Source organism: Mustela lutreola, chromosome X, assembly GCF_030435805.1.
Source record: "Mustela lutreola isolate mMusLut2 chromosome X, mMusLut2.pri, whole genome shotgun sequence".
Lineage (NCBI taxonomy): Eukaryota > Metazoa > Chordata > Mammalia > Carnivora > Mustelidae > Mustela > Mustela lutreola.
The window spans coordinates 53,918,714-53,990,802 of record NC_081308.1 but is presented as its reverse complement, the minus strand read 5'-3'; the positions used below and the strand labels follow the sequence as shown (position 1 = coordinate 53,990,802).

At 41.2% G+C, this 72,089-nt stretch overlaps 1 protein-coding gene across 2 annotated transcripts; it reads left to right on the top strand.

Moving 5' to 3' along the window:
- The first annotated feature begins 36,089 nt into the window (after positions 1 to 36,089).
- LOC131820783 (conserved oligomeric Golgi complex subunit 2-like) lies at positions 36,090 to 71,441 on the top strand. Of its 2 annotated transcripts, XM_059156525.1 has the most exons (4): positions 36,159 to 37,020; positions 67,656 to 67,817; positions 68,978 to 69,040; positions 71,249 to 71,441. In XM_059156525.1, the coding sequence occupies exons 1-4, from the start codon at positions 36,949 to 36,951 to the stop codon at positions 71,270 to 71,272; spliced, it is 321 nt and encodes a 106-aa protein (XP_059012508.1). In that variant the 5' UTR covers positions 36,159 to 36,948; the 3' UTR covers positions 71,273 to 71,441. The 2 variants fall into 2 exon arrangements, with proteins under 2 accessions (XP_059012507.1, XP_059012508.1); XM_059156524.1 differs by lacking the exon at positions 71,249 to 71,441 and having other exon boundaries at positions 36,090 to 37,020; positions 68,978 to 69,559.
- The last annotated feature ends 648 nt before the right edge of the window (positions 71,442 to 72,089 follow it).

Genomic DNA, 72,089 nt, shown 5'->3' with positions numbered 1-72,089 from the left:
TTTGGATACCAGACCAAAAACACAAGCAAAAAAAACCAAAAATAAATAAATGATATTACATCAAACTAAAGTTTCTGCATTGCCAAAAAAAAAAAAAAGAGAGAGAGAGACAGAGAATAAAAACACAATCCACAGAATGGAAGAAAATACTTACAAATCTTATATCTGAAAAGAGGTTAATAACCAACAGATACAAATAAAAAAATATATAATTTTAAAAATAGCAAAAGGATCTCAATAGACTTTTTTTCAAAAAAGTTATATAAATGACCAACAGGAGCATTAAAAAGGGCTCAACGTAAAAACTCAGGGCAAAGTCATTATGTTGTTGTTGTTTACCTCTGGAAAACACAGCAAGATATTACTATCTATTAGAATATATATTACCAAAAAATTAAAACTAACAAATTTTGGTAAATATTGGGGAAAATGGGGAAGTTATGCACTGTGATAGGGATATAAATTTGTATGGAAAACAGTATGGAGATGATTCATATTACTAAAAGTAAAATTACCATATGATTCAGAAATCCCACTTCTAGGTATATATCTAAAGGAAACGAAGTCACTATTTGAAGACATATCTGCACTCTTTTTTTTTTAAAGATTATATTTATTTATTTCACAGACAGAGATCACAAGTAGGCAGAGAGGCAGGCAGATAGAGAGGAGGAAGCAGGCTCCCTGCTGAGCAGAGAGCCCGATGTGGGACTCGATCCCAGGACCCTGGGATCATGACCTGAGCCGAAGGCAGCGGCTTAACCCACTGAGCCACCCAGGCGCCCCCATATCTGCACTAGTATGTTCATTATAAAATTATTAACTCTAAGCTAGAGATGGAAATAACTTCAGTATCCATTAATGGATGAATGAATAAAATAAGAATGGTAAATATGTACTATGGAATACTACTTAACCATGAAAAATTAAGAAATACTGCCATTTACAACAGCATGGATGGATCTTGAAGGTATTATACTAAGTGAAATATTTCAAAGATTATATATATATATTTTTAATTTATGTATTATGATATCCCTTACACACAGAATCTGAAGAAAAGGCAAACTAATGGAAACTTAGAGTTGAGTTGACAAGGGGTGAACCTGGGGTGGAGTAAGGTGGTCAAAGTGTACAAACTTGCAACTATAATATGAAAAAGTTCTGGGAATCTAATGTACAACATGATGATCATAGATAATAATATATACATACTTTTTTATTGTGCTTCCCTTTATTAAACTTTGTATATATCACATTCTTACAAGTTGAAAGTTTATAGCAATCTTGTATAAAATAGGTCTGCTGCCTCCATTTTTCTAATAACATTTGTTCATTTTGTGTCTCTCTGTCACATGTTGGTAATTCTTGCAATATTTCAAGTTTTTTCATTATTATTGTATTTGTTATGGTGATCTGTGATCAGTAATTATGACCCACTAAAAACTCAGAACTAGTTTACTTAAGGTATATGCATTGATTTTATTTAAAGATATAATGCTTTTGAACAGTACAGTATAGTGTTTATTTTTTATACGCACTGGGAAACCAAAAAATAATAATAATTTGACTTAGTTTATTGAGATAATCGCTTTATTGAGGTGCTATGGAACAAAACCCACAAGACCTCTGAAGTTTATCTCTACTGTACTATATACATAAAAGTTGCTAAGAGAGTAGATCTTAAAATTCCTTACGATACATGCATAAAAACAGTGGCAACTATATGAGATAGTAGATGTATTAACATTTTTATGTAGATTATATTGCAATACAGATGTATACCAATTTATCAAATTGTACAAAATTTACACAATGTTAAGTTTGCAGTGTTATAAGAAATCATTTCTTAAATTTACAAATTATAATATGTCGATTATTTTTCAATAAAGCTGGAAAAAACTTTTTGTAGAATTAATCTATTTTTCAAAAAAGGAAGTAAGGAAGTAGAAACTGCAACTAACTCTGAAATAATAGAATATAAAATCCATTTTAGTTATATACACTGTGACAATATCTATTACTTAGTTTACAATGAAGGAATACTTATGAAGCATGAAGGATGGTCTATAAATAAGGCTGAAAGAGCTCATTTTTAAGGTTTAAATTTAAAATCTTCTTTTGAAATACTAAACTGACCACCCAGTTTTCCAAACATAAATGTCTTAACTGCATGAATTTATTTCATACAACTCTATAATCTAGTTTCATAAGAAAGCAGCATGCAAATTTTGAATAAGACAGACTTGCTTAAGTTTCTTTATGGTCAACAGTAAAGGATACTTCCCTAAAAAAAAATAGAAGAAAAATCAGCATATTTATCATGATAATTATTATTCCTAATGAGATTCATATTGAATTAGGGAATATATATCCTCGGGGGGGGTAAAGTAAAATGAAATTTATTTTGGTAAATGTGTCTATGAATAGTCAATACAATGCCTCAATATAAATGAATATTATCATTTTGAACAATTTAATTACTATTATTAGAATTATTATAAGTATAAAAATAGCTATCATTTTAGCATGGAATATGAGACTCTCATGCTCCATGCTTCATTACAGCCACACAACAACTCTGCATAATAAGTATTATTATCACCATCTCATGGGTGAAAAAACTGAGGCTAACACAATTTAGATAACTGGTTTATGATTACATGGCTAGTAAAGATGCATCACACTAATTTAGGCTTTATGATTTCAGAATTGTACTCTTTCCACTGCACATTCTATTACTCTGTAAATACTTGGCTTGTTTTCATTTAGTTCTTCAATTTTTTCGTGTGGTGATGGCTTAAAGCTTCACTTAAAGGAAGCTTAAAAAATTCATTTAACCAAAAGCTCCCAAGAATTAAAAATGTCATGGATCTAATGTAGACATGGATATCATTAGTTAATGGGTAACTATATATTTTCCACTCTAGTGAGATAACAGAGTATTTTTCTAAGTTTTAGTCTCTGAGTGTTACAAAGGACTTTGTTAAAATAGAAATATTTAGACAAAGGTGATCAAAAGTCTAGATCAGGTCGCCTTAAGAGAAATATTAGGAAACTGAGGAAACCAATGGAGATTTGAACACTGAGCTATGATATAATGAAAGGTTTAAAGTATTTAGTAGAGTATAGAAAAGCCCTTTAAAGCCTGGTCTTAGCCTAGCATTGCAGCTTCTGGGATATCTATCTATCATCAATCTAACTATCTATCTAACTAGATATAAATTTGAAAACTTTTTAAATTTAAGATTTTGAGAAATAGAACATAATCAGCACCATAGAAGATCTCTTTATGTCAACAACCTAGCTCCTACTCCCAGTTTGTTAATATTCTCTTATTTAATGTAACATTGTGCAAATACACCACTACTGATCTGCCGTTATGAATGAAATAACTATAATCATCTGTTTGCATATCCTGGTGAAAATATTCATTTAGTTCCATGTTGTATTTCTAGGAATGGACCAATTTTTTTTATTTTTATTGTTAAGTTTTCTAAATATTGTCCAACTTACCTCAAATGTTTTTATTATGGGCACTGTCATTCTTTCACATTCTTGCAAGACAGTTTTACTGTTGCCCAATATGGTAAGTGTGTAATAGTATGCCATTCTAGGTTTTAATTTAATTTTAATTTAATTTAATTTAATTCCAGATTCATAATAAAAATAAGCAGTTTTTATATATGAGCGGCCATTTGGATTACACTTTCTGTAAAGTACATGCTCAAATCTTTTGATATCTTAACATTGTGTCATACTGACTTCTTTAATAGCAGATTTTCTGAATGAACTTTTAGCGGTGTAGGTCTTCTCTATTTTATTTTGAACTTGTTTTCATTTCAAAATCTTTATATTTATTTCCATAATCTGCTTTTATTTTGCTTTGTCTATTATCTATATATTTATATATTTATGTATTGATTAGCAAGCAAGGGAGCGCGAGCGAACGAGCGAGAGCGCAGGGAGGGATAGAAAAAGAAGAGAAAAGAATCTTAAGCAGGCTCCAGGCTCAGCACAGAGCCCAACTCTGGGCTCTATTTCACAACCCTGACATCATGATCTGAGCCAAAATGAAAGGAATAAAATAAAATTAAGGTGTTAAAAAAAAAGGAAAAAGAATTGGAGGTTTAATTAAGCGAACCACCTAGGCACCACTGTGGTATCTTAAATTAGCTGTCATATCTTTAATGTTCTAGAGTATTCATTTGGTTCATTTATAAAATCTTTCTCAATATCATTTTTAGTTTCAGTTTTTTGTTCAATTTGCTTCCCCTCTCATTTCTTTGAGCAGAGTAATCAAGCCATTTTACAATCTTTATTGATCATTTTAATATCATACTTAATCCCATTTTGTCTATCAAATCTTGTTAATGGTTTTTCTTTGTGTGCTTTGTTACATTTTGCTATGTTCAAGACATTATATTTGAAACTCTTATTGAGTAGGGATAATTAAGAGCTATAATAATGGTATGGTCCTCCTTGGCAGGATTTTCTCTTATATCTGAGACTCTACAAGACAATCATACTCCAAATTCAGTGGCTGACTTTCTCAGTTTACACAGAAGGCAAGGTAGGCTCTAGTCTTATTTCTGCTTCTCCTTGTGCTTTGGGGATCTCAACTTAAATTTGGGTTGTACCAAAGTCCTCAAACTTGATTGCTGCTGGATTTTGAATTTTGTTTTTCTAGTATCAAGAGTCTATTAAAAACACAGCTCAGTGTGTTTTAGCAGTTTCAAATGCTCTCATAGATAAAATGGCTTCAGGGCATATATCTCTAGACACTCATTGTATTTCGTATTTTGGCCCAGTAATCCCTCACTTATTTTTATAATCATTCTGATATTTTTAACTTTAAAAGCTATTTTGTCTGGATTTTTAGTTTTCTTAAGTAGGAGTTTTTAGATCACCATTACTAGAAGCAACAACAAATATACATGAAAATATCTGCAGAAGTTTATCACATCTTTATGGCAATGAACTTCCATAAGCTGAGGCATCCTTCTCTAATCACTTAGACAAACTCCAATTTACCTTTTAAAACAACACAAGAATTGCTTCATTTAAGAACATGTTCAGGGATGACTCTTCCCCACTGTTCTTACTAACAATCCCACACACTCTTTGCTACCCACACCTTGTTTATGATCTTTCATTAGGTATATCAGCATCACCAGGATTTTGCTCTAGTGTATTTTTGTCCTTTAGAGCTTTAATTAAATATTAATTCCATAGAAAGTCTGTCCCTTTTCTTTCAAACCTGGGTTAGTTATTTCTTCTCATCCTTTGTCAGAAGTTACTTTATTAGAGAAACTTACAGCTGTATTGTGACTTTGGAGCCTTTACAGTTTTTTGACTGGAAAAATCACCCACCCCTGAGATCTTTATGCAGCTTCATAGCTGATATTATTCAGAAATCTGTTCTAAACAGACTTTTTAAGGGAGTCCTTTTTGGACCACTCAGTTAAAAAACCTCTTCTCAATCACTGCTCTTTTTAAAATGTGCTTATTTTGTTCAAATATGCATCACTATTAAAGAAAAAACCAGTACAATTTTTTTTAAGTTGGCTTACCTATTATCTATCTCTCCCATTAAAATGATTCCTCTGTCGATGGGCATCTAGGTTCTTTCCATAGTTTGGCTATTGTGGATATTGCTGCTATAAACATTCGGGTGCACGTGCCCCTTTGGATCACTACGTCTGTATCTTTAGGGTAAATACCCAGTAGTGCTATTGCTGGGTCATAGGGCAGTTCTATTTTCACCATTTTGAGGAACCTCCATGCTGTTTTCCAGAGTGGCTGCACCAGCTTGCATTCCCACCAACAGTGTAGGAGGGTTCCCCTTTCTCCGCATCCTCGCCAGCATCTGTTATTTCCTGACTTGTTGATTTTAGCCATTCTGACTGGTGTGAGGTGATACCTCATTGCGGTTTTGATCTGTATTTCCCTGATGCCCAGTGATATGGAGCACTTTTTCATGTGTCTGTGGGCCATCTGGATGTCTTCTTTGCAGAAATGTCTGTTCATGTCCTCTGTCCATTTCTTGATTGGATTATTTGTTCTTTGGGTGTTGAGTTTGCTAAGTTCTTTATAGATTTTGGACACTAGTCCTTTATCTGATATGTCATTTGCAAATATCTTCTCCCATTCTGTCAGTTGTCTTTTGATTTTGTTAACAGTTTCCTTTGCTGTGCAAAAGCTTTTGATCTTGATGAAATCCCAAGAGTTCAATTTTGCCCTTGCTTCCCTTCCCTTTGGCGTTGTTCCTAGGAAGATGTTGCTGCGGCTGAGGTCGAAGAGGTTGCTGCCTGTGTTCTCCTCAAGGATTTTGATGGATTCCTTTCGCACATTGAGGTCCTTCATCCATTTTGAGTCTATTTTCGTGTGTGGTGTAAGGAAATGGTCCAATTTCATTTTTCTGCATGTGGCTGTCCAATTTTCCCAGCACCATTTATTGAAGAGGCTGTCTTTTTCCATTGGACATTCTTTCCTGCTTTGTCGAAGATGAGTTGACCATAGAGTTGAGGGTCTATTTCTGGGCTCTGTATTCTGTTCCATTGATCTATGTGTCTGTTTTTGTGCCAGTACCATGCTGTCTTGATGATGACAGCTGTGTAATAGAGCTTGAAGTCCGGAATTGTGATGCCACCAACTTTGGCTTTCTTTTTCAATATCCCTTTGGCTATTCGAGGTCTTTTCTGGTTCCATATAAATTTTAGAATTATTTGCTCCATTTCTTTGAAAAAGATGGATGGTACTTTGATAGGAATTGCATTCTGTAGATTGCTTTAGGTAGCATATTCATTGATCAAGAAGATGTGGTATATATACACAATGTAATACTATGAAGCCATCAAAAGAAATGAAATCTTGCCATTTGGGACAACATGGATGGAACTAGAGCATATCATGCTTAGCGAAATAAGTCAATCAGAGAAAGACAACTATCATATGATCTCCCTGATATGAGGAAGTGGTGATGCAACATGGGGGTTTAAGTGGGTAGAAGAAGAATCAATGAAACAAGATGGAATTGGGAGGGAGACAAACCATAAGTGACTCTTAATCTCACAAAACAAACTGAGGGTTGCTGGGGGGAGGGAGGTTGGGAGAAGGGGGTGGGACTATGGACATTGGGGAGGGTATGTGCTTTGGTGAGTGCTGTGAAGTGTGTAAACCTGGTGATTCACAGACCTGTACCCCTGGGGATAAAAATATATGTTTATAAAAAAATAAAAAATTAAAATGATTCCTCTGGGCTGGGGTTTTGTTGTGCTCATCTTAGGCCAGGCACTCAATAAATTGTCTCTGAATGATTGAATTGTTTGACTCCCTTGCTAGATTCTCAACTTCATGAGGCCAAGGATTGTTCTATTCAGTCCTTCTTTATCCTCAATGTCTGTTATATTGCAGTCACTTACGTGACTAATGGGAAAAATCACAGAAAGAAAGAGTTAAAACTACAGAAAAACCCTGTAGGTACAATAACACAAAGCTTTCTAAAATTATTTAGCCCAGGAATTGAATACTGGCTGCACTTTTGATTATTTTTTAAATGATATTGAATTTAATTTAAATGGAAATACTTGAATGGTAGAATAATAAAAAAATTATAAAAGGAACTTGTTCCTTAAAGTAAGAATTATATAGGACTTGCTTTCAGTAGCATACACATTTTCACAATATTTATTCTTCCAATCCAGGAGCATGGAACATTTTTCCATTTCTTTGTGTCTTCCTCGATTTCTTTCATGAGTACTTTATAGCTTTCTGAATATAGATTCTTAGCCTCTTTGGTTAGGTTTATTCCTAGGTATCTTATGGTTTGGGGTGCAATTGTAAATGGAATGGACTCCTTAATTTCTCTTTCTTCTGTCTTGTTGTTGGTGTAGAGAAATGCAACTGATTTCTGTGCATTGATTTTATATCCTGACACTTTACTGAATTCCTGTACAAGTTCTAGCAGTTTTGGATTGGAGTCTTTTGGGTTTTCCACATATAGTATCATATCATCTGCGAAGAGTGATAGTTTAACTTCTTCTTTGCCGATTTGGATGCTTTAATTTCCTTTTGTCTGATTGCTGAGGCTAGGACTTCTAGTACTATGTTGAATAGCAGTGGTGATAATGGACATTCCTGCCGTGTTCCTGACCTTAACGGAAAAGCTTTCAGTTTTTCTCCACATTGAGAATGATATTTGCGGTGTGTTTTTCTTAGATGGCTTTGATGATATTGAGGTATATGCCCTCTATCCCTACAATCTGAAGTGTTTTGATCAGGAAGGGGTGCTGTACTTTGTCAAATGCTTTTTCAGCATCTATTGAGAGTATCATATGGTTCTGGTTCTTTCTTTTATTGATGTGTTGTATCACATTGACTGATTTGCAGATGTGGAACCAACCTTGCAGCCCTGGAATAAATCCCACTTGGTCGTGGTGAAGAATCCTTTAAATGTACTGTTGAATCCGATTGGCTAGTATTTTGGTGAGAATTTTCGCATCTGTGTTCATCAAGGATATTGGTCTATAGCTCTCTTTTTTGATGGGATCCTTGTCTGGTTTGGGGATCAAGGTGATGCTGGCCTCATAAAATGAGTTTGGAAGTTTTCCTTCCATTTCTATTTTTTGGGAACAGTTTCAGCAGAATAGGAATTAGTTCTTCTTTAAATGTTTGGTAGGATTCCCTGGGAAGCCGTCTGGCCCTGGGCTTTGGTTTGTTTGGAGATTTTTAACGACTGTTTCAATCTCCTTACTGGTTATGGATCAGTTCAGGATTTCTATTTCTTCCCGGTTCAGTTGTGGTAGTTTATATGTTTCTAGGAATGCATCCATTTCTTCCAGATTGTCAAATTTGTTGGCGTAGGGTTGCTCATAGTATGTTCTTATAATAGTTTGTATTTCTTTGGTGTTAGTTGTGATCTCTCCTCTTTCATTCATGATTTTATTTGAGTCCTTTCTCTTTTCTTTTTGATAAGTCTGGACAGGGGCTTATCAATTTTATTAATTCTTTCAAAGAACCAGCTCCTAGCTTCGTTGATTGCTCTATTGTTTTTTTGGTTTCTATTTCATTGATTTCTGCTCTGATCTTTATTATTTCTCTTCTCCTGCTGGAGTTAAGGCTTCTTTGAAGTGTGTAAACCTGGAGATTCACATACCTGTACCCCTGGGGATAAAAAAATATGTTTATAAAAAAATTTTAAAAAAAGAATTATATAGGGCATCTCTTCTAGAAGCAAAATTTTCAAATTTCAAACATCTGAAAGCATAGAAGGAGAAGTAAGAGTGTGAATTGTACTTCAATGCTCTTTTCTTTATATTCAGCAAACAGCTCCATTCACACCTTTCCAATTTTTTCAACTCTTTTGACAAAGCCTTCAGAGGGGTTATTGCTGATGAAAACCATCACAGCCTAACAGGAGAAATTTTATAAAGAAAAATAATAGCATGTTTTTCCCAAATTGTTAAGGATATGGTGAAACTCTGTCGGATTCAAAGGAGGAATGTGCAATTCCATGCTCTATATAATAATAACTTATCTTAATAGTGACTTTGCAATTTTTTAGATATATCCATTTACTGAAACCGCTAACAAATAATCAAAAATTTAAAAATTAACAGGGGTTCGAGACAGGAATTATCTAATCTAAAATAGCACATGTTCACAGAATACACAACACATATCCCAAGTACTACTATAGGTTTCAAGTAATAGTCAAAACAATAGTAAAAATGATTCAGACCCTACCAGTCAAATCATAAATGGGACCTTAATTGTATATCCTTATCTTTAGTTCAAAGCGAGTAATTGGGTGCTGAAGATACATTATAGAACTAATATGTTATAGAATTCCTCTGAAATGAGTCATTTATTCCATCACTTTTCCTTCACAGCTGCTGACCCATGTTTTGGTTCCTGGAAATAGCTGCTACCCTGTCATACTTCTTAAAAGCACATATATTGATAACTCTACTCATTCCTCCATCCTTCTGTGACTGTCACTGTGTTAAAATGTGGAGCCAGCTGACTCACTTGTGGTGGTAACTTGTAGAAATAATAAAGTAGATGAGTTTGCAAAGTATTTTGTTATTTCTAAAAATGCAAAAACCAAATTACATTGAAATCATAAGGGGTGTTTCAGGGAGAGCTGTAGGATGTTGCTTCTTGTGTAATCCACAGAGATTAGCTCCAACACATATTTAAACTCTCCTCTAGGAGCAACCTCAGCGGTAAAGCAAGAAGATAAACAGATGTATACACACCCTGGCTCAAAATTTTCACTTATGTTTGGCTTCCTAGTCTCCTCGTGTTACTTATTTATCTTAACTTCTCTCTGAAATCAGGGAACACAGAATCTCAATCAGTTGACATTTTTCTACTGAATTACCCAATAGTCTGATCATACCCCTAAGACTTTTTTAAATTAGTTCACTCATAATCCCAAATCTGCTTTGCCTCCTCAGCTCAGTACACTGTAATTTGATTTCAAAATGAGGACAGTTGTCAGTAATGCCACATTCCTTAATCTATTTTACAATTCCATGTACTTAGAACTATGAAAATATGTTAATAACATCCATTCCAATAAGCCACCCTAAATTTATTATCATGAAACAAGACCTCAAGAAAGAGAATTCAAAATCATCCATGTATTTGCAATGTATTGCAATAAAGCCTTTATCAATAGACTTCCCTGTGCACACGGTGGTCAAATTGCTGGTGAAAGCCAGCCAGATCTATTACAAGCTTTCTCATGGCTTCTAGGGAACCCAAGTGAGCCTTTATTGATACTGGGAAGGGATAAAGCAGGGTAGGGATAAACAGTGATGTAAGAATTGGCTAGACAAGGGTAATGACTCTCATTACAAAGTGAGTATTTTAAAGCAAAAGAGCCTGTTGGGAATATTGTTTTATAAAATAGTGGTATTTTTTTACTAACTTTTTAAAATTCAATTAGTTAACATATAGTGTACCATTAGTTTCAAATGTACATTTCAGTTATTCATCCATAGCATATAATAGCTAATGCTCAGTACTTACTGTTATAGCTTCTTGAAAGCAGAATTTTAACCCACTGAGCCACCCAGGCGCCCTTGAAAGCAGAATTTTAGATCATATTTTCTGATTACTTCCATGTAGTACAACACATTTCTGCTAGCAACATTCAACACATACTGTTTGTTAGAGGAATTTCTTTAATAATAAATAAATAGGAATTTATTTAAATTCATAAATATATAAAATAAATAGGAATTTATTTAAATTGATTTAAATATTGCACGCTGTTTCATTGTTCATAAATAAGGTGATGATAGTATAGCCATTAGTTGGTAACACTGATATATCACTTTCTTTTTACTTCTCAGTGCATTCTCTTTACACAAAATAGATACATATTTTAAAAGAATCTGAATCTGTGGCAAACTTTTAAAAAAACCCTAAACAGTAAAGTTTATCATTTTAAGTAATCTCAATTATCGTCCTCAATTGTGCTAGTATATCCTTCTATCTAGGCCAGATATTGTATGAGGGATTTTAAGAGACATACTTTTCTAAATTTCACTTTTCTCATCTGCAAAATGCTGATCATTATCCTACAATAAAATACACTTACAATTTTTTGATGAGAATTTATTTATTTATTTATTTATTTTAAGATTTAATTTATTTATCAGAGAGAGTGGGCGAGAGCGCAAGCACAGGCAGACAGAATGGCAGGCAGAGGCAGAGGGAGAAGCAGGCTCCCGGCCGAGCAAGGAGCCCGATGCGGTACTCAGTCCCAGGACGCTGGGATCATGACCTGAGCCAAAGGCAGCTGCTTAACCAACTGAGCCACCCAGGCATCCCTTTTGATGAAAATTTAATCTGTATAAACAATATATTTGCTGTAATGCGTGGTTCATGGAAACCATCTTATTTAATTATAAGCAACAACAGTATTAGAAATTAAGTAAATGTGTCTATAATATTTCAAGTTTTAACACATAATTCCAGTGCTTTGCCTTATTTTCTCAAATCCCTTTACCATTTTCACTGACAGAGTCAAATGTACTTTTTCTACTAGTAGCCAGCTCTTTGTCTTTTGTCAGATAAATGCCCTTGTGAATTATTTATAATAGAGATATTAGCAATAATAATAATAATAATAATAATAAATAGCAATGAAAATGTTAAAAAAAGTATTCTTAACTAATTAGGGTTCTTAGGCATCAATTAGAGGAACCACCTCTGGCAAGCAAATTAATCTGCAAAACATTCCCAGAATTAACAATCAATCTGATACAGGGTTGTCCGTAGACTGAAAGTTGAAGCAAAAGGACTAGGTTTGGAAAATAGGTAGGACAGTGAAAAAAATGATCAAATTTTTGGGCAAAATAAATTCTTAGGTGTCCTTTCAATGGAGTCCTGGGCATTATGTAGCAGAAACTCTGGAGATTATCTCAATCCATTGGAGTCACACCGTTTATTAGCTTGCTATTGACAAAGTGCCCAGCCTGTGTCTGTTTTCCACTACTGTCAGGGTTCTAGAAGTTCACGCACTGCCCACCACTGACAGTAGGGGCATCTCTCTGTCCAGATTTTCCCTTTACATAAGGAGGTCAGTTACAGGAGATTAGGGCCCACTCTAACGACCTCATTGTAATGTGATTGCATCTGTAAGGACTCTAGTTCCAAATAAGGTCACGTTCTGTGGTACCAGAGATGAGGACAGCAGCAAGGTTTCTGGGGGAAATGCAGGTCAGCTCTTAACAGTCCACTCTCTGGCACCCCAAATTCGTGTCCTTCCCATGTGCAAAATGCCTTCACCCAATGCCCCCCAAAGCACTAATCATTCCAGAATCAACTCAAAATCTGAAATCTCATCCGTCCTCCTCCACTCAAAGACCCAGATCTCACCCAGGCCATGGGACCTGAGGACTGCATCCAAAAGCCACAATCTCCTTGTAAAGCTGCCCATCAGGTCCTGACATCACCCTCATTAGTCCCAGAAGCCGAGGGCCTACAGTTCCCCGAGACAGTTTCTCAGAGGAAGTTTGAAGACCACCTCAGAGGACGTTCTTTGGGAGTGAATGAAGAGGGAAGGGGGTCAGAGCCTCCTGCCATTCCCAGGGCACCCAGAACCCAGAGAGTGAGGCCTCGGGTGCTTTCTAGTGACCGATTCAAGGCAATTCTTTGAATTTGGGACTTCAGAGTTAACTTAGTTTTCATTTGTGATTATTATTTTTGTGTGGGGGCCATAGCTTTTCTTTTGACCTATGGCTGTTTTCACTCCCGGTTCTGAAGAAGCCCCTAAATCCTAACCCTGTTGAGGACTCCGAAAGCTCTCAGAGCAGCAGTGCTGGGGGACAGTGTGGACACATGGTTTGGTTTCTCCTCTGGCCTGATTCTGCGGCAGCCCCGCTCTGTCCTCCTCAGACTTCAGAGCAATAGCTGAACAAGTGGAGAAAGGACCAGGGGGTCAGGAAGGTGGCCACCGAAGAGTGACTTCTCTGGAGGGTGGCTGAGCTAGCGAGTGAGCGTGTTAGTCCAGCTCTGCCTGCAGTCGGGATGGAGCTGAACAGGGGCCAGGGAACGGGAGGAGGAGCAGAGAGCGGGGACAGAGGGACCAAAGAGGAGATTCAGACGAAGGGAAGTAATTGGGAGGACAGAGAAGAAAATCTAGAAGACAGGCATGTAAGAAAGGAAAAGGGAGGAAGTGGGCATTGGGAAAGGGCACCACCAGGGAAGGAGAGAGGGGAAGGGAAGAGGAAGGAAGAGAGGAAAGGGGAAAGGGAGAAGGGAAGGGTCAGCATGCCAGGGCTCCCCCTGCATCTGAAGAAGAGGTGGCTGGTCAAACAGGGTGCTCACTCCTTGGTCCCAGTTTCTGCTCCCAGTGCTACTGGGATTTGCAAGGAAGGCAGGCTGTCCCCTGGGACCCACTGGAGCCCACTGGAGCCCACAGGAGGGTGGGAGAGGTAAGATGCCACCGGGTCCTGTCCTGAGCTGCTCCCAGCTGCCAGCCTCACCACATGGTGCAAGAGGGACCCCAGAACAAAGGAAGGACACAGGCCCGCATGTCTGCCGGTGGCTCTGGGCACTTAGCTCATCGCAGTGAACCACACCGCCTCCTCCACCCAGGCTTCCAAAGCCTCCTTCTTCGTTCCTGGCTTTCATGTCTGTACGAACATGAGCCAGATCTAACTCATCTCTGACAGACAATTCTGACTCACCCCGTGTCAGATTTTTATTAGTGGCTGTGATAGAGTAAGACAGCAATGCTCCAACAAACGGACTATTTCCTCCCACGTGACCTCAACAGTCTTATACATTTTCTTAGCGAAAAACTCTTGTCTCCTTCCATTAAGCTCATAACGTGGTCTAATAGTATACATGTGCCTTCGTTACATGCAAAGCGATACAGAGGTCCTTTTTTAAAATTTTACAAGGTAAAGTCAATGAACACATCTAATTTGACGAATAAGTCTCTAAAATGTCAATCCAGGCAAAGCTTTTTCTGCCTACAGTTTGAAGCCTACGTGGTGACATTATTAAAACGCTTTCAGTCCCTCAGTGAGGTTCTTAGAAGCTAGCCAGGGCTTACTACATGCCAGGCACTGTGTTCAGGTGTTGGAGCTAAATGGACGGAGAGCTTGAAGGCTGGCAGGGGAGGGACATCCATGTCACAACCACAGCTAGAAACGGAGGCCAGTGGTAGAAAAGAGAGAGCAGGCTGCATGGAGAGTGTGTACCATGGGGCTTGTGAGCTCACGAATAAGTGGGAGTACCTGGAGTGGGGAGACAGGGGAGAGGAAGAGGGTCTTCCCATCAATGGGAATCACCTGTGCTTGGAGGCAGGTGCCATGAGGGGTCTTCACAGGAAGAGGGAGGCAGCGTGGTTGAAGGGCAGAGAGACAGGGCAGAACAGGCATCAGTCAGTTGGAGGGGTAGGAAGAGACGGATGGGAGGATTATGGATGCCTTTGGAGGACTGAGAATTTGTTAGAAGATCAGTGCAGATTTCTATGGAGACAAATGCCAGGAACTGATAGGTCTTTGAAAGGTCACTCTGGCTACCTTTTGGCAAAGCGGTTGGTAAAAGGCACGTGCAGGTGTGAACACACCAGGTGGGAGGTGAGTGCAGGGAATCAGGTGAGGGAGCATGGGAACTTGGTCCGGGGGTATATAAGGGAAAATAGCCTTTAATGAGTTCCGCAAATTGGCACCAGCTGTGGCTTCATTACAGCACTGGAAGGGGTAGGTGGGTGTGTCCTGGAGGTTACAGAAATTACATGAGAAAGGGAAGTCATTTTAGATCTTTTTTCCAACTAGAGGAACTCTCACCTCATTGATAGAATTCCAGAGTGGGAACGGATGGACATGAGGACAACTTTGAAATGTCTGAATATGTTCTTCAATATCTTTGCAAGTGACGAGGAGACCTTGACCTTAGGAGCCCTCGGCCCTCTTTGTAGCCAAAAAGATTTCACCTACAGATTTGGGTTCTCCCTTTTAAAGTCAAGGAGACAGTCCTTCCAAAGGACACCTCCTATCATTTTACCCTCTCATCATACCTCACGTGCTGGGATCTCCAAGACCCTCTGTTCCAGGTTGTCCATATGCACTTTGGTGGGGCCGGTCGTGCCAAGAACACCACCACAGGAAATCTAGAGCCTGTAGTGCTACTAATAACATCATCTAAGATTGTATTTGCTGCCCTCATGGCTTGTTCCCACCATGACTCACTGAAGCTTTTTACACGTTGTATCCATTAAGCTATAGTTCCCAAAGCTCATCATCTCTAGTGCCATTAATTTTTAGGGGACCAGGCCAGTCGCTTTTCTCCCCATCCCTCCCCTCTCAACCATTGTTTATTTCTGTGAAGGCTTTTCCTAGTTTGTTTCAGGGCAAGAGCACTCTTCATGGGGAAAGGGGAAAGGGCATGACCTGAAGAGAGACTTGTGGACTCTTCCCTGAGCCCAGAGCTAGCCTCAGGGATCAATCTCAATAGCCTGAGATCACCACATGAGCCAGAACCCAGAGTTGGGCACTTCACTGAGGGTGCCGCCCAGGTGCTCCTCAGCTGTTGTTGACCCGTTTCTGGAGATGGGCGCCTGTGTGGCTCGGTTAGTTCAGCGACTGCCTTGGGCTCAGGTCATGACCCCGGACTGGCAGGATCTTGTCCCGCCTCGGGCTCCCAGCTCCTGGGGGAGTCGGCTTCTCCCACTGACCTTCTCCTCTCTCATGCTCTCTCTCACTCATTCTCGCTCCATGAAAGAAAGACAAGCTTTCCAAAAAGTGTCTGGAGCCTTGTTGGATGGGCTTGAATGTGGTGGATCTCAGTGAGTTTTCTCATCGCATGCAGACACCTTGAGGATAGCCATGTCTTTCTAAAAGGATCCCTTGTTGTTGTTCTGCCATGGTTTCTTTCTCTGTTCACGGATCGGGTGTCTTTCCATTGTCTCTTCTCAAGACCTCAGAAAATCAGCCTTTGAGGATTCCTTTGGGTACGGTCTAGCCCTTTTCATCTTTTCTCTTTCCACAAAATCTATACTACACTCTGCATCCGCCTATGTAGAGTTTATTTTTCACTGACCTATCCAGGTCTTTTCTTTCAATAGAATTTCAGTCCTTCATTCTGCAGGTCATTGTTGAAAAGTTAAAGGTGAAGTCTACTAACTCGCTAGGCGTATTTTCTTTTTCCTATCTATTCCTTCCTACCTTTCTATCTATACACATAGATATATATAGTAATACATATACACACACACGTATGTGTGTGTGTGTGTATGTGTGTGTGTGTGTGTGTTTATGCATATAAACTATCCCAGTCCTAAACTCCAGCACCTGGGAACATGTCCTTTTTTGGAAATAGGGTCCCTGAAGATGTAACTATCTAGGATGAGGTCATATTTGAGTAGACTGGGCCCCTAATTCAGGAGGACTTGTGTGCTACTAAGAAGAGAGAGTGTGGATACACAGATATGCACTGAGGGAGAAGGCCCGGTGAAGACGTCCAAAGCCAGAGCAATACTTCAAGCTGGAAAAGGGGCCTGGAACAGATCCATACACAATACTTACAAAAGTAGCATGTCCTACCAACATTGTAGCCTCTAGAAATGTAACACTGTCCACTTCTGTGGTTTCAGCCTCCAGGCTTCTGGTATCTTGTAATAGCAGCCATAGAAAAACCATTATATATATATAGGTAAAAGAATGTATATTAGGTAATATTAGAATAAGAATAATATTAGGTAAAAGAATGTATAATATAATATATAATATATATATTATAAATATTATAAATATTATATATACATATATACATATACATATATATGTATATATAATATTTATAATATATATAATATATATAATATATATAATATATATTTATATATATATTTATAATATATATAATATATATATTTACATATATGTATATATGTATATATATACATAATATATACATAATATATATATAATATATACATAATATATAATATATACATAATATATACATAATATATATGTATATATGTATATATAATATTTATAATATATATAATATATTATATATATTTGTAATATATATAATATATATATTACATATATGTATATATGTATATATATACATAATATATACATAATATATATGTATATATGTATATATGTATATATGTATATATAATATTTATAATATATATAATATATATATATTATCCATTCTTTTACCTAATAAAACATTTTTGTTCAGAATCTCAGTCTTCCTTCCTCAGTCTTCCTTCCTTCCAGTAGAATGTTATTCTCATTCTTTTGGTGCCTCCTGAACAATTCGACCACGTCTACAACTTCAATTTGCATGAAAGTTATTCTTACCTAAAGTCTTCCGCCATTTCTTTAAAAACAGTTGGCATCTTTTTGCAGTTTCCAGTGTTTTTGGTTTGAGTATCTGTTTATAGGCTGATAAAGGTAACTTTCATCCTACTCTTTCCTTCTGAGTTTGTTTTTTTCTGGGAAAGTATATTTTCTACTCTTTAAAAAGAAGGACCTAGAAAAGTGAAATGGTTCTTCTTTGTAAGTCTACATTCCCTTTCCCCATTTTCTTTGTACTTTATGAGACCACAGATTTGGCAGCTGACAGCATGTATCAGCCTTTAAAAAAATTAAATTTAATTTAAATGAAGTTAAATTAAATATATTTAATTCAATTGAAACTTGAAAATACAAATGAAAATTTACAATTAAAAATATAAATTAAATGCATTGGAAGGGGAGGTGAGACTAAGACCTCTGAGAGACTAAGTACTCTGAAAATCAACATGAGGGCTTTGATGGGGCGAGGGGTGGGAGGTAGGGGGAACCAGGTGTGGTTATTAGAAAAGGCCCAGATTGCATCATGGAGCACTGGATTTGGTGTAAACCAAGGAATACTGGTATGCTGAAATAAAAATTAAAAACAAAAGAGAAAAATGAAAAAAAAACATATATAAAAACATTAAAAGAAAAAAACAGATTTTTAAAAAAAGATCTATGAGGGCTTTAAGTTGTGTAAACCTGGTGAATCACAGACCTGTACCCCTGGAGATAAAAATATAATCTATATTTATTTAAAAAAATAATTGAAATAAAATAATAAATAAATAAATGGGGATGTACGAAGGGATGAAGCAAAGAAAATGCGAGACCATGGGCATCATTTGAGGGGCTCAGTCGTTTCATGAAATGTCAATGGTTTTTCTACTCTAATGAAAAGATGAACTTGGTTAGATTGCATCAATACCCACATCCACACAGAACGCTGTGCTGCTTCGAGGAGGGACAGAATCAGCTCACGAAGGCAGAAACAAAATTCGGTAGTACTGAAAACCTAAAATTGAACAAGATTTCTACCAACCGAGAAGGGGACATCATAGCGAGTATAAGAAGGGATGGGGGAAACACTGAAGGTACAACAACTGGATAAAAAACAAAGAGTGAAATGTGTATAGAAACATATTCTAAGAGAATGGACAAAGTATGAGAATCAGGAAGTAAATTCCTCCACGTCATCAGATAGAAGTTAAAAATTCAGGAAAATTCAATGCACTCCTGGGACATACAAACAAAGCTTGAAAATCCTATTGATGAGAACAGCAAAAGGAGGACTGACCTGTTGTCAGGAACCTGTCTTTGATCTGTCTCAGGATGTCTGTGTTTAAACGCACAGTTAATGATTGGGTTGGTGGTTGGCATGAGGGGATGGTCACTGAACAAAGGCACCCCACCTATCCTCTGCTCTCTGACTTCCTCCCTCTTCTCCAGGATCCCTATAGCATGTGACAAGCAGAATTAGCTCACATAAAGCTATCAAAGAACTCTCTCATTAACTTAGCCCCCAGGTGTCAAAAGAAACAGCTTAAGTCCCTGAAACATAAAATGAAGATGTGTCCCCACCTTAACGATATAACACCCCTTCCCTCACATGCTGCACACCATGGGAAGCTCTAATCACATCCATTAGGGACCTAGTTGCTGAGCATATATCAAAGGAATAGGACAGAAGTGAGGAAAGATAATTATGTTTAACAAATGAATTAAAACAATTATACAACCACCCACTGAGTACAGAGCTTTGAGCTCTGCTTCAAATAGGATATGAAAAGAATCAGCTGAGAAATTGTATTGCAATCAAAACTGGCCAGCACTTTCAGAGACCTTTTTTCTGCAGGATCAGAATGCAGACATTATTGGTTAGAGAAATCTAAAAGGTGCTCTCTTATGAGATATCTTATGAACCTACAGTAAATGATTCCCAGTAACATTAAAACCCAATAATAACTGTTTCAAGACATGAAAACCCCACTTCTGATGGTCAGTGGTATTGTTTGTCATGTTTGTTGTAATTTGCAACAGCCAGCATCCTTTGGACACTCTTCCTACCTCTGAGGAATTTTCCCATGTTGACTTTCTACCCCAAGAGAAGCCAGAAATTACTTTGCAAATGATACAAGGTCTGCCCATCAGATGCACCCACAGGAGGCTCTGATGGGAGAAGAAGAAGCAAGCACCAAGTAGGTAGGATCTGTTTCTAAGGATGTATGCAAAAGACTGGAGTTCTCTGAGCAGCCATGCCCACGGTTCCATCCAGGGGTCAACTGTTGGGGTATCACTGCACTATCTCCCCTGGGCAGTCCTACGGTGGTACAGCCCCAGAACCTGGCATTGGCACTCCGGGCATCTTCAAGGCCCTTGATAATGTTCAATAAAGTTCTTTTCTGTTCAAACTAATTACATCATTGACTGATACACATTTTGCTTTTCAGAAGTAAAGAATAGGGGAAGAACTCATAAGTGCTTTGAAAACTGTAAAAGACTACCAATCTATGGTAGCAACTACAGTGCTTGGCTTTTAAAGGCAAGAAGCAGCAACCTAAGCTTGCAAATAAATAGGCCACTCACAAGCTTGTTGAATGTTTGGAATTCTACAAAGTAAAACATGGGTCATGGGATTAATGTTGTAGACGTCCCTTCATAGCCAGATGGATGATGAGTTGGGTTTTCAGAAGTTTCCAAAGCTACTCTTAGAGTAGGAACTAACTGAGGCTATTTCTGTCCCCACGCTCCGACACTGGACACTTGTCCTTTGGGGGGCAGATATCAGGAAGCACCAAGTTGGTTGGACGATGCAGGTTTTCAGTCCAGTCCTGGCTTAGGTCCCAGCCAAGAGACAGCGTGGCCCACCAGGGACATCACCCACACTCCTTCCTTTGTTAAGCTGAATAATCTTCCATTGTAATTTATTTATTTATTGCATCGCAATTTTATTTATTTATTGCATTTCATTTATTGATATAATAATATAACATTATGATAATATTTCATATATTATATGTAGTATATCATATCATTGGCTCTCTCCCGTCTCTTCCCATAAGGGCACTAATCCCATTGTTAGGGCCCCACCACCATGACCTAATAATCTCTTAAAGGCCTTATCTGTAAATGTCATTACACTTGGATTAGGGTTCCAACATATGACTTTTTTTTTTTTAATATTTTATTTATTTATTTGACAGACAGAGATCACAAGTAGGGAGAGAGGCAAGCAGATAGAGGGAGGGAAGCAGGCTCCCTGCTGAGCAAAAAGCCTGATACAGTGCTCGATCCCAGGACCCTGGGATCATGACCTGAGCCAAAGGCAGAGGCTTAGCCCACTGAGCAACCCAGGCGTCCCTCCAACATATGACTTTTGAGAGGGGACACAAACATTCGGACTATAGAGGAGCTATATTTTTTAAATTATTTTTTAAGAAACAGGAATAATTAACCAAAAACCATTAATGTAAAAAAAATGATAAAAGTACATTGTATTACTGTAGATTTATTTTGTAACTGCTAATATTCACTTAATATAATCAATCACCTGGGATGATTAAAAAATGTGGATTCAACAGCCCTGCCTGACAATTTGAGTTGGCATCTAAACTGTATCTGTGTTTTATTTTGTGTGTACGTGTATTTTGTGTCTTGAGAATAATCTGATTACAGAGATAAGTAACTGTAGATAAAGGCTGGCTCGTGACAATTTGCCTTAAAATCTCAGAGCACCCCTTAATTTAACCCAAAGTCTTGAAGAAAAGATGAAAAAAGCCTTTGCTTCAAAGTTGAATCACTAAGAAGGTCAAATATGTGTTCAGATTCCTAAACAGAAACATGCACATTTTATTATGGCAGCAGAAATTTACACAGTGATGGGTTAGTCCCTCACTTGCTATTGTATAACACTATCCGGTCCCGGAGGAAATTCCAGGGAGGAACATGAATTGAGCTACGCCCATTGGGGCAAAATAGTGCACATTCAGCATCTTCGCCTGACGTTTTAAGGGTTACCAGAAGGAGACACTTTGGGCTAAAAACCAACCTGTGCTTTGCTCCCCAAGCAGTCTCCACAGCACACAGCTGCAACCATGCAAAGGAAGGTGCTTCTTTTCCTAATCCACACCCAAGCACCATACAAAGATAATAAGACACCATACATTCAGCAGTGGGAGGGGTCCTTGTGTAATCAGGCATATTGTTTTGATTTTCTATGCACGGATATTTACAAGCCTGAATTTCTTAAAAGAGCAGTCAGAGTTTAAATTTTCCTGGTTAATTGCGTATTTGGAAGGTCGAAGATAGGCACAATAATGCAGAGAAAAAAACGTATTCAATAATCAGTATGAGGATGAATGAACAATGGCTTTATAAGTGAATGTGATGGTGGAAATTCAGGATATATAGCACACCTCGAGTTTTGCTGTCATCATTTTAATAAAAAAATATGAATAAAAATATTTTTAAGACACGTGAGTAAAGACTAGAAGTGCAGTCCTTACAGGCTACCCACATCAAATGAGGTCACACATCCATTACATCGAAATTAAAATGGCTTCAAGTTCTCACCCTCTTCCCTCAAAGGAATCTGAAGGTTGAACATTGCTATGCTGTCACTTGGGATGCCATTGTTGGCGCTGTCACCTTGCAAGGACAGAAATATGCACTGGTTATTATGGGATCAGAAGGAAGAGTCACAGAAACCTGATTTAGGGGAAGAGGGTGAAAAAAATATCAGGGAAGAATAATTGAACTCTGCATTAGAAACTATTGATACAGTCTACGTTAACTCATTGAATTTAAATAAAAGAAGTTTAAAAAGAAAAAAAAATCAGGGAAGATGAGTAACCGTCCTTTATTTTCCATATTTTGATACTTTGACCATCATGAGTGCTTGCTGAAGCTGGAAGGACTGCCCCTCCAGGGTTGGTCAGCTCCTAGAGAGAGTTACCCCTCAGCTGGGAGTGAGGTTTTTAAATGCAAAGCAATGAATCTAGAGTCTGAATTCCTGACCACCTTCTCTGTGGAACTGTTACTCAGGGTCCGAATCACCCCAGGGCCAAGTACCAGACAACCAGGGACAGCCGTTATACCCCAGCTCCTGCTGAAAGTGTCCAAATCAGCCAGTCCCAACCTACCATCCCTACTTCCCCCATTCCTTCCTACAGAAACCACAATAAAGGCTCTTATCCTCAGTCCCATCCTGACGGAACCCGGTGCTCCCCTTTGTCCTCCCCCACCCCTCCCTGGTGGCTGCGCCAGCCCCCTCCTTCTGGGATCTGTGAGTAACCAATTGTCTTTTCAACAGCAGTGATCTCCTGGTCTGTTGGCCTTGCTATCCCTAAATGACAATAAAACCCCTAAGTCCAAACAAAGACTTCCTGGAGGAGGTGATGTATGAGGTGTACGATGTGTGAAGAATGTCTGGAAGTATTATCTTTGTATAACAAGCCAGAAAACAGGGTTTTAGGCACAGAGAGCAGCAGGTGTGGCCAGATGCAGGTAAGAGAGAGCCAAAGCCATCCACGAATTCACAGGGGCTCACTGTGGTTCAAGCACAGAACCTGCGGAAGGAGCAGGGAAAAGTGGAATCGAGGAGATCACGTAAATGGTGGAAACTGTGGGCTATGTGTTGTGCCTGACCGCTGTACTTTCTCATCTTCCTCTTTCTGGGTACACAACGCCGTTCACTCTGGATAATTTCCCCTGTGCTTCACAGTATGAAGGTTCCTCAAAGAGGTAAATAGAATTACCCTAGGACCCAGCAATCCCACTAGTGGGTATTTACCTAAAGATACAAATGTAGTGATCCAAAGGGGCATGTGAACCTGAATGTTTACAGCAGCAATGTCCACAATAGCCAAACTATGGAAAGAACCAAGATGTTCATCAACAGAGGAATGGATAAAGAAGATGTAATACACACACACACACACACACACACACACACACACACACACACAGGAATACTATGCAGCCATCAAAAATGAAATCTTGCCATTTCCAATGACTTGGATGGAACTAGAGGGTATTATGCTAAGTGAAGTAAGTCAATCAGAGAAAGGCAATTATCATATGATCTCTCTGATATGAGGAATTTGAAATGCAGAGTAGGGGATCATGGGAGGTAGGGAAGGAAAAAATGAAACAAGATGGGATGGGGAGAGAGCCAAACCATAACAGACTTAATCTCACAAAACAAACTGAGGTTTGTGGGGATGGAGGGGGTATGGAGAGGGTGGCTAGGTTATGAACATTGGGCAGGGTATATGATATGATGAGTTCTGTGAAATGTGTAACACAGATGAATCACGGACCTGTACCCTTGGGGGCAAATAATACATTATAAGTTAATTTAAAAAAATTTCACCTGTGCTTTATGCAGTCTGAGGGAGGATGGGCACACATATAAACCCATATAGTGATTGGTCCACCTGACACCAATAGGACCAATCTGAGTCTCCCTGGGATTGATATGTAAATGACAGGAAGACAAGGTTCTCTCTTTAGGCGAGTGACTGGCCTTGCTGGATGGGATTCAGGAGCTGGCAATGGCCATCTTCCTGGACACTTGAAGAGTCCGACCAGAGAAGAAAGCAGCCATATGGAGACAAGTAAACATGAGACATGGACAAAGAGAAAAGTGTTTTGCCGGTTTCCAGTCCCTAGTTCTTGATTCTGAAATTTTAGTTCTGCAGCTCTTCTTTTGACTTTTTAAAAAGATTTTTTCTTTATTTATCTGACAGAGATCACAAGTAGGCAGAGAGGCAGGCAGAGAGAGAGGAGGAAGCAGGCTACCTGCAGAGCAGAAAGCCCGATGTGGGGCTCGATCCCAGGACCCTGGGATCATGACCTGAGCCGAAGGCAGAGGCTTAACCCACTGAGCCACCCAGGTGCCCCGTCTTCTTTTGGATTTGTATGAACTTCTGTGGTATCCACCCCTACAGGAACCTGGACATTCCTTTGTTTTTTGTTTGTCTGCTTGCTTTTCCCTTTTGGTTCCTCCAGTTTTCTTTGGATTGCTGCCACTTGCAAGCAAAGGGTCTTGTAAAAATACCACACCAAGGAAATTCACACGTCCTTAGGAGCTATTGAGTAAGTTCCTGTAGGGGGAAGGACACAATGAGATGCACATTTTAGAGTGATCATCTTAGAATAAGTTTAGAGGATGAATTGGTGTGAGGAGGGGAGGGAAAGGGGCATATTCCTGAAGATGAGATGACAGGTTGGAAGGCCGTTATGGTCATTCTGGCAAAGTATGGTGAGTGCCTGAAACAGAAGAGAAAAGGGGGCTGAGGAAAGATTAATCTTACACAAGGTGAGAAGACTAATGAGACTTTATGAAATCTGAGTTTGTGAAATCGGATATTGCTAGGCTTTTAGCACACTTACTTTGGGATCTAATCTTCAAAAATATTTAAATATCTCTGGTGGTAACAACACCATCGTCTTTCCAGTGATTAAGAACTCTGAAATCTTAATCTGGCCTGGGCTGTAGAATGTCAGCTGCGGCTTGAGCACAACGAAAAGCCATTGAAGGGTTTTACACTGGCGGGTGGAGGGTGGTCATGGGATTCCTTTTGCATTTTTAAAATGTCATTTTTGGCTGCTGTGTAAAGAATGGATAGAGAAAAGGCAAAAATAGAAACAAATCATTCTCCAATATTTCCGGAACATCTACTATGTGTCAGGTACTGTTCTAAACCCTAAAGACAGAATGGTTAACAAGAGACAAAATAAATTTGATGTCCTCTTGGAGTTTTCATTTTAGTTGTTGAGTGAGAAATGAAGCAAATAAATATACATACATATCAGGGGTTGATGTGGGGTAGGAAGGAAACTAAGCTGAGTGAGTGGACATGGGGTGTGGGGGTTTAGGGGAGCAGGTTGGTATTTTCTATGGGACTGTGTCAGGGAAGTCTCCCTCATTTGAGGAAAGACCTGGAGGAAATTAAGGAACGAGCAGTTGTGCTGTTTGGAGAAGAGCATCCCACACAAAGCAAACAGTAAGCCCAAAGTGGGAGCACATCTAGTGTGTTAAAAGAATGACACGGCGACCAATAATGCTGGGCAAAAAATGAGCAAGATGGCAAGTGGTAGGAGGTAGGTAAGGAAGGTAGTGGGGTCAGATCACATAAAGTCTTGAAGGCCATTGTAAAGATTTGCCTTTAACTTTGTGCCAGATGAGAAGAGCTTGGATGGTTTTGAAGAGGTGAAAGACCCCTCTCCCCTTGCTAAAGGCTTGTTTAAGTAACCTGATGTCCCCAAAGCACCCCCTATCCCCTTGCTGAAGGCTTGATTGTTCCCATAGCCGGATGGCAACACATACCAGGATGTCTATTGTCTGTGATCACCTGGTCTGTCAAAAGAAAAGACAGATGAGGAATAGAGTATACCTGGGACTTTCCAGAGTGCTGAGCCAAGGCCCACCAGAGCAAACCGTTGTGTCCTTGCCTTAAACCCAGTGCCTGACAATGCTTGATTTAAGTTAACCAATCAGATCCCTGTAACCAAGCATCTGCTTCTGTAAGCACGCTTCCCGCCACCCCAACCTTGCCCTATATAATCTGCTCCCCAACTTAGCCCGGCGCGCTCAGCCCACAAAGGCTGATGCGTCCGCAGGCGCCTGTGTAACCAATAAACCTCTTGCAACTTGCATCCAGTGGAGGCTTGGTGTCTGCTTCTTGGGTGCGGATCGAGGGTCTTTCAGAGGCTTGACTTGATTTAGATTAGAAAAGGATCAGGGCGCCTGGGTGGCTCAGTGGGTTAAGCCTCTGTCTTCAGCTCAGGTCATTGTCTCGGGGTCCTGGCATCGAGCCCCGCATTAGGCTCTCTGATCATCAGGGAGCCTGATTCTCCCTTTCCCACTGCCTGCCTCTCTGCCTACATGGGTCTCTCTCGCACTCTGTCAAATAAATAAATAAAATCTTAAAGAGAAAAGAAAAGAATCACTCAGGCTGCTGTGTGCAGAACGGACTTGCGGGGTTGTGAAGTGGGGATGCTACTTGCATTAATGTAGACTGAGATTTCTATACTGCTGGCATTTGGGGCCATATTAATTTTTGCTATGGGGAGCTGTCCTGTGCACTGACCACTAGATCACAGGAGCGCCCTTTCCCAACTCCCAAGTTGTGACAACGAAAAGTGTGTCCAGACCCTGTCAAAATCCCCTGGGGGGGGGGGAGCAGGTGCACAAAACTCTCCTGGTTGAGGACCACTGATCTGGGTGAGAGGGGGTATTGGCCCAGACCAGAGTAGTAGATGCAGGGGTGGGGAGAAGGGGGGAGATTCTGGGTGTATATTGAAGACAAAACACGCAGGATTTATAAATATATTAAGTGTGGAGTGTGCGGAAAAGACAAGAGTTGGGATGATTTTACAATTTTGGGAGCCTGAGGCCCTGGAACAGTGACGTTACCACTTGCTAAGATGGGAAAGACGACGGGAGAAGCAAGTTTGATAGGCAACAGGTGTTTGGTTCTGGAGATGGTGGCTGAATCCACATGGGGATGCCCAACCAGCAGCTGAACACACGAGTGTGGCATTCATGGGTGAGGTCTAGGCTTGAGGCACAAATATGAGCACCGTTAGGACATAGGGTTCAAGCTCTGAGAAGAAGTGGGCTTACCTATGCAGTGAGTATGGACAGAGGTGTGTTTGGCAACATGATAAGGCAGCTTCATGATATCTGTCCCCTGGTATTTGTCCTGTGAGTATGGATTGGAGTGTGTATGGGACTTAGGACTTGCTTTTAACCAATAGAATTTGGCAAGGAAAGAAGATGTCACTATTATAATCTCATTATATTAAATCAGACTGTTTTACTGATTGGAGTGAGAGGCTGTCCTGGACTTGAAGAAGCAAAGAGCCAAGTTCAGAATCACCTGTGGAGAGAGTTATATGGCAGGAAACCGCAAGCAGCCTCTGGGGGCTGAGGATGGTTTCCAGTTAACAGCCTGGAGAATCTCCCTGGCCCGCCCCAGCATGGGTTGCCCCCCAAATCACACAGCTACAAGGAAATGAGTTCTGCCAACAACCCGAGTGACTTTGGAAGCAGAGCTTTCCCTAGTGGAACCTGCACGTGAGAACACAGCTTGGTGGGCGCCTTCTCTCCTCCTTTGAGTGAGACGCAGAGCCGAGGACCCTGGTTAAGCTGTGTCTGGCCTCCTGACAGCTAGAGATGGTAGGATAGTAAACTGAGCTGTTTAAAGTTACTAAACTTGTTATTATTTGTTATGAAGTAACTATTAAAAACAAAACAAGAGGCCCAAAATGGAGTTGCTTATGCTAAGCCCCATGTCCCCCAAACCAGACTTAATTATGATTTCAGCTGTCCCAGAAATGGAATCTGAGCCCAGGCAAGCAGACACCACCTGATCCCCACTCCCTCGGACACCTGCCATCCCCAGAAGCCAAGTCACCTGGACATAACCAACCTGCCTTGTTTGCCTGATGTGAATTCCTTGCTCCTCCTCTCTTCTGCCTATAAAAGTATTTCATTTTGTACTGCTCCTCCGAGCTCCTTTCAGTCTGCAAGCAGGATGCTGCCCATTTCGTGAATCATTGAATAAAGGCAATAGGTTCTTTAAAATGTACTCAGCTGAATTTTTATTTTTTTTAACAAAACAGAAAACTCAAGCAGAAGGTCCGAGTCCCAGAGCACAGGACTGATGTCTAAAGGTCAGGAAGCTCAAAAAAACCCAGCCAGGAAAGGAGCCATCATCACTGACCAGTGTGGAAGAGGAAGGGAGAGCCAACATCACGATGAAAAAGATAGAATATTTCCAGAGAAGTGGAGGGACTTCTATGTCTATAGGACTGACAGGTTGAGTCATTTGGATCTGAGGGTTAACCATTGGGTTTGGCAACTTGGTGGTGATTAGCTATCTTGTAAAATATCTGTGTAGGTGTAGTCGTGGGACCAATGACTGTTAACAGTGTCTGAAGTGCAAAAAAAATTTCAGGGTTTGGATTCAAATGGGAGCAGTGGATATAAAAAGCAGTGAGCAAGTCTGACTTCTGTTTTGGAGGTCAAATCAGTTGGTTTTGCTGATGGATTAGATACGAGAAAAGGGAAAGGGGGAATTTATCCCAGGGGCTGAGGCTTTAGCCAGTAGGTGGTGGGGATGCTGTTTACTAAGATGGGGAGACTGGGACAGGATCAGGTTGAGGAGGGAGCAGGATAGAAATCATGGTGAAAATAAGACTCCTGTTACATATTCATGGAGAAATATGCTGCAGGCAGCTGGCCATGTGATTCTCAGCTCCAAGGGCTGGTTAGAATTAAAGACGTTAACTTCAGAGCCTTCAGCTTCTACAAAGAACTTAAATCAATGATGCTGAATGGAATCGGCTAAAGCAGTGGTTTTTAAACTGGGGCTGGGAGGCCAGGAGTTTTGCTCCCAGGGCTGATTGAACAATATCTGGCGACATTTTTGGTGGTCACCACTTGGGGGGGGTGCTGCTGGCATCTAGTAGCTAGAGACCAGAGATGCTGCTAACTGTCCTGCAGGGCACAGGACAGCCCCACAGCAGAGAATCACCCACCAGGTATCAATAGTGCTAGGTTGAGAAAGCCTGATCGAGGGAGAGAGAGAGAGAGAGAGTGAACTCATAGCTACAGAAGACCCAGAATCAAGCTCTTCAAAGGGGCGGAGATGAAATAGAAAAGCAAATTGAGAATACAGATCCAGGATGGTAGGAAGAGAAACCATGTGATTAAGAGGGCACTAAGGAAGCGGGAACCTGGAGACACTGAGTACATCCACGTTTGCTAGTAATAGGCGTGTATGGTGCATGGACCGCCTATGAGAATTCACACACCTTGCACATTTTTAAGTGGACATCTGAAACTTTTTAATCATAAAATTTTCATCACAATATATGTATATTTTATTAACTAGGTGTTGAAAATATTAAACATTTAAAAAATGAGATAGAGGGAATCTGGGTGGCTCAGTCACTAAGCAGCTGCCTTTGGCTCAGGTCATGATCCCAGGGGCAAAGGCCCACATTCCTGATCAGCAGGAAGCCTCCTTCTCCCTCCCCTGCTCTCCCTACTTGTGTTCTGTGTGTGTGTGTGTCTCTACCAAATAAATAAATAAATCTTGAAAAAGAAAATGAGATAGGAAAGGATCGACTTCATTGGAATAACATTTGCTGCTCCAAGTTGATTTTATTTTTTTAAAGCAGAACAGTCTCATTTTCTGTTATTTTATTTCCCAAACCACACTGGAATGGAATGAAACCATTAAAATCCTTACTTGTGCTTTTTCCTATTATGTCCCTAAAAATATGTTGTTTAATTTAAATATGAAGGAATGAGTGTCATTAACCAAAACTGATTGTTATTCTGATGTCAGAGCACTTCCAACATCTGCCCAAATCCCCTTTCCGATGTTAACCTTTACCCTAATAAGGAGAGGAAGCCCTAAAGGCAGAGCCCCAGGACTGCCCACAGAAGGGCATTATTTGAAACAAAACTGGTATTTCAACTTTGGTATCAGCCCAAGTCCTACACTCTAATAAGATCTGAGAGGAGTGTCTTGATCTTCCAGGAAGGAGAGGAGTATCCTGATATCAGACCCAAGAATGGGCATATCACCTATCCTACAGAGCATACATGGAGTTTGGATCTGGAAATGGACTCCCTTAAAATGATCTGCACATAAGGATTCTTTATAGAGATTTTTCAACTACCCTTGGGGACATGGTACCCTACACCCACAGGTGTAGACAAATATTTTACAAGCTATGCTGGGAATGAGGTGGGGAGAGAAATATGGAGGTTGTTATAGGAAGATAGAAGGTTAAAGGAAGTCTTTGTTTTGCGTTTTTTCCTTTTGTTTTTAAGAAAAAGGTCATTTGTCTTCTGACTGGAAGGATCCATTGGAACAAGAACTTGATATTGACCCTGGAGTGAAGTCCTGGAGAGGGCTGGAGGGAACAAATCCCAGGCATAAGGAAGAACAAACCCCAGCTGGGGATGTCTGCTCTTCTCAATAAACCTGCTCTGTCTTCAAATCTTTCTGTGTTTCTTGTACACTTCTCCAATTACCATGTAAATTCCATGATGCCAGGGACTTTTTTGTGTCGTTCACCACAGATTTACAAACACTCAGGGCAGTGTGTAGCACACAGTAGGTACTGACTAAATATTTGTTGAGTAAATGTCTAAAAAAAATTAAAAATGGATACAAATGTAGGTATAGATTTGATTGGGTGGTGGTAAGATAAGGGAATTCCTGCACAAGGGGCTTTTATTTTCTTGAAGTGTGACACTAGTGATGAAGTTTTGGAACACAGGTGAGGTTTGGTGGGGTGAGGTCCAGAGCCGATGACCAAGAAAGGATTCTTGAGACGTCTTAGGTGCAAATGGTGGTTTTATTAAAACACAGGGACAGGACCCAGGGGCAGAAAGAGCTACTCAGACAGAGGCATGGTTGACTGGGAGCTGAGGAAGGTGAGGACAAAGTGGGTGTCCAGAAGGACTGTCATATGCTAAAGAAGAATTTCAGGATGAGTGAGACCTGGTTATTGTCAAGTCAAGGCTGTTTTTGCCTCCAATGAGGGAAAGCATGAAGACAGTTGAGAGTTTCCTGGAGATATGTTACATTCCTCCTATCACACATCCTTGTCAGTGGGCTTTGGGCTTAGAAGAAATTCAGTTTTATTACACTTCCCTTCCCCTTAGCCTCCCTCAATTTTATGGAGGGGAGGGTGATGTTAGGGCTTCCGGAAACTGAGGTATGCGTCTCTGGAAGTCAGGCTATTGATGAGAAAGCTTCTTCCTTCCTTGTAAGTCGCTAGGACATTTGTAGATGGAGGGAGACTCCTGTCCTGCAGGACTGGGATCTCTATCAGTTAAGCATCGTTTTTCCTTTAGGGCAGCCGGGAGTGCATGAGGAATGTTACACATATGGCATGGGGAGAGGGTGTAGGCTGCCAGTTTCTGCTTTGTCCTCAGTTTGCCTTCTGCTCCCTCATCCATAGGACAGGAGCTGAGAGTGAGGTGACATAGTTCAGAAGAGGTGGGGGTAGGGATTGTTGAGGCAAGTCTTGAAGGTGTGAAACGGTCATCCATTAGAGGGAAAGCAAACTCACCGGAGAGACAAGGGAGTTTGAAGCCAGAGTTGAGTATCCACTGGAGAATTGTGGTCAAGTGTTTTAAAGGACAGCAGGTTGGCTCAGCTGTATGATTCCTTCCTGGTTTCTGGTGCATGCCGCTGGCATTGGTAGAATCATTTCTAAAGAAACAAAACAAAAGAGGATAAGCCGTTCTTTCAGAAACGATGATGAATCAAGTTTTGAACATGCTGGGTTTTGAGGCACAGGTGGGACATCAATGAAATAGCATGAGTAGGTAGTCAGTTACACGGGCCTGGTGGGTAGGAAAGAAACAGATGGTCGTGTATCAGTGGGAGAGATGTTGGCTAGGGAATGGGAGCTGAAACCAAGGGCACAGTTGATATCACTACAAGAGCGGGTAGCTTGGAAGAGAAAGGTTAACTGAACCCCTGGGGAAACCCTGATGGGAAAGTCACATGCATTTCTCAGGCATGCCAATGTTGACACAGATTATTGTAACTCCTGGGGGCCAGAAGCCATGTCTTTGAGATTCATTCATTCTCTGCCTCTGGCATAGCCTGGGCCACATTGATGGTAATTTTAAAATTCATTCCGATTTGATTTCATTGCACTTTTCATTTACCAGAATCTTGTCATGGTTTGCTAGTGTATCATTTTCTCGAAAAGATTAAATAAGGACCATTTTACAAATATGAGATGAACGCCTGAGGGATTTTGTTTAATTCATTCATTAGCTCGAGAACCACTAAGAGGTTACCACCACTTCAAGCAAGAATCTCAAGGCAGACACATATACAATCAGTAATACTTAAACGAATTTGCTTTGATAGATGCAAATAGATATGCAAGTAGAATGCAAATGGATGCAAAACTGCCTTCTACCAAAAGAAAGGGGGTCAACTGTACTTCCAGTGGACAAAATTCATTTACATATAGCTAGACAAGATCATCTGCATCCACATCAATTATGTACAGTCTATAGAGTTACAAAATAGCTCAAAGACAAGAAAGGCACAGAATATCCCATAGAATTGGTCAGCCCAGAAGGGTACATGAGACAACACCTGTTTTCCCTTGGAAGACACTATAATCTTTTAGGTTCATTTCAATGTCTTTCGTGATTTTGCCTATGCTTTAAAAGAAAAAAAAGTTACCCTTATCATTCTTATTAGTTTGAAAAAAACTAATAAAATACTAGTCTGTTATAAAATACACATGGAAGAATGTTCTGGCACTATCATACCCAATTTGGGGTACTAACTGATTAGGAAGATGAGGCAGAATTTGGGAGCCCCTAGGATGAGTCTGTTTCTGGTTGGAATGGGAAACATTTAAGAATCAAACTAAATGATCTCAAATCCACTCTGGAATGAAACGGGTTATAAGGAAAATACAGAAGATGTTGAAATGGACCTGTTGGCTCATTGTGAGCTTTCCTGGTTGAATGGAGACCTCTACCATGATGCTTGTCCTCTATGTCCCACCCGTCCCATACCTGCTATCCTGGCACCACAGGGGCACCACACTTTAGGCTCAGTCTGCAGTTCCAAATGGAAACCCTCTGTTCCCACAGTGGTGGACAGGATGACTCTGGTTTCTGGTGGAAGCGTCAGCTGCTTTAGTCCAACAGTTCAAGAGAGGATCAGAAGAGCATAAGGACGATATTGGGAAAAAATGCTCGGACGGATTTCCAGAAAACAATATTTCTCTTTGCAATTTTTGAGTGTTCTGTAGCCAACCTGCCAAAAAAATGTGAAAACTATAAATATAGAGGAGTAGGAAGGAGAAATGAGGACCTGTCACAGTGTCAGCGAAAATAGGGAACTGAGAAACTTCCAGAGATTCAGAGTCAAAGGGTTTAATATTTACTTAGAAAAGAAGTCATGGGCACAAGCTCTAGGATGAAATGAAGGAAAGAGAGGCAAGTTAGGGAATCGAGAGAGAGAGAGAGACTTGAAGATAAAAAGAAGTCAACTTAAAGTCTCATTCCTCATTAAGGAAAGTACAGATCAGAGAAGAGGGGAGAGACTGGGATATAGTTGATCGCCAATTGTGTCTGGCTCTGATTTGTATCCACTTTTTCATTTCATCTTGCAGCCTGTTTCCTGGATTCCAGCTTCTATTTCCTATGAAATAGGTACCATCACCAAAGACGAGAGTCAAACATGTAACAGTAGTCAAATCTTTAACAGCGCGGACAACTAACTAACCAAAACCTGGCCCGGGGACCCCTGCAGAGTCAAGTGTTACACGCCCAGTTCCTGGATCGCGAGGCCATGGTAGGGATCTTGGGAAGGGTTCAGGGTAGGGAGACATACAGCAGGTTCTGGCCAGAGGCTAGTCACCAAACTTTGTGTGGCTGAAGGGGTGTGTGTACCAGCTGAATGTCAGCTCCCAGATGAAACTGAGGGAAATGTCCTTTGGGAAGGTTTCCGCTGACTCTCTGCCTTTCCTTCGTCTTCCCCAGGGTGTTCCATTAGCATTTGGGGTCTGGGGTCTTGCCTGTTGCTCCTGGCTTTGGTGGGCCACGCCACTGCCACAGCCAGGGCTCCAAGTGGCTGTGCACTGTATGGGGTCTTGACTGTTCCCTCCTGACTCTCGGAAGGAGAGCAGGCAGCAGGGATTTTCATTCTTTGTTGGCACCTACTCTCTTCAGCAACCCCAAGATCAGTACCCCAGGCTGCACAAGCTCAGGTTCATGTCTTTACCAAAGGCCGGCAATAATTTCAGAAAGGAATGACAATGAAGGTAAAAAACAGTTCAACTACTCGCTCATCTGGACTTCTAGGGCAGGTGGGGTTCCCAGACAACTTTGTTCCGTCGGTCTGGCACCCTTGCCCCCCCTCTCGGTGCCTTGGTGATGAGTGTGGGCCTTGCTGTTTGTGCTGCTTGAATTTGCCCTTGTTGCTTATTAGCACTGTGGCCCTGGGCTAAAAGTCATGCCTCTCAGAGCCAATCGGAATAGCTTATTAGAACTATTGATTCTGACATAGTGGGCCTGTGCAGAAATCTCTCTTCTTCATCCCTCCTCCTTCTCAGTCTTCCCCTCCTCCACCTCTTCCTCCTCCTTCTTTGATGTGTAAACCAAGGTATTTGGGGAGCAGGGAATGATGTGATGTTTGGGATTTACTTTAAAATATATTCCAGACCTCCCCCCTCCCCCCAAAACAAAAATACAGGCACTTCGGGGGCAGTAGAAGGAGGAGGGCCTAAGAAACAGTTGGGGAAGCAGAGTGATAAGTACTGGGAAGGGCTGCGATCCTTCTGCTCTACACACTTTGGTGTATGCTTGAGAATTTTCATAATAAGAGTAAACAAACAAAGACCAAATAATGAGGCTTTCATTCCCTATATCCAAATGACCACAACAGGGCATAGAATGCACTTTCATAGTTGCTCCCCTGGCAATTTATTCTGATTCTCCAAATAAGATTCCAACTCTCGTCCTACCTGTCATAGTCTCTGGATATTGACTGGCAACGTTTTCCTCAACAAGGCCTTGCCAGGCCCACTGCTAGGGAATGTATTGTTTCAGATTCTGTACTCACGTTTTAAAGATTCTTTTTAATTTATTTATCAGAGAGAGAGAGGGGGAGAGAGCGAGCACAGGCAGACAGAATGGCAGGCAGAGGCAGAGGAAGAAACAGGCTCCCTGCTGAGCAAGGAGCCCGATGTGGGACTCGATCCGAGGACGCTGGTATCATGACCTGAGCAGAAGGCAGCTGCTTAACCAAGTGAGCCACCCAGGCGTCCCTGTACTCACGTCCTAAAAAAAAAAAAGTGACCAGTTTTCCGTTTGGAGTGACTCGAATGCAAGACTCACTCTAAGCCCTTGTCTTGCTGTGTCCCACCCCTTTCTAAGGACTGCTTGTGCTATCTCTGTGAGATCACAGCATTGGGAGGGGCAGCCCAGGCCTGGGCTATTACAGCTAAGCTGCAGCCTGAAGGGCGCGCGTGAGATCTGTGGTTTGAGCTGTCAGAGTCTCACGGAGAAAAAAAAAGAGAAATGAATCATCATTTGACCATGACATTCCCACTAAAGGGGAGGACAGTGGGAGAAAGAGCAAGGGAAGAGGAAAGAAAAATCTCAAAATAAATATGGGGTGGATGGCAGGAGGAGGAGGGGGTCTCGGAAATTGGGGACAGGTGTGGCGATCGAACCAACGCTAGTCACAAACACACGATTCCGCCCATTCTAGAGTGGACTGGACATAAACATGCTCGCACATCTACTTGTCGGCTGCGTTTTGTCTGCCGGTAGCGAGGTGATTCTTTAAGAGCTCTGAGAACCCAAACTTGTGGCCGCCCCGCAGCTGAGCCGAAGTGGAGCTGGGAGCTGCCCAGACGACCTGAGGCTGCCAGCTGACCACCTTCCTCCCTACAGATCGCTGGAGCCAAGCTCAGCGGGGGAGAAGCCACGCTCGCGGGTGGGTGCCGGGGCTAAGGGCGGAAGCCGGGTTCCCACAGAGGCCTCCGCGCCCAGGCGGCTGCAGCGGCGGCGCCGGGGGACCGGAGGCCTGACACCGGGATGCGCCCCCCACTCTGGACAACCGGCCGCAGAAGTAAAGGGCCAGCATCCCGCCACAGCTATGCTTCCCGCGGGACAATCTCGGGAGAAGGTCCTGGAAGAGGCTCGCAGGCCGGTTTTCCGAGGGAAACGGCGAGGTGGGGAGGGAGCGCCCATGACCCTCCCCGCCCTCCCCTCTCCCGCTCACCCGGCCGCACAGGCGACAGGACTGTTCCGAAGAAACGTACTCGGGGTTGTAGTGTCGCCCTCCGCCACACGGGGCTGGATCACCTGCTGGCTCGGCGGCATCGGTCCGGGCTCCTCTCTTGGTGGAGGCAGGCGGAGGCGCGCCTGCGGCGTCCTCTTTCATTGGCCGCGGCGAGGGCGCTGCCATGTTGGAGGAAGCGGTGCCTTCTGTGAGGTGGAAACGCCGTGGCTTCACCCATAGCGTTGGGGAGCGCAGCCTCCTACCTTTCCTTCTCGCTGGAGTGTTGGTGCTGAGAGGCGGCGGCCGGCGGGATGGAGAGAAGTAGGATGAACCTGCCCAAGGGGCCGGACACGCTCTGCTTCGACAAGGACGAGTTCATGAAGGTGCGCGCCTGGTCTCTGCTCCCCGTGTGTGGCCTGCCCTCCTTGGCCCTCCGGGGCCTCTCCTCGGGCTTCTCCTGCGGGCTTCCTGGGCCGTCCCCGCCCCGGAGGGGTCCTCGGCCGGGACCTCACTGCACTTCGCAGTGAGTCTCTTGGCCTCGGGTGGGCTAGGTGCAGCCTGAAGAAAGCACTCCTGTGAAATCGTACACATTGAATGAAAAGGCCTGAAAGTTCAGGGCAAGTGGTTTTGAGCTAAACGTAAAAGCCCCGGACCCGTAGGATCCGCCTCTGGTACCGTGCGGCACAGTCAGACCGCCGCTCCCCCGGCCTGACAGAAGTCTCCCAGTGCCTTGTGCCTAGAAGCTCAGCGACTGTGCGTTGAACACATCTCTGAACGCACGTACTTACCAGAAATCGGGTCAAAAAGGCACTTAACCTAACGTTTATGCCTGACTTTCGTCTTAAGCTCCCGGAATGAGAAATCTGAAAGACTGTACTGTCCTTACTGGTTCTGGTCCAGTACTACAAAGCATACCAAGCTCCTTTTCTAAAGTTGCCCTACTTCTCTTGGTGAGGTCAGCCTGAAGCTGGCAGCAGATAACTGTAGGACATAAACTTACAGAATAGAAATTTAAACTGAAAAGACTTTACTGACAGGAAAGGTTCATCAGACATAGCCTTGAAAATGTCCCAAGGTTTGAATCAGAGCCAGGAGGAGCTTTATCTGTTTTCTGTATCCCTCTGGGTCTGTACTTAAACTATCAAAACGTATATGTTTAATTTCTAAGGATTGGGATTTAGTAGCTGGGTTCAGTGTTAAAAAGTTTTGGCTCTGCCGGTACCTAAAATTCTGAAAAGAGTTTGAATTTCTTACTTTTTTATGGCTTCAAGTCATAATATGTTTTTTTCTTTTTTGGGTTAACCAGCTAGTTCCTTTTTGATACTTGCATTCAGATCACATCTCCCAAACTCTGGTTTTAAAAGTGCTTATGTCTGGATCCTCTGCGGTGTGGCCATATCATTTTTAATATGTAGGGATGTCTAGATGAAGGTATATTGTACTCTTGTTCTTGTATGGTGATGTTAAGCCACTGTAATAAAAGGTGTAAATTGAATGGAGTGTCTGAAGGAGAGCACAGAGTGAATTCTCTGATCCAGAAACCTTTTTTTAACGAAGGACACGTGATGAGGAGAGAGGTCATTGGAAGAAGAAAAGCACACACACAGACTTAAAGAATCTCAAAGCACGGAAGTCTCTTTAGCTTGTCTGTCTTTGGACTTCGTCAGGCTTTCTTTGGGCCTAACACTAGCATTTTCTCACACTTCCTCGCCCCGCCATCTTTCTCACTCTGAGCTGACAGAATGCCTTTGGTCAAAGCAGCTTCGGAAAATAGAAATCTCAAAATAGCAGTTCTAAAGTAGGACTTAGAGGTAGGGAGAGAGCAAACTGGGAAAGTGGCTAGAATGCCAGCAATTCCATATTCTTTCAAGGCTCTGAAATTTCTGAATATAATGTACAATTTGTAGTGTTAATGAACGTGACCCCTTCATACATAGAAGAAAAATACATGGAACAGCTGTTCTGTGTAAAGTGGTATTGATCTTCTATGTGGGAGCTGGAGATAAAGGTTATTTGCAATCTGTGTTTCCGTCAGAGAGATGTTTTGTTAAGTTACAGTTCCGAGGCAGAAATGAGTGGAGAGCTTGCTGTCGGGGTTGTATTTCTACATAGGTGTCTTGTTTGGCACATTTTGGAATGAGACTGGGATGGTAGAAAGGGAGATGGGGTGGGGCTGCGGGTTGCACCTTGGACACTGCATACATTGAGGGGTCCACATTGATGCAGTCTTCACGGTAGAGCTGCAGTCAGGTTTACAGCAGGAAGTTGCATGGTCATATCTGTTGAGTTCGAGTGGACTGGTGGCAGGAGACTACTTAAAAAGTCATGTTTAGGGGCGCCTGGGTGGCTCAGTGGGTTAAGCCTCTGCCTTCGGCTCAGGTCATGATCTCAGGGTCCTGGGATCGAGTCCCGCATCGGGCTCTCTGCTCAGCAGGGAGCCTGCTTCCCTCTCTCTCTCTCTCTCTCTCTCTCTGCCTGCCTCTCCATCTACTTGTGATTTCTCTCTGTCAAATAAATAAATAAAATCTTTAAAAAAAAAGTCATGTTTATGAGATCTAATGAGAAATAGAATGGGAAAGGTATGCAAAAGAGGTAGGTGATCAAAGTGCAGGAATGGCAGATGGGGAAGGGTCACCTGGGGCAGAGGCACTGGCAACATCATACTTTGTCGGCTTAGAAATACGAAAATCCTTTGGGTTGACAGCCAACTAATAGATGAGCAGGACATAAGGTATTGGTAGTAGGGGGAGAAAGTGGCATAACAGATAAATTAGACCATTTACATGGGTGTGCTATTGACATCACATGTAGCCTTCCTCTTCCATCTCAACATATGACTTCATCTCCAGTCGTACAGAAAAATTAGCAGCCATCCCACGGGACCTCCTCCATCCTGCTGATCATGATCCCATTCTTGTATTTGTCCCCTTCTCCTCCTCGCCTGGTACGGGAAGGGGCTCTCCTTCCTCCTCGGGTTCAGTCTCCACTCTGGCTCGGAGTCCATGCCCTCCCGCCCTTCCAGGAGCCTGCGAGGATCCTCTCCCCTGCACTCCTTCCCATCACGTGCTCCTGTTTGATCCTCTCCCACTTGAATGCCCCACCTCTAGGTATTGCCCTGTCAGTGTCGCACATCACAGCCAGTGCTCAGGGGTTGACTTGACTTTCCCACCTTCCACCCTTCAGGCCCTGTCATTCCACTAAAGAGTTCTTACCAAAACTGTTTCTAAGTCAGCGCACCTGACCTTTCTCTGTCTCCTTACTCGACATCGCAGTAGACCAAATGCTCTGCATTGCTTCCTGTCTTTCTTCGACCTCTCTTATGTGTCTCCTGTGCAAAGTCATGCTCCTGGTAGCCACTGAATGCTCATTATGGGCTCAGCCCCGTGTTGCTTTCTTTCCCTAGATGACCTTTTGTGCAGCTTCATGACCACCTATCAGCAGGTAAGGTAGATTCCTGTCTCTGGCCCACACGCCTCCTGAGCACCAGTTCTGTGTATCGGACTTGCTGACCTTTCTTCTCGGATGTGTCTGTGGCCCCTCAGACTCATCAGGTTCAAGACGGAATTCATGAGCACCTCCTCCACTAAAAGCCACCTTTCTTATTCTATTGCCTCTCTCGGTAAACACTTCATCCGTTTAGCCTGGAGTCGGGAAACCAGAAGTCAACTCCTACTCTGTCACCTTTCCAAAATCTAGTCTGTCACACCAAGTCCTGTGGATTTCGCTTCCTAAACCTCTTGAACCCATATACTTCTTTCCATCTCTTCTCATACCTTTGCAGTGCGCCCTTGCCATCACACCGTAGAAGCTTCTCACCCAGTCTCCATGCGCCTTCCTTGTCTTTCTGACCCCTGGTCTACACTGCAGGCTAGCCACTCTTGTCAGAATGCGGATGTGATCTTGTATGTACCAGGTGACTGGTCAGTCCACCGGCTCTTGAAAAACCATTTTCCCACGCACTCGAACGTATTTCAAAGAGAATCAGTCCCCCATGGGGTAGTTTTCCTTGGTAGACAGTTTGTTTCTGCGCTGTGCCAGTCTGCCTCCTTCGAACTTCTCTGTGTCAGTTCCTCTCTGGAACCTGTGGCTTCGTTGGCACCCCGGGTAGGCAGATGATGACCTTTTCCATGAGAAGTAAAGGCAGGAGCCCTCTGGATGGTGAATGTATGTACCCTCATGTTCCATAGGTAAAAGAACCGTGTATGTGGGTGGGGGGGATAAGTCCTTGAGGCTCCTCCCCGTTCTAATTGGGTGAACTGGGAATTTTGAGACAGGAAGCAGGTCATGTGTGTCCTTGTTTGCAGGGAGCATGCATTCTGATGGACAAAACGGAAAAGGGGAAGAATGAGCAGCTGCTCAGATCTGTTTTTACTGTGCTGGCTGATTAGCTGTGACCTGCAGATGTGGGTCCCATCCTCGGCTCTGCTCTCTGCCTGCTTATGTCTGACTTGGGGCAAATCACTCGCCTCCGGCCTTCTGTTTGCTTGTTAGTATAATGAGGTGGTGCTTATCTATGTGATCTTTGCCAGATCCTCTGAAAAGACTCGTCCAACCTGGCTTGCAGATAAGGAAACTGAGGCCTGAGGTGTGATGACTTCCTTTAAAGCCACACAGCTAGTTGGGGCCAATCACAGGCCAGATCTCCTGACCCCCACACATCAGTCCTTGGAAATCCTACTGTAATATGTTCCTTTCCAGAGGCCACAGGTGGGAACTGAGGGAAGTGGGACAATCAGAACATTAAGAATAGCGCAGAAGATGGCACAATGTCCGCATGCCTTGGCACCTGCATTTCACCAATAGGGCCACCTCTTACCTTAGAAGAAGTTCCCACAGGGCTGGTGATCTGGATGCCTGGCCTGGAGCTTAGCTACGGTAAACGGGACCAGAGGGAAGTGATGGCTGTTTGAGGTGGACTTTGAGGTGGCTGGGGATAGCAGCTGACAGAGGAGGAAGAGGGAAGAGTGACAGACAGCAGATAGCCGCAGGCCCGCAGGTCAGCCACTGTTGCCCAGGCTCGCCCATCCCCAGGAGCCGTCTTCGTATCACAGGAGCTGAGTCCTTACCCTGTGGGTTCTTAGTTCGATGTCACGGCTTGATGACAAGATTCCATTCTCTTCCGCATCAGTTTGAGACAGATATCTTAATGAAATTCTAATTAGCCAAATATGGAATGTAAGCCTGCAACTCATTTTATAGAGAAATTTTCTTATGTGAACTACTTTCCCTGATGATAGAGGAGTTGTGACGATGTAACATCAGATAAAGTTTATCTGATTGGCACTTGTAAGAAGGGTTCCCGGCAAAAAAGAACTGTTTTTTCTGTTGTTGTTGTCCTCCCTTTTGATCTTTCCTTTCCATTATTATTATTATTATTATTATTATTTTTTTGTCTTGTGAGCGGTCATCTGATTTATAAAAAGATGCAACAAAAAGTAAAATGGTACAAGATAATCAGTTTCAAAACATAAAAAAGTGAGTGTCTTTAGCCATAGCTCAGAACAGAGGAACTGGGTAAGGAGAATTGCTTGTATGAACTGGCAACAGGAAAAGTTGGTAAAGGAGAGCTGAGGAACTCTATTAAGACATAGGAGTGAGGGGCTCTGTCATCATCTGACATTCGCTCAGTGTCGTCTATATGGTTAGAGATGTCCATGATGGGAACTCCAGCAATCTTCTGGGTCTGGGTCAGCTGATGCCACAGTGTAACACTCTGAATTGCTTCCGTACTGAGCAGTCATCTGCATAGTTTGTCTTGTGTGTACGTGGTAATTGTTTGAATCTTGGCTCTTTCGCAATCCTTAGAGCCTCTTGATACTTTCACCCCGGTTTCAGCCATTACACAGTCAGTTGTACAACTGGTACACTTGGCACACAGCCCGTCCATCATTGACCGGTCAAGTTTGGCCTAAATAGAAAAGTTGATAAAGTCGGTACCAACCAGGATGTGGTAAGTCGGCCCAGCTGTGTGTTTATATTGGAAAAAGCAGGAGGGGTGTTGGGGGACTTCTCTTTCCTTGAGTGCATGGGATCCTTCTTTTCTTTCTTTTTAGGTTTTAATCTGTCCTTCTCTCGGAGAAGGATCTCAGAGCTAAGCATTCGCTTCCCGGTCACATACTTGCTTGCTTTCTCTTGCTTCCCCATGTTCACACCATGCCCATTTCTCCTTGCTTTTGATTTTATAATTCATTCTGTGTAGTACCATAAAACTTATTTAAATAAAATGTTGGCCTACTAAGTTATTGATTATTAGTAAGTTCTTTGTTCAAAATTTGAGAGCAAGAAGTATTATGTAAATATATCTTTTTGTTATTTAACTAGTTTTACAACATTTAGCATCAAATTTCTTGAAACATTTAAACAAATTAATCACAAACTTGGGCTTGGGCTTTTTCTTTTTTTTTTTTTAAAGTAATCTCTACACCCAACAGGGGACTTGAACCCACAACCCTGAGATCAAGACCTGCACGCTCCAGTGACTGAACGAGCCAGGTGCCCTTTGGGCTTTTTGTTTTTAAGTTCCTCAGGTGAGGGGGTGCCTTAGTGGCTCAGAGAGTTAAGCTTCTGCCTTCAGCTCAGGTCATGGTCTCAGGGTCCTGGGATCGAGCCCTGCATGGGACACTCTGCTCAGCATGGAGCATGATTCCCTCCCTCTCTGCCTACTTGTGATCTCTCTCTCTGTGTCAAATAAATAAATAAAATCTTAAAAAAAAAAAGTTCCTTAAGTGATTGTAATGTGTGACCAGTGTTGAGAACTCTAGCACTGGATAATTCCTTTAAATAGCTCAAGAAATTAATTTTGAAAAGCGAACTAAAAGCCTACATAATTTATGATTGGTGTTAAATTGAGGGGAAAAAAGAGATAAAGAGAAGAAATCAGCTGGAACAGAGTGTAATTAGGTACTCAAATATTTGTTAGATGGATAAATACATTTACGGAATGTAGGGTTTTTTTTTTTTTGTCTCTTCATAAATATGTCAAATGGGTATATAAATTCAACAAAGGAGTTTGATATAAAATTGATTAAAATGTTAGAACAGAAGTTTTTTAGAATTTTAGTGTTACTATTTCATGATGCTTTTAAGATGATCTCTCTGTAGATGGTGGGAAGATCTTGTTAGCATATGTTTTTAATTTCTCAAGCTTGAATAATTTAGTCACTGAACAAACATTTAGAATGAGTTTTGGGAGACACAAGTCCTAGATTATGTCCCCACCTAGCTGGGGCAGAGATTTGAGAGCAGGGGCTGGAGGGAGGAGCTCCAAGGACATTTTTGTATACATGCTGATACCTTGGGCGGGAACACTCTTCCCACACTTCCTGTGGCTAGCTCCTTTGTGTCATTTGGATCTCAACTCATTGTTCTATATTTCCGGGTTCATCCAAGTTTAAATACATCCCATTTGTCACTCAGACCTTTACTGTGTCCTCATTTCTTTTTAGCTGTGATCACTATTCATTAATCACTATTTGATCACTGTTCATTAATATAATGTTTGTTTACATATTTATTTTCTCATTTCTGCATTAGAATATCTGCTCCTTAAAAGCAGAGACCTTGTCTTTTCTTTTCATGACTGTGTCCCCAGGTCTTAGAGCAGAGCTGGAGTTGCATGATAAATATTTGAGGAATATTTATGGGATATACAGGGACATTTATTCATCTCTGTTGTCCATTGTTTTCAAGAATGGTTGGAAATACACACATACGTGAGCTCACACAAACTTTCTATGTCTTTCAACCCCTATGTAGTGTGCAGATTAGTGCTTAACTATTTTGGTTTTTTGTCTCGATGAAATGGGACATGTTTCAGGGCAGAGCTCATAAATTTCATATGCCCTCTTAGTACTTCTCATCATTACAGAGTGATGGTTCTGGGGGATTCTGCTTCTCGTGGAGATAGTATATAGTGATTTTATAAGTCCATGTATCTGGGAAGGAGTGTTTTACTTCTTGGCAGCTTAGAGAACTTCAATCTTTCCACATTCCATGTAATTTTCATAGCATTAAAGCTACTAATTTCAGATTATTGGTAAGTTTTAAATGATTAATTCCCAGGTTATTTTGAATTAGTCTTTGTTTGCCATCCCTGATTGCAGCTAGTTAGTAAAGTAGCTAAACTTTTAAACTCTACTTGGTTTTAATTTTGAGTGATGTCACTGCTTCTCTTATGGTTAATGGTTCTTAATTACCTGCAGCTTGTCTGGTTTGCTCATTTATTTTCCTGTGTTCCAACACCTCTTGTGATCTCCCAACTTCTGGCCTTTTGGGGGATTTGTACTTTAACTGGGTTCAGATAGGAAATACCCCTGAGTACAAAGAGAAGTTATTTTTCTTCTAACTTCACTATCTCCTATTATTAATGTATTACATTGTTGTGGTACATGTGTTACAACTGATGAACCACCAGCATTGATACAGTATTAATTAAAATCCATGGTTTACATTAAGGTTCACTCCTCTTTCTATAGTTCTGTGGGTTTTGAAAAATGTATAATGTTATTTACCTACTGTTGGTATCTTACAGCCTAGTTTCATTGCCTTGAAAACCCCTGTTCCTCATCTTTTTGTTTCTTCTCCTCTCTCTGCACCCTCCTCCCTCACCCCTCAGCCCAGGATCTTTTTACTGTCTAGGCTTTTACCTTTTCAGAGTTGAAAGACCCCCCCCCCCCCCCCCCGTCGTTAACTAATTAACTGCTCTTTTGTTGTGTGGAAGTGCCCCTCCTCCCCTTGCAGTGAAGGGACCCTTCCCCCAGGGTTGAATTCAGTGTGGCTGCTCTTTTGCCTTTCTGTGGCTGCTTGGCTTTTGGGGCATGACACTTGTCTCCTGTTTGAACAAGATACCTTCTCCTAATAGCCGAGGCATGGTCACATAGGCAAGGGGGCTGCATGGTCACGTAGGTCACGTAGACGGGGGGGGGCTGCATAGTCACGTAGACAGGATGTCTTTCTGCTGAGTAATAAGGTCAAACTTCCCCTCTTTGTTTCCCCTTCCAGCCTTTCTCTTCGCGCGAGGGGGTCTTCCAAGGCCAATCCGCTAACACCAAGTATGCCTTTTTTCAAATGTTCAAATTGTCAGCCAATCGGCCCCGTCCCATCCGGGACTTGTTTGTACCTGTCTATAAAAATCCTGCACCACCCCAGCCAGGTGTGCTCAGCTAGCAGGAGCTGCTAACCACCCGCAGGCGCCTGCGCTACAATAAAGAACCTCTTGCTGTTTGCATCCTGTGGCAGTGTTGAATTCTTGGGTAAGGGGATCCGCGGGTCTTTCATTTGGAGGTCCCACCGAGATCATCGGACTCCTGCCCAAGGATCCAACTGACTCCCACTGGGAGGTAAGCTGGCCAGCATTTAAATTTTAATAACTGTGTTCTTGTCTCCTGTCTCGTGTTCTTGTTTGTCCTCTGTCCTGCCTATACGCCTGTATAGGACTGTACTACTACGCGTAGTAGCTCTGTATTCTGGGCAGCTTGAGAAGGAGTTGACGAACTCGGACTTCTCCCCTGCCACCCTGGGGGACGCCCCAGGGATCAGAGGGGCCCGGTTTATTGGGGCCCCACAAGTATCCGAGGGATACGTCTGTCTGTAGGCCTCAGAGGAAACTTGCAGTTCCTCGCGGCCTTCTGAATCTGTACTTTCGGTGTTGCACCGAAATCACGCAGCGTTTTCCTTTGCCGGCTTGTTAATTGTTTTATGTGTCTTTCTCGTCGCCCTTTGTGTTTCCCTTGATTAAGGTTAACTGGAGCCAACTGGGGTTAGTCTAACTCAAGACAGAGACTATAAGGAATATTCCCAAGCAGCTGCCGAAACTCTCTTTGTTTCGGGGAAGTTTCCCTGTGTTCTCTGGCCTGACTTGGACTGCCTAACCCCTCCCCCCTGGCTGAGGGGAAAACATGGTGTCTGCTCCTCTGTTGGGCTTTATGAGCTCTAAAACCAGGAATCTTTTCTCTGCCTCCTGGCGGCACTTTGTGTCTTCTGTTTCCCCCTTACGTGTTTCTGTACCAACGTGTGTGCAGCCTGCATGACTGGCCTCTAGATCATGCACCACAGCTCCTTCTCTCTTCACTGTCAAAGAGCAAGAACAACACCTCCTGGACCTAACACCTCCCCACTCCAGATCTTCCCACGCATGTCTCAGGTAAACGTAAACATTCAAAGTGGAGTGGGTCCAGGTGGAACATAAATCAGAGTTGGAACTAAGTTGAGTTTGTTGGTTTAATTAAGATAAGATGTGTCTTTGAAGTTACAGCAGTAAATGTGAAACTTTTATTCTATCAAAGTTTACTGAAGGTCAGATAAGCTTGTGTTATTAAAATATGTTAGCAAAGAAATGACTAAACTGATGGTTAATTGTCTCAAAGTTCTAATGGGTAATTGCTGAAGTAACTTTAAAAGTCTTTGGTAACCTGAAAGTTTTAAAGTTTTGCTTGGATGACAATGGAATTAAATTGTGGACATCTATATCTTAACCAAACAGCATATAAAGCTAAGTCGTTAATTACTGGATGTAGGTTTGTGCTTTTGACTTCTTACTGCAAGGAAACTAAGAGTATTTAAATCTGTTGGTAAACTTGTTTGCCACTTAACTGATTGATAAATTGCCACCTGAAGAATTCTGTTGTAACAGTTCACAATTGGTTAATAACTAAAGGTGTTTCTAAGAATACAAAGTTCTGCTTAGTGTAACTAAGACTGATGGAAATAAAGGGAAACTGTATGTAGGAAAGTAGGAGATATGTAAGAAAGATTTAAGGAATGGGAATACATTTTGTTGAAGGTAAGGGAAAATAATTTTGTCCTAAATGAGATGGTTGTTTGGAAGGAAATGGCTTGGGACAAAACCTGAATGCAAAGGAAAGTTGTAGAAGGTTTGTGAAGGGAAATCTGAAGAAAAGGAATTTTAGCTATGATCAAGAATGAACTAAGATTGAAATGAATGGGTTTTAAAGGTACATTGGTACAAGACTGAAATTGTCTCTGTTCAAAAGGACAATGTTTACTTAGATCAATTGATCTGCTGTTAAGAAAATGTAAATGGTTTTCTCTTTGCCTGCCCAGAAAAACCAGTTTCTATGTTTTGTTTATCAGGTGTTTAACATCCCTAGTTATATTTAGGCATGTGCTTCAACACTTTCTAAGATTTTAGGAAATGTTGACAGGATTTAAATTGTAAATCTCTTTAACTCAGGCTTTTCCTTGGTATATGAAGTTGCTCATGAAGTACTACTGAACCAATGATAAACCTTGGATTACATTTGGGAAAATGCTATAACTATTCTAGAGATTCTATGCACTTCTTAAAGTTTTAATGTTTTGAGAGATCATTGCTTGATACTGTAATTATGGAAATGTTATGTATCACAGAAATAACCTGATTTCCTTGCAGCTAAATTGTAAACTCCCGTGTCTCTTTAGCTCTAACCATATCCATTCTGAGTTTTTGTCATTTATAATTGTTTTAATTTTCTTGTAAAATGAGTTTTATCTTCAAGGAGATTCCTATAAAGGACTTTCAGGACAAATACAGATATTTGATATACTTGAAAATCCTAAAACTGAAATGGGTAAGAATTTCCAAAACTGACTAAAGCCGCATTCACCAGATTTAGTAACATGGGACTAAATGAACTAAAAGATTATAATGTTGTGTCTCTTAATGTTTTGTCTTACTTTAAACATTGCTGGTTCTCTATAATGTTCGCTCTTCCAGACTAGGGATACTTCCTCCTAGTTATCTGTAACTTATAGAGTTGTATAAGTGCTCATTTGTAAAAGTGCTCAAAGCATTCAAGCTTTTCTCTCTATATGAACCCTCTGAAACCAAAAGGTCTCAGGAAGCATTCTTCCATGGCAATCAGTCATTTGCATAAGTTCAATAAGAATCTGTTCTCCTTGTAACAGGACACCATTGGAAACTGATTATTTTACAAAGGCTTTGACTGGGATGTCATATTTGAAAAGACTCAGATATGACCAGACAGTTTAAAGGAACTAAGGTTGACTTTATGAAACCTGGAGCCATAAAGCCCCTTGGGACTGTTGGCCTGATACCTTGCTTACAGAGTTCCCAGCAGCCTCACCAGGTGAGTAAAGAATGTCACTCCTTGGTAGGTGCAGTCTCAGAAGAGGAATTCGCCCAAATCAACAGGTATTGCAGGCATGCCTGATGGCAAGTACAGGGCTTGGCTTCTGGCCCGGAGAGGCTACTAAAAGTTTAACCTAGAGATTCCTTATAAAAAGTTCCAGCAAAGCAGATGCTAAAAGATCTATTGATCACACTCAATGGTTCTTGCTGAGCTTATCTAAATAATTAGGCCAAGTTTGTTAAAACTGGACTTGTTTCACAAGTGAATTAGTCCTGATTTGGCTATCTCTGTAATTGAGGGTTATTTTAGAGAGAAAAATTATGTTTTAGTAACACACCTTTATGGATGTTAAATTCTAGATTTGATTGTCTTTAAATGTTTGTTTACCTAAGCTAAACAATTTGAGGTAAACTTCAGAGAAGTTGTACAATAGCTCCTTTCGTCGATCTTACTGTTTTGTGGGGATATTCGCAGACCCCACGGCACATGATTAAACAACTGGAAAATGGGATTAATTCCCTACAATTATTTAACTTAACTAACACCTTGTGTGTGGCGGGGATAATGAAATTGCCTAAAAGCCAACCTGTCACACTCCATAGGATTAACTATGGACTTGGAGGCACCGTGGATGACCCCATTTTCTTTATGAGTGGATTGAATGATGCATGGGGAACTCCCCTTATCTCTTGACAAGTTTTCTCACTTGCCAATGATCCTCTGTAATCAGGATATTGTTAAGGCTGGACCACTCAAAGGTCTTCTTATTGGTTTCATCCCTTAGTCATATTTATCCTAGAGGCCACCTCTGTTGAGGTGCAATTGCAAATAGATGCTTTAGCTAAGCATAGAACAGCCCTCATAAAAGGAGCCTCAAAGCTCACTATGGGACAGTCCCTGACTGTAATGACTTCACATCAGGTCCAGATTTGTCTTAGAATTCAAAGGCAATCAGTGGATGATAGAAACCAACTAATTAAGTATTGGACTATACTTATAGATATGCCAGAATTAATACTTAAAACTTGTCAAACTTTAAACTTAGTTACCTGTATGCCTGAACCTGACCACTGTACTTCTTTCTCTATAGAGCAAAAATGTTCAGAGGTTATTGATCTTGCTTACTCTATTGGTCCAGATTTAAGATGCCCCTGTTAAAAATACGAATGACAGTTGGATTTCTGATAACAGTAGTTTTCATAGAAAAAATAAGATAAGCTAGGTATGCCATAGTGCTCACTAGCACTTTGCAATTGCCAAAGCCTAAGAATTAACATTTATACTGACTCCAAATATGCCTTCCTGGTACTACATGCCCATGGAGCTATTTGGAAGGAAAGGGGATTGCTATCAAGCCATAACTCCCCAATCAAATATGGTCCTGAGATCATAGCCCTTCTTGAGGCTGTATACTTGCCTAAGGAGGTAGCGGTGATTCACATCAAAGGACATCAGAAGGATATGACCTTGGAATCTAAAGGAAACAATCTAGCAGACCATGCAGCCAAAGAGGCAGCAAAGGGTAAGCAGATATTAAGCCTTATACCAGTCTTGACTCCAATGGAGTCCATGACTCCAGTCTATTCAGAGCAAGAAATTCATATTGCTCAGGAGCGAGGGTATACTAAAAATGCACAAGACTGGCTTGTTAACGATGAGGGAAAATTCTTTATGCCTAAGATTAGTCAATGGAAAATAATACAGGGCTTGCACCAGGCTACTCATTTGGGCAAAGACGCCTTAAAACATTTAATCAAAAATATATTTGATGGAGTGAATTTAACAACCACAATAAAACAAGTGTGTCGATCCTGTAGCATCTGTGCCCAAGTAAATCCGGAGGGTGCGGCTCGCCCCCCACCTCTCTTAAAACCAGTCCAGAGGCGTGGATCCTATCCAGGAGAGGACTGGCAACTTGATTTCACACAAATGCCACCTTGCAAAGGCTATAAATATCTATTAGTATTTGTTGATACCTTCACCGGATGGGTTGAAGCCTTTCCATGTAAAACTGAAAGGGCCGTAGAAGTAACTAAGGTTTTGTTGCGAGAAATTATCCCTAGATTTGGCCTTCCTCAATCTCTTCAAAGTGATAATGGTCCTTCTTTTACTGCTCAGATAACTCAGCAGATAGCTCAAGCCTTAAAAATTAAATATTTCTTACATTCAGCCTGGCATCCACAGTCCTCCGGGAAGGTGGAGAAAGCTAATCATACTTTAAAACGTCATCTTACTAAACTTAGTCTAGAAACCCAGGAAAATTGGGTTACTCTCCTACCAATAGGACTTCTTAGGATGAGAACTGCTTCAAAACAACCTATAGGACTCAGCCCTTTTGAGTTAATATATGGAAGACCATTTCTTTCTGTAGATCTGCTATTAGATGGAGATTATAATGCATTACTAAATTATTCGCTGGAAGCTGGGTTAATTCATAAGTCACTTAATGAGTATACTAATCGTATTCTTCCCAAACCTGATTTAACTATAACTGAAAGCCCACCCCATGTAAATCCCGGAGATATGGTTTACTTAAAAAATTGGAAGTCAGATATAACTGAAAACTTACATCCAAGATGGAAAGGTCCATATCGGCATAATCAGACAGATTGCTGGATCTGCGGAAGTTTGCCTATTTCAAGTACATCTGGATTACCCTGGTGGGTTTTTCCTTTACAGGGCACTGATTGGCATTCTCTACAAAATTATATCTCAGAGATGGTAGATGGAGGCAGCACATTCCGGGATAAATCTATTACTAATCAAAATGTTTCTTCCTGGCCCATGATCAGTAAAACATGGGATTCACCAGGACATAATCAAAGTTTTTCATATTCTCAAACTATTAAAATTCTAACTGGCTTTACAGGCTCACAAGATGATACTCACCGGCTAGGGCCTAAGTTACAAAACCCTCCTTATCGCTATACTAAGGATGGCATATATCAAATCTGGGATACATATCTGTGGCTTACACACACGATTGGATGGCTCAGTCAGAAGACAGTTTTATGCTGGGAACAAAGAAATCATATGTATGATACTTGGGCAAATAACACACGACATCTAGGATGGCTGTCTTTAGAAATGTGTTCCCAAGTAATAGTACTCCAGGCTACTGACTGGTTTGCTACTGATTGGGCAAGGCGACCTGGCATCAGATGGCCAGCTCCAAACGGAACCCACTGGATATGTGGAACCAACCTGTGGCCCTGGCTTCCTCCAGGGTGGATAGGTCGCTGTACTTTAGGATTTGCCTGGATCCATGGGCGCATTACTAAAACCATTACAACTCCAGCTAATCTCCCCAACTTGAAACAAAGATGGACGCAATCTGTTTTTAAATGGTATGATCACTTAGCATCCATCTTTGTTCCATCTGCGGGACTAGAGGATGTCAGGTGGCATGTAGAAGCCCTTAATAAATATACTACAAAGGCACTCAATGATTCACTAAATAGCATCTCCCAGCTTAATACCGAAGTGTCACAGATATGCAAGGCAGTCCTACAAAATAGGATGGCCTTGGATGTCCTGACAGCAGCCCAGGGTGGCACATGTGCAATTATCAAGACAGAATGTTGTGTATATATCCCAGACTATCACAAAAGTATCACAGAACTAATAAAGGATATAAATGCCCAGATTAAGGCCCTACAAGATCCTTCTCTCTCTCAGTAAATGGTTAAGTTCCTAATTTGAAGGAGGACTATGGCCGAATCTCCCTTTCGGGCTTCTCATTCTTATTGCCTTATTAATTTTAATATGTTGCTTTGTTCACTGTTTCCCTACTTGGTGCCGAGACTCCATTGCTACAATGACTACACCACGACAGACGATCCTTGTCGCGCGAGAGGACGCCTCTTCACTGTCAGCGCTGGATTCAGCTGCCTCCACCTTTCCTAACTCCCTTATACATTCCTACCCTGATCAATATTGACCCCAGTAGGTAGGGACAGCTCTACACCCCTATTCAGCACGAAGAAGTTACAGAAGATGAGACCTTCCACCTTCAACCCCCTTAAAGATTTCAGGGTCAAGATTGTTCAGGGGGAAATGAAGGAGCAGGAGGCTGGCTGAGGAGAAAGCAAAACCTGGCGCCTTGCACCCCACTTAGTGCAAGAAAAGGACAAATGGATATAAGATTCTATCCATGATGAAGAAAAAGGGGGGAATGAAAGACCCCCCGCCCTCGTTAACTAATTAACTGCTCTTTTGTTGTGTGGAAGTGCCCCTCCTCCCCTTGCAGTGAAGGGACCCTTCCCCCAGGGTTGAATTCAGTGTGGCTGCTCTTTTGCCTTTCTGTGGCTGCTTGGCTTTTGGGGCATGACACTTGTCTCCTGTTTGAACAAGATACCTTCTCCTAATAGCCGAGGCATGGTCACATAGGCAAGGGGGCTGCATGGTCACGTAGGTCACGTAGACGGGGGGGGGGGCTGCATAGTCACGTAGACAGGATGTCTTTCTGCTGAGCAATAAGGTCAAACTTCCCCTCTTTGTTTCCCCTTCCCGCCTTTCTCTTCGCGTGAGGGGTTCTTCCAAGGCCAATCCGCTAACACCAAGTATGCCTTTTTTCAAATGTTCAAATTGTCAGCCAATCGGCCCCGTCCCATCCGGGACTTGTTTGTACCTGTCTATAAAAATCCTGCACCACCCCAGCCAGGTGTGCTCAGCTAGCAGGAGCTGCTGACCACCCACAGGTGCGCGCTGACCACCCGCAGGTGCCTGCGTAACAATAAAGAACCTCTTGCTGTTTGCATCCTGTGGCAGTGTTGAATTCTTGGGTAAGGGGATCCGCGGGTCTTTCATTGGCACCTGGCTGGCTTAGTTGCTAGGGCATCTGACTCTTGATCTCGGGGTTGTGAGTTCTAGCCACCACATTGGGTATAGAGATGACCTAAAAAATAAATAAAAATTAAAATGTTGGTTAATTTTTACCTTTTCCAGAATGCCATAGAGTTGGAATCATATAGTATTTAGCCTTTGAGACTGGTCTTTCACTTAGCAATATGCATTTAAGGTTCTTCGAAGTCTTGTAGCTTAATAATTCATCTTTTAATTGTTGAATAATCCATTGTGTGGGTGTGGCACAGTGTACCTGTTCACCTACTGAAGGAGATTTGGATTGCTTCCAAGTTTTGGCACTTCAGAGAATAAAGCTGCTGTAAACATCCGTGTGCAGGTTTTTGTGTGGACACTAGTTTTAAGCTCTTTGGGGTAAATACAAAGGAGCACAATTACTGATCTTACAGTGAGAATGTGTGTAGTTCTGTGAGAAACTGCCAAGCTGTCTCACACAGTGCCTCCCATTTTGCATTCTGACCAAACAGTGAATGAGAGTTCAGTTGTCCCACATCCGTGCTAGCATTTGGTATTACTAGTGCTTTGGATTTTTTATATTCTACGTGATATGTAATAGTACCTTGTTTAAATTTGCAATTTCTTAGTGACATACAAAGTTGAGCATCTTTTCAGATCCTTTTTTTTCTTTTTTAAAGATTCTATTTATTTATTAACAGCACAAGCACAGGAAGAGGTAGCAGCAGGCAGCGGGAGAGGGAAAAAAGCAGGCTCCTCGCTGAGCTGGGGGCCCAGTGTGGGGTTCAGTCCCAGGACCTGAGCTAAAGGCAGATGCTTAACTGACTGGGTTTCCCAGCCACCGCTCTTTTCACATTTTTAAATTAGGTTTGATTTCTTGTTGCTACTAAGACATCTTTATATTATATTTCTTTTTTTTTTTTTATAAATTTTTTATTTTTTATAAACATATATTTTTATCCCCAGGGGTACAGGTCTGTGAATCACCAGGTTTACACACTTCACAGCACTCACCAAAGCACATACCCTCCCCAATGTCCATAGTCCCACCCCCTTCTCCCTAACCCCCTCCCCCCAGCAACCCTCAGTTTGTTTTGTGAGATTAAGAGTCACTTATGGTTTGTCTCCCTCCCAATCCCATCTTGTTTCATTGATTCTTCTCCTACCCACTTAAGCCCCCATGTTGCATCACCACTTCCTCATATCAGGGAGATCATATGATAGTTGTCTTTCTCTGCTTGACTTATTTCGCTAAGCATGATACGCTCTAGTTCCATCCATGTTGTCGCAAATGGCAAGATTTCATTTCTTTTGATGGCTGCATAGTATTCCATTGTGTATATATACCACATCTTCTTGATCCATTCATCTGTTGATGGCCATCTAGGTTCTTTCCATAGTTTGGCTATTGTGGACATTGCTGCTATAAACATTCGGGTGCACGTGCCCCTTTGGATCACTACGTTTGTATCTTTAGGGTAAATACCCAATAGTGCAATTGCTGGGTCATACGGCAGTTCTATTTTCAACATTTTGAGGAACCTCCATACTGTTTTCCAGAGTGGCTGCACCAGCTTGCATTCCCACCAACAGTGTAGGAGGGTTCCCCTTTCTCCGCATCCTCGCCAGCATCTGTCATTTCCTGACTTGTTGATTTTAGCCATTCTGACTGGTGTGAGGTGATATCTCATTGTGGTTTTGATTTGTATTTCCCTGATGCCGAGTGATATGGAGCACTTTTTCATGTGTCTGTTGGCCATCTGGATGTCTTCTTTGCAGAAATGTCTGTTCATGTCCTCTGCCCATTTCGTGATTGGATTATTTATTCTTTGGGTGTTGAGTTTGCTAAGTTCTTTATAGATTCTGGACACTAGTCCTTTATCTGATATGTTGTTTGCAAATATCTTCTCCCATTCTGTCAGTTGTCTTTTGATTTTGTTAACTGTTTCCTTTGCTGTGCAAAAGCTTTTGATCTTGATGAAATCCCAATAGTTCATTTTTGCCCTTGCTTCCCTTGCCTTTTGCGTTGTTCCTAGGAAGATGTTGCTGCGGCAGAGGTCGAAGAGGTTGCTGCCCGTGTTCTCCTCAAGGATTTTGATGGATTCCTTTCGCACATTGAGGTCCTTCATCCATTTTGAGTCTATTTTTGTGTGTGGTGTAAGGAAATGGTCCAATTTCATTTTTCTGCATGTGGCTGTCCAATTTTCCCAGCACCATTTATTGAAGAGGCTGTCTTTTTTCCATTGGACATTCTTTCCTGCTTTGTCGAAGATTAGTTGACCATAGATTTGAGGGTCTATTTCTGGGCTCTCTATTCTGTTCCATTGATCTATGTGTCTGTTTTTGTGCCAGTACCATGCTGTCTTGATGATGACAGCTTTGTAATAGAGCTTGAAATCCGGAATTGTGATGCCACCAACGTTGGCTTTCTTTTTCAATATCCCTTTGGCTATTCGAGGTCTTTTCTGGTTCCATATAAATTTTAGCATTATTTGTTCCATTTCTTTGAAAAAGATGGATGGTACTTTGATAGGAATTGCATTAAATGTGTAGATTGCTTTAGGTAGCATAGACATTTTCACAATATTTATTCTTCCAATCCAGGAGCATGGAACATTTTTCCATTTCTTTGTGTCTTCCTCAATTTCTTTCATGAGTACTTTATAGTTTTCTGAGTATAGATTCTGTGTCTCTTTGGTTAGGTTTATTCCTAGGTATCTTATGGTTTTGGATGCAATTGTAAATGGGATTGACTCCTTAATATCTCTTTCTTCTGTCTTGCTGTTGGTGTAAAGAAATGCAACTGATTTCTGTGCATTGATTTTATATCCTGACACTTTACTGAATTCCTGTATAAGTTCTAGCAGTTTTGGAGTGGAGTCTTTTGGGTTTTCCACATAGAGTATCATATCATCTGCGAAGAGTGATAATTTGACTTCTTCTTTGCCGATTTGGATGCCTTTAATTTCCTTTTGTTGTCTGATTGCTGAGGCTAGGACCTCTAGTACTATGTTGAATAGCAGTGGTGATAATGGACATCCCTGCCGTGTTCCTGACCTTAGCGGAAAAGCTTTCAGTTTTTCTCCATTGAGAATGATATTTGCAGTGGGTTTTTCATAGATGGCTTTGATGATATTGAGGTATGTGCCCTCTATCCCTACACTTTGAAGAGTTTTGATCAGGAAGGGATGCTGTACTTTGTCAAATGCTTTTTCAGCATCTATTGAGATTATCTTATGGTTCTGGTTCTTTCTTTTATTGATGTGTTGTATCACATTGACTGATTTGTGGATGTTGAACCAACCTTGCAGCCCTGGAATAAATCCCACTTGGTCGTGGTGAATGATCTTTTTAATGTACTGTTGAATCCTATTGGCTAGTATTTTGTTGAGTATTTTCGCATCTGTGTTCATCAAGGATATCGGTCTATAGCTCTCTTTTTTGGTGGGATCCTTGTCTGGTTTTGGGATCAAGGTGATGCTGGCCTCATAAAATGAGTTTGGAAGTTTTCCTTCCATTTCTATTTTTTGGAACAGTTTCAGGAGAATAGGAATTAGTTCTTCTTTATATTATATTTCTTATTTTAAGTCCTTTACCATGGATGTGTTTTGCAGATATTTACTCTGTGACTGGTCTTTTCATTCTCTCTCTCTATTTTTTTTTTAAGATTTTATTTATTTATTTGTCAGAGAGCGAGCGAGCGAGAGCGAGCACAGGCAGTCAGAGTGGAAGGCAGAGTCAGAGGGAGAAGCAGGCTCCCTGCGGAGCAAGGATCCCGATGTGGGACTCGATCCCAGGACTCTGGGATCATGACCTGAGCCGAAGGCAGCTGCTTAACCAACTGAGCCACCCAGGTGTCCCGTCTTTTCATTCTCTTAACAGTGTCTTACAGAGAAGTTTAATTTTAGCAAAGTCCCTCTCATCAATTTTTTCTTTCGTAGATCATGCTTTTGGTTTTATATCTGAAAAATCATTGCCAAATCCAAGGATCCCTACATTTTTTCTTCTGTCATCTTTAAGAAGTTTTGCATTTTACGTTTAGGTTTTGTGAAAGGTGTGAAAAGTTTGTTTTTATTCTTTTCATTTGTTTGTTTTTTCTTATCAATGTGCCATTGTTCGGTTCCATTTGTTGAAGACTGTCCTTGCCATTGAGTTGCCTTTGCCTGTGTGTGTGGATGTTTTTCTGGGCTCTCCACTCTGTTCCAAGCACCTGTCTCTTTTGCCAGGCACCTTCTGTCTTAATCACTATAGCTTGAATAATAAGTCTAGAGATGGGTGGTGGCAATCCTCAATTTCCTTTTTTTCCCCGCTCTTTAATATTTTGTTGACTACTCTGGGACTCTTGGTTTTCCAGTTTTCCATCCAAATTTTAGAGTCAACATGTTGGTATCCACAGAATAACTTCCTGGCATTTTGATTGGGATTGCATTGAGTCTGTCGATCAGTTTGGGAAGAACTGACCTCTTAACAGTATTGAGTGTTCTTCCTCAAGATTATGGACTTTCTTTCCACTTCACATCTTACCTTGCTTGTTGTCTTTCATCAGAATTTTATACTTTTTCTCACATAGGTCTTGTGCATATTTCATTAGATTTGCACCTAAGTATTAATTTTTTTTTGGTATGCTAATGTAAATGGTCTTGTGTTTTTAACTTCAAATTCCACTTGTACATTGCTGGTATATACGAAAGCAATTGACTTTTTAAATTTTTTAATTAAAATTCAATCTCGTTAACATAGAGTGTAATTTTAGTTTCATGGTTAGAATTTCGTGATTCATTGGTTGCATACAACACCCAGAGCTCATCGCAACAAGTGCCCTCTTTAATACCCCTCACCCAGTTACCCCAACTTTCCCCTCTCCAGTAACCCTCAGTTTGTTTCCTGTAGTTAACTTTCTTGTGATTTGCCTCCCTGTCTGTTTCTATTTTTCCTTCTCTTCTCCTATATTCATCTGTTGTTTCTTAAGTTCCACATGTGACTGAAACTATATGGTATTTGTGTTCCTCTAGTTCCATCCATTTCCTTCCAAATGGCAAGATTTTGTTCTTTTTGATGGCTGAGTAATGTGTGTGTGTGTGTACACCACATCTTTTTTATCCATTCATCTGTTGATGGACATCTGGGCTCTTATAGTTTGACTATAAACATTGGGGTGCTTTTGCCCCTTCAAATCACTTTGTGTACTTTGGATAAACATCTAATAGGGCAATTGCTAAGTCGTTTGGTTGTTACATTTTTAACTTTTTGAGGAGCATCCATACTGTTTTCCAGAGTTGCGTTCCCACCAACAGTGTAGGAGGATTCCCCTTTCTTCACATCCTTGCCAACATCTGTTGTTTCCTGACTTGTTAATTTTAGCCATTTTGACTGATGTAAGGTGGTGTCTCATTGTGGTTTTATTTATTTATTTATTTATTTGACAGAAAGAAATCACAGGTAGATGGAGAGGCAGGCAGAGAGAGAGAGAGAGGGAAGCAGGCTCCCTGCCGAGCAGAGAGCCCGATGCGGGACTCGATCCCAGGACCCTGAGATCATAACCCGAGCTGAAGGCAGCGGCCTAACCCACTGAGCCACCCAGGCGCCCCTCATTGTGGTTTTGATTTGTATTTCCCTGATGCTGAGTGATGTGGAGCCCTTTTTCATGTGTCTGTTGGCCATTTGGATGTCTTCTTTGGTCTGTTCATATCTTCTGTCCATTTCTTGACTGGATTTTTTTGTTTTTTGGATGTTGAGTTTAATAAATTCTTTATAAATTTTGAATACTGGCCCTTTGTCTGATACATCATTGGAAAGCAATTGACTTCTGTATTTTAACTGTGTATCATGCAATCTTGCTATAATCACTTGACTAGTTTCAGGAGGGTGTGGGTGTGGGGTGGGAAGTCTTTGTAATTTCTGTAGACAGTCATGTCATCTGTGAACAAAGTTTTATTCTTTCCCAGGTTGTATACCTTTTGTTTCCTTTTCTTACCTTATTTCATTAGTTTGGCCTTCCAGTATAGTATTGAATAGTAGTAGTAGGAGGGACATCCTTGCCTTGATTCCCTGTCTTCTATTTTCTCAGTATTAATATCATGTTAGCTGTGGATTTTTGGAGACATTCTTATCAAGTTGAGGAAGTCCTCCTATTCCTAGTTCCCTGAGGGTTAATAATGAAGAGGTGTGGATTTTGTTAAATGCTTTTTTTCCTCCCTTCATTGATATGATCATGTGATTTTTTTTCTGTTGATATGATGGATCACATTGATTTTCTAATGTTGAACATTTTCTAACGTTGCATACCTGGAATAAATCCTACATGATCCTGGTGTATAATTTTTTAATATAGTGTTTGCTTTTATTTGCTAATTTTTGTTGAAGATTTTTGTGTCTGTGTTCATGAGAGATACTAGTTTGTAGTTTCTTTTCTTGTAGTATTGGTTTTGGTGTCAGGGTAATAATGATCTCCTTGAATGATTTAGAAAGTATTCCGTGTAGTTTTACTTTCTGGAAGAGATTTTAGAGAATTGTGTAGTATTCCATAAATGTTTGGTTGAATTTACAGTGATTGAGATTGTTAGCAGTGGCCCTCCCTTCTTTCATCTGATATTAGTAATTTATGTCTTCTACCTTTTTTTCTTTGTTTGCCTGGCTAAGGGTGTATCTGTTTTATTGATGTTTTAAAAGAAACAGACTTGGGGTTTATTGATTTAAAAAAAAAATTCCTGGTTTTAATTACATTGATTTCTGCTCTAATTTTTATTTTTTTCTACTTCCTTTAGGGTTTATTTTTTATGATTTTATTTGACACAGAGAGAGTCAGTGAGAGAGGGAATACAGACAGGAGGAATCAGAGAGGGAGAAGCAGCCTCCCTGAGCAGGAAGCTCTGATGCAGGGCTCTGTCCCAGGACCCTAGGACCATGTCCTGAGCCAAAGGCAGATGATTAACCAACTGAACCACCCAGGAGCCCCTCCTTACCTTAGATTTGATATTTGTCATTGTTGCCTAAAATGGAAGCTTAGATTATTAACTTTAATCTTTTTTTTTCTAATATTTGCATTCAGTACTGTATTTTCCCTTTAAGCAGCATTCCACACATTTTGCTACATTGTATTTTGTTGAGACTGGTCTCCTGTCATTTAGAAGTGTGTCATTTAATCTCCATGTATTTTGGACTTTTTCAGCTATCTTCTGTTACTGATTTTTAATACCATTGCGGTCTGAGAACATACTTGGTATAATTTTTAGTTTTAAAAATTTGTTGTGTTTTGTGGCCCAGAATTATTCTGTCTTGATGAGCTTAAGAATGTGTGTTGCACTATTACTGGGCGAAATTGTCTGTGTACGTCTATTGTATGGTAATTGATGGTGGTGTTGAGTGTGCCATGTCTGGACTGAATGTCCACATCTGTCAGATCCTTGTTGCCCTGCTGCTGGATCGGCCCAATACTGATGGAGAAGTGTTGAAGTCACCAGCTGAGAAAATGGAATTGTTTATTTCTCCCTACAGTTCTGTTAGGTTGTGTCTCACCTGTGTTGATCAGGCACACATACGTTAAGGATAATTGTGTCTTCTTGGTCAGTCGATTTCTTTATCATTATGTAATGCTGCTCTTTATGCCGGATAGTTTTCCTTCTCTGAAATCTGCTTTGTCTGAAATTCATGTAGCTACTCCATTGTTCCTGTGATTAGTGTTACTTTGGATTTTTTTTAATGTATTCTAGCATTTAACTTGTTGATATTTAAGTTGTTTCATTTTTCATCAAAATATAATTCACAAAGCATAATAGTTGCCATTTGAAAGTGTACTCTTCTCTGGTTTTTAGTATATTTACTGTGTATATGGTACATACGTCACTTCTGTCTAATTCCAGAATGCTTCCATCACCCGAAAAATAAACCTCTTGGTTCCAATTCTCCCCTCCCCTTATTCCCTGGCAATCATGAATCTACTTTCTGTTTTTATGGATTTGCCTTTTCTGGAACATCTCCTATCAGTGGAATTGTATAACACGTGACCTTTTGTGTCTGGCTTCCTTTAACCTGAGAGTAGAATGTTTTCAGACTTCACTCGTGTTGTAGCATGTAACAGTTTATTCCTTTTTGTGGTTGTGTAAGAGGCTCTTTCACCTTTTATGTATCCATTCATCAGTTGATGGACGTTGGGTATATACTCATTTGGCTGTTACGAGCAGCGCTGCTGTGCACATTCATGTACAGGTTGTGGCAGGAACATCTGTTGTCAGTTCTGTCGGTGTCATACCCCTAGACGTAGAACTGCTGGGTAATTGTACGTGTGTAACTTCTTGAGGAGCTACCGAGCTGTTTGCTGCCTTAGCCACACTATTTTACATTCTCACCGACAATACAGGAGGGTTCCAGCTTCTCCGCCTTCTTGCCAGCACTTTTCTTCTTCTTTTTTTTCTTTTTCTTTTTCTTTTTCTTATTTTACCATAGTTGTCCTAGTGGGTGTGACGTGGCATCTGCATGTGCTTTTGATTCGCATTTCCCCAATGACTAAGGATGTCGAACATCCCGACATGTGCTCTTGACCGTCTGTGTATCATCTTTGGAGAAATGTCTATTCAAAAGTCTTTGGCTTGTTTTTAAATTAGGTTATTTGTCTTTTTGTTGTTGAGTTCTAAGAGTATATTTGCATATTCTGGTTATTAGGTCCTTGTCAGACAAATGATTTGCAGATACTCTCTCCCATTCTGTGGGTTGTCTTTTCACGTTCTCCGTAGTGTCCTTTGACACACGAAAGTTTTTATTTTGATCAAGTTCAGCTTATCTAATATTTCTTATTGCTTTGTGTATCATGTCTAAAAAAGCTTTGCCCGATCCCAAGTCATACAGATTTTCACCTGTTTTCTCTGAGTGTTACAGTTTTTACTCTTACATTTAAATCTTTGATCCATTTTGAGTTATATTTTTGTGTATGTGTGACGTTGCTGTTCCAAGTTCATCCTTTTGCATGTAGATATTCATTTGTCCCAGTAGTAGGCACTCAAAAAGACTGTTTTTCCCCCCATTAAATGGTCTTGGCATCCTTGTGAAAAATCAGTTGACCATAAATGTATGGGTTGTAAATACTTTCTTTTTGAATACTTGGGAAATCTACACTATAAAGTAAAACCATTCCTAAAGTAGTAAAACCATTCTTGGTTAAGTGAAATGGGTCTCTATTATGGCACTGTGAGTTTGGGTTTGCTTTTCACAGCAAACGCTGCCTAACCCAGTATTCACAGATGTTCTGAGTTATTTAGTCATGTGTTATGCAACTTTTGTTTATCTGAGAACAAATGCATAAATGGTAAGTTGAGTACTAATATTACCTAATAGCATTTGTTCACTGAGGCTAAGTTATATGAATTATTTATTTATTTAAGATTTTATTTGAGAGTGAGAGAGTGCGGGAGCAGGAGGAAGGGACAGAGGGAGAAGCAGGCTCCTTGCTCAGCAGAGCGCCTGATGTGGAACTCAAACCCAAGAGACTGGGATCATGACCTGAGCCAAAGGCAGATGCTTAACCAACTGAGCCACATAGGCACCCCAGTTATACAATTTAGAATGCCATCATGAAGTTCAAGAACTTCAACAATGTGTAACTGAGGCAGGGAAAGTGATCGACCTAAAGGTATACAGTTGGTGAGTAGGATGGCCAGGATTATGAACCGAGACCCCCTCCCGTGATGTACTACATAACTATGATGTAAGGTCTGAGATGGTCTCAGGAGAGAAAGGTCCAGGCTAATTTGGTCACCAGTGTAAGAAGCAGGTGGCTTTCTGTAGATGACTGTGAAATTACGGTTTGGTATGAAGTCCTTCTCTTCGACACTAGCAGGGTCAGTCTTTGGTTGATTAACTAAGAAAGTCAGTTTAAACAAGTACTCTTAGGGAATGGTATATACAGTTTTTAGCATTTTATTTGGAAAAAATATATGTACATTTATTCTCCATTGAAACAGTGCCAGGTCTTTTCTTTGGAAACTGGCCTGCAGATTAGATTTCTGAGTTATCACAGCACTTGGGTCGCTCAATAGGTTAGGCATCTACCTTCGGTTCAGGTCATGACCTCAGGGTCCTGGGATAGAGTCCCGCATTGGGCTCCCTGTTCAGCAGGGAATCTCCTTCTCCCATTGCCCCTTTCCCTGCTCATACTGTCTGTCTGTGTCTCAAATAAATAAAAAGAATCTTTTTTAAAAAAGCTTTCTATGTTGTCTTTTTTTGCATTCAGTTTCAGTTTCTTTAACTGAATTGAGTGAGAATCCTGTGATCACTCCCTCCCTGCCTGGCATGTGGTCATCTCACCCATACCTAACTTAGCAAAAATTTTCTTATTGATTTCTTTGTATCAAATCTTTCCAAAGTAGCTGTGTTAGTTTTCAAAAGAACAGTGATTTTTTTTGCAGTCATATTTTGTTGGTTTACATAGTGTTTAATGAAGCTATATAATTACGAAGTAAGTGTAGGTGTCCTTAACTAGTTTGGGAATCATCACATTTGATTCTTGCTGACTAAACAGGTCATGGAGTAGCAGAGTCACAGGGGAAGTAGATAGTAATTTATTGCCTCTAAGCATATAAGCCTACCGGGGTATCACAGTATTGTAAAGGGGAAACACAGGATAGCTAATCCTGTGAGACCAATACTTGGAAATAGGTTATGAAAGATTTGGAACATCTGTTCAATGGGACACTCAGCATGCACATAAAATATTAATAGAAATGTATGTGTTTTACGTAAAGACATTCAAGTTATATTTTTAGATGGGAAATTTTTTTTTATAGAATGGTTTTTTGTTTTTTATTTTTTAATTTTTTTAAGATTTTATTTATTTATTTGACAGAGAGAGAGAGAGGTCAGGCAGAGAGAGGGGGAAAAGTAGGGGAAAAGTAGGCTCCCGGCGGAGCAGAGAGCCTGATGTGAGGCTTAATCTCAGGGCCCTGAGATATGACCTGAGCCGAAGGCAGAGGCTTAACCCACTGAGCCACCCAGGTGCCCGTAGATGGGAAATAGTTTAGAAGAGCATGAATATTTGTGTGTGTGTGTATGTTTACACACATACATAGAGAAGGTCTGGGATTTCCATTCAAGATGGTGGCATAGGAGGATCTTGAACTCATCTCTTCTATGAAATACACACTGAATCTATAGCTCCATATGGAAAAATTTCCTGTGGAAAAAACCCTACAACTAGCTGAGTGACTCCTACACATTAGGTGAGTAAGGAAAAAAACCTATGTTGAAGTAAGAATCACTCTTGCCATAAACCCCACCCCTGGTACAGCGACCTGGGATTGAGAGGGTACTCACAACCCCAGGCTTCTCCCTGAGGAGTAAAGGCTTTGAGCCCCACTTCTGGCACCCCAACTTTCAAGATGTACATCTAAGAGACAAGACTCCAAAACATCCAGCTTTGAAAGCCATCAGAGCTTGCACCCATGAGACCCACAAGGCTATAGCAAACTGAGAAAGAGTTCTTAAAGCAGTCGCGGGAGTAGACTGACCCACCCTGGAACTCAGCACAGAAGCAGCAGACTGAAATGCGTTCAGATTTCTGTGAAAGAGGCCCATTTGCTTATCTTAAAGCCCTGAGGGGCAGGCATCTCATTTAACATGGATCTAGGAGCCTAGTAAGGTATTCTCCAAAGATGGAGCTGATGGGTACCATCTTTGCGCTGTCCCTCTGCCTCGCTTCTGCTTTCTGGTATCTCCTGGAAAGGAGCTTGAATGCTCGTATGATGCCCCGAGGTTTGCAGTTGCTACCCAGGGTATACCTCTAGATCACCTGGCTCTAGCGGCCAGCAAGACTCATACTCACAGTAGTGAGTATTACAGTATTTACAACAACCAAGACTTGGAAATAACTAAAGTGTCCACCAACGGGGTGAATGGATAAAGAAAATGTGTGTGTATACGATGGAATATTACTCAACCATAAAAAGAAGGAAGTCTTGCCATTTGCAGCAACATGGATGGACCTTGAGGATATTGTGCTGAGTGAAATAAGTCAGACAGAGAAAGAGAAATACTGTATGATCTCCCTCACATGTGGAATCTAAAAAACAAAACAAAATGAAGTCATAGAGAACAGATTGGTGGTTGCCAGAGGTGAGGTTGTGGAGGAAATAGATGAGGGGTCCAGTGTTATAAACTTCCAGTTAATAATATAAGCCCTGGGGATGTAATGTACATCATAGTGACTGTAGTAAATAATACTGTGTATTATTGTATATTTATTTTATTATTTTTTATTAGAAATATGTATTATTAGCCCCAGGGTTACAGGTCTGTGGATTGTCAGGCTTACACACTTCCCAGCACTCATCATAGTACATACCTTCCCCAATGTCCACAACCCCACCACGCTCTCCCTACACCCCTCCCCCCAGCAACCCTCAGTTTGTTTTGTGAGATTAAGAGTCTCTTATGGTTTGTCTCCCTCCCAATCCAATCTTTTTTTTTTAAAGATTTTATTTATTGGACAGACAGATCACAAGTAGGCAGAGAGGCAGGCAGAGAGAGAGGAGGAAGCAGGCTCCCCGCTGAGCAGAGAGCCCGATGTGGGGCTCGATCCCAGGGCCCTGGGATCATGACCTGAGCCGAAGGCAGAGGCTTTAACCCACTGATACACCCAGGTGCCCCCCTCCCAATCCAATCTTGTTTCATTTTTTTTCCTTCCCTACCCCCACACCCCCCACTTTGCCTCTCAAATTCCTCATATCAGGGAGATGGTATGATAATTGTCTTTCTCTGATTATTTCACTCAGCATACTCTCTAGTTCCATCCACATCACTGCACATGGCAAGATTTCATTTCTTTTGATGGCTGCATAGTATATTATATATATATATATATATATATATATATATGTATATTTTAAGATTTTATTTATTTATTTGACAGAGATCACAAGTAGGAAGAGAGGCAGGCAGAGAGAGAGGAGGAAACAGGCTCCCTGCTGAGGAGAGAACCTGATGTGGGGCTCGATCCCAGGACCCTGGAATCATGACCTGAGCCGAAGGCAGAGGCATTAACTCACTGAGATACCCAGGTGCCCTATATTATTATATATTTAAAGTTGCTAAAGCTTAAGAGTTCTTAGCACAAGAAAAAAATGTGTATGTTTGGTGATGGATGTTAACTAGTCTTAGGGTGATCATTTCACAACAGATAAAAATATGGAATTTTTATGTTGTACGCCTGAAACTAACATGTGTCCATTATATGTCAGTTTCTTTAAAAAGTAATTGATATTTATTTTTTTAAAAATTATTTACTTATTTGACAGAGATCACAAGTAGGCAGAGAGGCAGGCAGAGAGAGAGACAGGGAAGCAGGCTCTCTGCTGAGCAGAAAGCCCAATGCGGGGTTTGAACCCATAACCCTGGGATCACGACCTGAGCTAAAGACAGAGGCCTTAACCCACTGAACCAGCCAGGCACCCCAAAAGTAATTTATATTTTAAAGAGAAAGACTAGGGCACCTGGGTGGCTCAGTCAGTTAAGCGTCTGCCTTCGGTTGAGGTCTTGATTTCAGGGTCTTGGAATGAACCCTGGCATCAGGCTCCCAGCTCAGCAGAGAGCCGGCTTCTCCCTCTGCCCCTTCTCCCACTTGTTCTCTCAGTCTCTCTCTCTCAAATAAATAAAATCTTAAAAAAAAAAGTAAAGAGAAAGACCAAAACAAAGTCTGGAAGAATGTGAATCGCTGTGTTAAATAGTGAAGAAAAATAAACATTAACAGTGCTTAACTGCAGAGCATTAGAGAGTGGGTGATTTTTTTTTTCTCTCTTACATAAGTATTTCTTGGTTGGTTGAAAGTTTGACAGTGAACATTTGTTACTTTTAAAATTAAGAAGAAAAAGCTGTTTCTATTTTAAGAAGAGCCTCTTTGAAATGTATAATTAAAAGAAATAAAATACCTGTAGAGTTAGGCAACAGGAGAGAATGGTCTTGGTGAGGGGCCCCCTTTCCCATAATCTTAGGAAGTGAGCAGACCCCCTGATGTCCCTGTGTGTGTTCCCATGCAGTAATACGGCCTCTTATTCTTTCTCTGATCTTATTTTTCTATGTAAAATGTGGTATCATTGCAATCATTTTTTTCTTTCTGGTTTGATTTTCAGGAAGATTTTGACGTCGATCACTTTGTGTCTGACTATAGGAAGCATGTCCAGCTGGAGGAACTAAGAGGAGATCTGGAACTCTACTATAAACATCTTAAAATAGCCATGGTCGAGCTCATCAATAAGGATTATGCAGATTTTGTCAACCTTTCCACAAACTTGGTAAACCTGAAATTCACAAGTCCTACAAACACACACACACACACACACACACACACACACACTTTCTCTCTCCTTCATATTTATTAAAAGGGCAGAGTTTTTAGAAACCTTTCAGTTGATTACCCCACCAACCCCACCAGAAACTTGAAGAAATTACCAATTTCATTAATAAAAGAACTAAACTTTTGGGAATACATTTTTTTGTTTGTTTTAGTTTTTATTCATTTATGGTTGCTCTAGTTAGATTTTGTTTCAAATTCATTAGTCAACAGTGAAAAGTAAAGGATGATAATACCCAAGGGGTTGTTTTATTAGTTGCTAAGTGATTACCCTGAAGTCTTCCTTGATTTAGACTAATTTTTAGGAGCAAATGTCCACCACTCTTACAATGTTTAATTTACTCCCAGGTATATGTTAGCCAGAGCTAGGTTGAGGGAACATTGGCCAATATTGATATTTTAAAAGTTTGGTTTTATAACAATATAAGAATGATTTGCAGTGAGCTTATCAATTGTTTGTAAAAGCCTTTTAGAAATGTTGAATTTTGTTACTTGGCAGAAAAGTCTCCTTGTTGATGCTTCATTTTGTTTTAAATCTGTTTGTGCAGAGAAGCACAGAAAGTTGCAGCTCCGTGGGAATTTCAAGAAGCATTAAAATTAATGGTGCACATTTGCTTTTGGGAATTATACCACTAAGATAAATATCCCAATAGGATTAAAAACCTAGAAAATTTTACTTCTGTTTAATTTCTATTTTTCTCAAGGCTTATAATAATGTTTAAGAGAGACGTAGCCCATCTCTCAGCCCGATACTCAGCTGGCTGAGTATCATCAGTTACAGACAGAGAAGTGTTCACCTTCTCTGAAAATTTTTCACATTCATTTAAAATGTCATCTAAAGGCAAATTGTTCTTAAGGAAACTTTCATTTCTCATGACTTCCCTTATTTTTATAGTTTCATGTATTTCAACAGATTTTTTTCATATACTATGAACAACATTAATGGCCAAATAACACTTCTGTTGTTTAGCTAGTTATTTAGCAAAATACGGTTGTGCCAAAAAACATAATTTAAATCTGGTACTGCTTTGATTGTTAAATAGATACGTCACTATTACTCCTTATCGTGATGTGTTTGTGCCAACCTGGTTTTGCCTTTAGGTTGGCATGGACAAAGCCCTCAATCAACTTTCTGTGCCTTTGGGACAGTTACGAGAAGTTCTGGTAAGTCCCAAATTAATGAAAACAGTCTGCTGTGATGCCTGTTGTCCTCGTCGGCTTTTCTCTAAGAATTCTTTTCATCTGTTAGTTTGGTGGTACTGGTGGTTGTATTTTAACGGTTCATGATTATAATATTCACCTTCAGAAGAGTTGTAAATGATTTTGTTTTTGCATATGCTAAAAACCTAAAAAAACATGTTCGATTTGAAGAAGACATATTCTCAGATTAGACAACCTTAAAATGTCAGGGGAGAGGAAGCATATTTCCAAATTCAACGTATTAATGCCACTTTGGTCATATGTAAGTGGTTTCTAACTTATGAATGACTTGTATTTTAACAGTTTGTAATCTTGTAAATATCCCCCCCTGCCCACGTAATCTACATGTGGTTAGGTTCCTGGGCTGATCTACAAAAACTGTGTAATCCCTAATGGAACTGAAGGATAATATAAATAAAATGTAATACTTAATAAATGTTACATTTGCATGTTCTCTCAGAAAAATCTCTGTTGTGGGAATGGGACTCCCGACCTCTAAACCATTGGGAATAGGAACTCCACCTGGGTGAACAGTGGAGGGGGAGTTGTGGCATCACTTCTAACAGAAAACTGTGCTGCCCTGTCTCCCCCCCCCCCCGTCTGTGTTTGGTGCCCTGACTTCCGGCCTCTGTCCGTTCTGATGCCCTGTCGTAAACTTGTCATAAACGACACCATCCTTCCTTGTGTGTCTCCTCTAGCTTGAGTGGCCTCGTGCATCCCTCCCCTAAGACAGTGCCTGCATCCTAGAGAGAATATAAGGAGAACATAATTTAAGGGAGGACACAGTACATGGTTAGAACCAAGAAAAATGCAGAGTAACGGAAATATCAGTGCTGAGAAGCCTAGGGGAGGGGCAGGCAGGAAAGAGTTCGTGAAAGAGGTAAAAATCTTGAGTTGTGCCTTGAGGTAGCCAATACTTTCCATGGTTTATGTCTCATTTGAATTTTACAAAATCTTGTTAAAGGTACTTTTCCTTGCAATGGAAGGAATTTTCTTGGTCCGCTGTTGGATTCCACACCAGCCGCTGTGGGGCTCTCCCACTGCCTCCTTGGTGTGCCTCTTCCTCCCAGGGCCTCATAGTGGTGTTGTTTCCCAAGCCTAGCCTTCCTTTGGCCTCCCACTCTTCTCTCGAACCCCTCCCCGGAGGCAGATTTGCTCTACTCACACAGGTTCCCGTCCCGCCTCACCCCCTGCCATCACCGTATCCCCTCCCTTTTCCATGGCCTGTCTTTATGGCCACTTTGGTCCTGCTCAGCCACAGGCCTGACCTGCCTTTGTGGTCCCAACTCTGAAGCTGTTCTGTGAGATTCTCAGACCACTGAGGGATACGACTATATCTGTCTTCATTGTATCCCTGTGAGGTGCCACAATACTGACATCCAGGAGGTGTTTCATAATGTTGATGGAGTGAATTAATTCACCTTCCTGTGGAATTTTTGTGATATGCCTACTTCATTCTAGTTGTTTCTGTTAACCTTTGTTTTGGCCCTAATTCCTAATTATCTCTTTATTCATTAGCTTCTGGACATGTTTCTCCACCTCTGCGTTCTGCCTTTTTCTGGTCTTCTGTTCTTCATTCTTGATTCCTGGTATTTCCATACCCACATTTCATCATCATGCATCAGTGCTTTGACATTCTCCCGTTCTCCAAAATATGCAGAATCTAAAGACCTCATCTCAGTGAAGTTGGCCCTCCATTCCTATTTCTGCTTCTCTCCAGAAGGAAGCCTGCAGTGCACATGGCTGTGTGCCTGTCTGCCCCTGCCCCTGAGTGTGTCTGCACTTATATCTGCTCCCCATCCCCTCCCCACCTCGGCAGCTGTGTACACATGGCTTTCAGAGTCCGATTCGAGCCCCGTCACATTTCCAGACTCTCCTGTACTTTGCTTCATATTATCTGTTCTCCATTCTAAGCCCCCTCATCCCCATAACTTTCACTGTATATGTGTCATTCTTCTTCTGGCCATGCGACCCTGCCTTCGTGTCATTATGCCCCCAGATCATGAGTCCCCTCAACAGTAACTGTGTCTGGTATATATATATATTTTTTGTCAATATCTGCATAGTACTGGTGCACAGGTATTAAGTTCTCTGGAATTGAATGAGATGTAGGAACTTGATAATGTGACAAAACAATGTCTGTAATACGTTTTCTTTATTATTCTTTTAAAGAGTCTCAGGTCATCTGTCAGTTAAGGAATTCGGGCAGTAGATGAACGAATGTGTAAACAAGAGGACATAAGGAAGAAAAACGTACCCTCCAGTAGTTTTCTTATGCTGCATGCCAGTTGAAGCCTTCTCCTCTTGTCTCTGCGAACTTGTCAGCACTATTCAGCTTTTTTTCAAAGCTCTCACGCATGTGCATTTTATGCATTATGTCACCTTATCTACCTGAAATAATAAGACAGAATTTTAGAGGTACCCACACGATCTCAAGATCACCCACTTTTTCCAGAACAAGAAACAGTGATAACTGTTGTCGGTGCAGCGCTTGACAGTTAACGACTGTATAAATTGTCAGTGGCCCTGTAAAGAAAATAGGCCTATATTAGAGACTAGGGGAGAAGTGGGCTTTCCAAAGCAAACTCAGGATTCTGCCATAGGTTTGTTGTTATTTTCTGATCCTGTGTTCTTTATGTTCTGGTGTTCACTTTAATTTTTTCGATTCCCAGTAGTTAGCATGCAGTGTTGGCTTAGTTTCAGGTGTGTGAGACAGGCAACGGCTCTGTACATCTGAGGGCTCACCCCGGGAGTGTGCCCCTTAGTGCTATCTCCAGTTTCAAGTGTCCCCGATGTCATTCATGATCATAACGATGTAGGGGCACAGCGGGCATTGGGAGTCTGGGCTTCTGACTCTCGCCTGCTGCTCTGTACAATGTTTTCTATGTGTATTATTAGCATATTTGTTAAAATCTCAGTGGGGAGAAAGCCTGTTTGAGGGACCTTCTGTTTAATTCGCCTCTGGATCTCCTCACAGCTTTTATCCAAAGAATGCTTGTCATGCGCTTCCAGA

Bases quoted from the DNA above. Each gene is read 5' to 3' on its own strand.
- LOC131820783 (XM_059156524.1), top strand. From the start codon at position 36,949: ATGGAGAGAAGTAGGATGAACCTGCCCAAGGGGCCGGACACGCTCTGC. The intron at 37,021-67,655 runs GTGCGCGCCTGG...TTTGATTTTCAG, and splicing joins ACAAGGACGAGTTCATGAAG to GAAGATTTTGACGTCGATCA. The intron at 67,818-68,977 runs GTAAACCTGAAA...TTTTGCCTTTAG, and splicing joins TCAACCTTTCCACAAACTTG to GTTGGCATGGACAAAGCCCT.